The sequence below is a fragment of the Triturus cristatus genome, chromosome 3_1 (genome assembly GCF_964204655.1).
Source record: "Triturus cristatus chromosome 3_1, aTriCri1.1, whole genome shotgun sequence".
Classification (NCBI taxonomy): Eukaryota; Metazoa; Chordata; class Amphibia; order Caudata; family Salamandridae; genus Triturus; species Triturus cristatus.
Genome location: NC_140583.1, coordinates 64,763,921 through 64,836,009, shown reverse-complemented (window position 1 = coordinate 64,836,009; position 72,089 = coordinate 64,763,921). Strand labels below are relative to the sequence as shown.

At 48.7% G+C, this 72,089-nt stretch overlaps 1 long non-coding RNA gene across 1 annotated transcript; it reads right to left on the bottom strand.

Moving 5' to 3' along the window:
- Positions 1-44,416: 44,416 nt before the first annotated feature.
- On the bottom strand, positions 44,417-59,735 carry LOC146859712 (uncharacterized). The gene is made up of 3 exons (XR_014979046.1): positions 59,556-59,735; positions 49,162-49,430; positions 44,417-44,602 (listed from the first exon to the last, which is right to left on the bottom strand). It is a non-coding gene; the product is annotated as an uncharacterized LOC146859712 (long non-coding RNA).
- Between the last annotated feature and the right edge of the window lie 12,354 nt (positions 59,736-72,089).

Below are 72,089 nucleotides of genomic sequence, written 5' to 3'. Positions count from 1 at the left end.
GCCCATCGCTTGTTTTCTCTTTCTCTCTCTCTCTCATGTTCCAATTTCGCTAGCTCCCACTTTAATTGCCTCTCTTCCCTTCTGTCCTCGTACTCCTCTGCAGACGCGCTCCTCCTAGACCCTGCCCTACTACTGGCCCCAGAACGTCTCCCTGGGGGCACATTTTCAGACATATCCACATTAAGTATGTCTAGTACTTCCTGGGCGCTCTCCTCCTGAGGTGCATCCGGCGCCTCCTGTCCCTCATCCTCTCTCCCTTCTGGGTGGGCCTCTACCCATGCCCTTATGGCGGTACGGAGTTCCGGTCCTTTTGCCCTCCGCACCCCAGGCACACCCATCCCCTGCCCGAACTCTCTCAGTTGCTTCACCGAGTACCCCTCGAGGTCAGCTAACCAGAATTCCATCTTGACAGGTGGGGACCTAGATACTAAGGAAAAATTCCTAAGATATGGGTGACAGTTACCAGCTAACAAGGATTCTTTTACACTCTCAGCCTGGACAGTGGAATCAATAAATACAGCAAATAATAGTTGCAGAGCTTTGAAACAACAGGCGTTTAATTGTGGCGCTCTCCGCTTCACGGAAGGGTGCTGTATGGTCACAGGTCATAATATCCCACCGCTCGCCAACAATGTAAGAGCTGGGGTCTCCAGGCCCTAAGGGGGTAACGTGACACGAGCGGCTGGGCACCCAAAGGCTTGTGTGTAAAGCGACCATACAACACGCACATCCACTGAAGCCAGGAACGCACACAATAAGGGACGCCACACTGTAGAGATTTATGCAAATAACTCAAGTTTATCCAAGCAGTTCAAGATAAATGCAGTTCATGGGATAACTAGGCAATTCATAAGATATAAATGCACTTCATGAGATATAAATGCAGTTAATGAGATGACAATGGCAATTCACTTATGTCAGTGTTTGATCCGCCAGCCCCATATTCACCAGTATGATATTCACCCGTAGGTTATTCACCAGTATGTTTCTGCAGGCTCTAGGCCACCCCTGTATATCTTACTCCCCGTGGTAGGGTTTGGGGGATTGTAGCGCCACTCCTGGGGGCGTGCAGGGACCCAGGGCAGACCTCGCGGGCCTACCGCTACCTTGGTTACCTGTAGCGCCTCAGTGGCGATCACCGCGCTCTACGCGCTAAGCGGGCCTCGTACACCTCGGGACAAATCTGAGAAACACCTTCAGAGCAGAGCTTTAGAACATAGCGCCACTCGTAACCAGCACGCAGTGCATACTTCAGAGCAGAGCATTAGACTATGGCGCCACTCGTAACCAGTAAGCCGTGAATACTTCAGCACTGAGCATTAGAACATAACGCTACTCGTAATCAGTAAGCAGTGAATACTTCAGCACTGAGCATTAGAACATAACGCTACTCGTAATCAGTAAGCAGTAAATACTTCAGCACTAAGCCTTAGAACATAACGCTACTCGTAATCAGTAAGCAGTGAATACTTCAGCACTGAGCATTAGAACATAACGCTACTCGTAATCAGTAGCAAATAGTACTTCAGAACGGAGCAGTTCACGGAGCACAACGATTTTTACGGAGCGCGCCTCTCGCACTCCGGTGCAGTTCGTGGGGCACAGCGCCCCTTGACAGTCTTGCAGAAAAGGGGGCAATCCCTCGGAGGGGTTACAGTTCTGGGTTAACGGGGGACTCCCACAGAGGGGGAACCAGGGTCTCAGGGTGCGGTGCTGCTCCCAGTCGCTAGGGGGCGCACCGGGGTCCTTCCCAAGCCTCCCGGCTTACCTTGATCACGACGTCTTGAGGCGTCCAACCCAGCTCCGGCCTCCGCAGTTGATCCTTCCCCGACGGGGGCAGGCCACGGCCTCACGCACTTCTCGCAGCAGCTGCGACGGCAGCGACGGGGCCCCGGGCTTCTCCGCGGGCCTCGCCTCGATGAGGGGCACTCGTCTGGTCTCGCAACATTGTTGTGGGGTTCCAGCCAGCTCCTGGCAGCTAGGGTGCTACTAATAAAGACCACTCTGCAGTAGCAGGGGTCTGTGGCAGCCATCTTGGGAGAAATAAAAAACGAAAAAATTCAGGGAAAAGGGCCAAGTCCAACAGTGTCCCTGTGCAGAGTCCAGTTCAAACCGGTTGCAGGGGCTACCTGCCCCTGCTCTGGTGCGAATCTAAGCAAAGGAAATGGGTGTAACCACCCCTCTTTCCAAACCCTCCCATAGCTGGGTCCCTAGAGTTTGTCCAACCCCCAAACTTAGTATAAGTATGGGAACCCAGTCCTTGTGACTTTAGATTACCCTGGACGAAACTCTGCAACATATATCCTGGACCTTCGACGTTCTATCCTGACTAGAAGATGGAAGAAATCTCCCTTGAAGTCAAGGAGTGACTCCCCTGCTTGGCAGGCACCAAAGAAGCAACTGTCCAGTCTGCAATTGCAAAGCTCCCGTTGGACACCGAAGTCTCTGCATCACCAGAGGTGGATTTCCTGACTTCTCCGAGGCTACCCTGAGTCCACAGCAAAGCTGAGGCCCGTGGCTATCGTGGGTGACGAGGAACCGTGACCTGTGGGCACCGCGTACTATTGCTGGTACATCAACTTCCTGTCTATCCTTGAAGTTCTGCTTTGGGCTCCGAGTAGCCCCAGCCTTAAGCATAGAGTGCACCGAAGATATCTGGCCTCCACTCCACGAGTGACCCGTGGGCTGGGTTCCAGTGCGACCGCTTGAGGCTCCTTTGCGATCGCTAGCCCGTTGTCTAGTGGGTCCCCATGAAGGCAACTTCTTTTCTACTTGGGCTTCCCTGGTTGCTCCAGATGTGCCTTGACTTACCCTTGCTGGGTGAGTCCCTCAGACCTTGCTGGTCTGCACCGACGTCCTTCTTCTCTTTCCACAAGACTTGCCGTTGCCAAGGCTTGTTTGGTCCAATCTGGTCACCAACACAGCAGCACTCGACAGGCTTCATGGGAGAGCTCGAATCCGGCTCGTGGACTTCATCGACGCCTCCTGGACCTTGTGGCTGAAGAGTCAAGACACCTGTCAATTCACCTGAAGCACCCGACATCTGTGGGCATTGGTCCATCCTACCCTAGTTCACTGGCAAGTGACCCAGACTCTGTCCCCTCTGCTTTCAAGTTCCTTACATCCTAGATCCAGGCTTGGATCTCTCCGGACACTTCTCCTCTTCACGGCAGCAGCAGTTCTTCGTCAGCTTCTATTGTAATCGATGAAGCAACCCGACACCAAAAGACAACTATGCACCCGGCTTCCCTGGATGAGGTAACTCGAGTACTCCCGTGCTCTCATGGGTGCTAGCCCTAGAACTTCTTAATTCTCAAAGGGTTTGGTCCTGACTCGATTCTAAGTGTCCCTAATCTTTAAATTTCCAACCGCGACATTGCCCATTGAAGCTAACGGGAACCCGCAGTTGTGTTTACACAGTGCACACGGCCCCCGTGGGTCCCCTGTGTCACTACCTTGGGTGGTTCATTGGGGTCCCATCGATTCTACAGGCTCTAGGCCTTGTGTCTAGTTCAGTCATGGTTCTTATACCACTTTATTGGTATATGGTTTGGTACGCCTCTAGGGCCCAAACGTGTATTTGTGCTATTACTGTTGATTGCTAACTTGTAAATTAAGTACTTTGAACTCCAGTCTCATAAAGAGACTAGAGGGGTGTGTTTTAACCTAAATACATATATTTTGAATATATACCTGGTGTGGTTGTCCTTTCATTTGATCATTCAAGAGATTATAGACTGGTAAAACAAGCTGCTTCAAGACTTAGCCTGAAGGCTGCTCTCCATAGCTACCACTAGGATAGCTTTCAATAAAGGTCATCTTTAACCTATCACCATAAGGGGTTGTTTGGACTGATACAAGGTGCCCACTAGAACTAGTGGACAGCATATCTCAGGCCACGTTCTCACACCCACCATATTAATTCCTATAGCTTTGAGGAAAGTTTGTGAAACAAAATGTGATTTAATTCCAGCAGAATGTTTTCAAAAAAGTAAATGATCGTGGGCAGTAGAGCCATTTTGGCAAGTTCCACACGCCCATTACTGACAAAACACCTTTCTGATTATTTTAGAAAAGGGCAGTGCTTGTACTGAATGATATGAAATGCAAAAATTAGCGTGTTAATCCTGTTGCACCTTCACTAAATAGTAACACCCATTATAAATCATATTAATGCACATCTATGCACTAAAAGCTACACCAAAATGAGCATTACACGTTTTACATATGGAATCAATACTAAATGCAGCAAGTGTATAAATAAAAAGTGTACACTCGGATACATGAATATGCGAATGTATGATGAAGAGATTTCAAGACCTGGCCTTTGTGCTGGCAAAAAGGGAAATTACACAACGACCTGGAATCGAAAACATTTACTAATAGTGTGGAAACAATTCATGATGGACGGGTGGGGGGGGGGAAGGAGGGAGTTTGATGTTCAGTTGCATTGGTTCTGTTATTGAAGATGCAAGCCATGAGATGAGGGCCTCATGTACCTGACTTCACACAAAATGTGTATTGTACTGATGATAAAACCTTTAATAAAATCTGTTTTTTTTTTTAACTGAGCGAAAAACCTAGAGTCTTGTATATCTGTGGTGAACGGGGAGGTGAGAGAAGTGCTTACCTTCAAAGAATGCACCACGGAGGAACTGATTTAAGTTGGGCACAAAGGGTGCTGGGAGTTCCACCTGAGATCATTCTGGACTTACACCTTAACTGGATGGACATGGTACTCCATGACCTGCTGGACCTGCTATCCCTAGTGGTCAGGTGATGAAGTGGTAGTGAGAATTCACTAATTGCCTATGTTGTGTAAACTGAGTCTCTGGCTCAGTTCTACAAGGGTTGTGTTCCCACCCACGGTTGACACAAGCAAACTTAGTCCAATGCACCAGCTCTGAATGTGAAAGACAGGTTATTTTAGCCCCGCAGAACCCCATCTAGTACATAAATGAGGTGGTGTCAGTGCTTTGGGGTCTTTAACAGGGAGCAGTGGTAATCCAAATGATTGTTCAGTAATGATTTACACCAATAGTTCATAAACTGTGGTCCGAGGACCACTGGGGGTCCAAGAGGCCAAAATTAGGGGCTCCGCTACTGTTTTACAAAATTAAATAATATTAAAATAATAAATTTAAATTAATAAAGCATATACAAATAAAGAAACAAAATTTAAAATTTGAAAACATTTTCTATGATTGATTGCGAGTTAAATGAAATATTTCAATATTTCAATATTTATATGGTATGTACTTTGTTTTTGTGCATAGTTTTGAGGTTCAAATCATAAAAATTGCTGAGGTCAGGGGTGCCCAGCTTCAAATAATGACTCAATGGGGGTTCCCAGACTCCAGTAATAATTCAGTGCGAAGTCAAAAGGTTAAGAACCACCGATTTACACGCTCAAGAGCATTAAAAACTGAATATTTATTTCAACATATTTGTTTTAAAATAGTTACTTTAAAATGCCGGGATCTAGGGTACATCATATTGGTAACATCACAAAATATAATAACAAGCAGCTTTGTCTTCAATAACTGTGAAAACAGGGAAACATCGTAACATCACAATTTATAGCCCTTCCATCCTCGCTGTGATATCTCTAGGCACTATGCTAGTTCTAGCAGATGAATAAATAATAAGTCTAGTTTTGGAATTTGAGCGTATACCTGCACAGCATGGTTGTTGTCTGTTTGGAAAAGCTTCTCAGCTATTTTGAGCTCAAGGCCAAGAGATTGGAGATTGTGTCTAAGCGAGAGCACAATCCTGGCGCCAGTTCGTGAACGCACAATGGAATGATCGCAGAACCTTGGAGAGTTTTACTGGAGGCTCGTTCGTTCAAGATGGAATCAAGTGTTGTGCTCATCTGCATCTGCGTCTGTGACCTGGGTGAAGTTTCTCTCCTAACTAAGTGGTCAAGTGGTAATCCTTATATATTGTATCTTATCTAAGATGGAATTTACAATGTCACTTGTGGAATGTTTTGACATAATCATATACATCAGTGGATGTACTAATAAGGTAAAAATATGTCAATATAGACTACATTATTTGGGCTATGGTTGTTATATGGCCCAGATTGATGTTGCACTGGGGGTTTTGTTGATGTCTATAACTGAATAACTTGACCCTTTCACAGTTCTTGGGGAGATAGGCACAGACGAAGTCAGACATGTTGATGATTCTGCATAATTTGAGGAAAATGGAAGCCTCCATGGTCTAAGATGGTGACCTCGATTACGTAGGATGGATTCGGGGCATAAGGTAAACAAGCTAAAATGCAACCTGTCCTGTATGTGCTTAGGTTATTGGGCAGTAAAGTGTGTGACTTCATAGGATTGTACAATCTGATAATGAGGGTGAAGATTCTTCATAACTGTCAAAATCAGCTGTTGCACCAGTACCTGTTAGACTCTGATCTGACCTCTCCCCAAGAATTGGGAAAGAAGGCAGACAAATGGGTCAGAACCAGGGTGAGGCAGAAGGTACAGAACCAAGGTGGTGACCCAGAGAGGCAGGATTCGAAGAACTCTGACAAGGGTGGGGACAAGAGTAAAGACCAGAATTCTTCTCAAGGGCCCCAAAAATCTTCTTCTAATGGGGAGTCACAGTCAAGTAAGGGTAAAGGCCAAAAGAAACCTTGGTGCAAAATCTGTAAGCAGAACACTCATTGGACCAGTGACTGCACCAAGGCCAAGGAATCTACTCCAGCCACCATTGCCCCTAAGGCAACTGTTCCCCCTAGTACAGCTATAATAGGTGGTGGCAATGTTCAGAATAAGGGTGTAGTATGGTTGACCCTGGGTTCTGAGATGGACTCTGGCCTAGTCAGAGTTCCAACTCAGGCTGTGCTTGTCTGTGATGGGGACATGGATATGTCCCCCTGTGTGAGTCCCAGTAATCTGGGCAAATACAGACAACAGCCTTTGATAAATGGAGTAGAGGCTTGGGCATTCAGGGACACAGGAGCAAGTGTCACAATGGTGACAAAAGATCTTGTGCATCCTGGGCAGATTATACTTGGTGAAATGTACCAAGTGACCAATGCTAGCAATGTCAGAACAGACCATTTTCTGGCAGTTGTTAACTTCTCCTGGGGGGGTAACTGGCCTTAAGAAGGTTGTGGTAAGTGCAGACCTATCAGTACAGTGCTTGCTTGGCAATGACCTAGAGACTTCAGCTTGGGCTGAAGTGGAGCTCAGGACACATGCAGAAATGTTAGGGATCCCTGCTCATGTCTTTGCTGTGACTAGGTCACAGGCCAAAATGTCTAAAGCTGGACAGGCCCTGGGTTCTGGAATAATGGACCAGGTGCCTCAAAAGAGGAGGAGCAGTAGGGTTAATGCAGAGCCTTCCCACCTGCTGATCAGTCTCCTCAGGGAGATGATCTTGAGCGTGAAGAAGGAACTGTCCCACAGGAGCTTGAACCTGACCAGGTTGAGTTCTTGGCGACAGGGGGCCCTTCCAGGTCTGATCTGAGCCAGGAGCAGAAACCCTGCCCCTCTCTTGAACCCCTCAGAAAGCAAGCTGCTGATGAGACTGCTGGGAATGCTAGTAGCACCCATAATGTTTATTGGGATGATGGACTCCTTTACTCAGAGAGTAGAGACCCCAAGCCTGGTGCATCCAGGTGGTTGGTTATACCGCTGAAGTTTAGGGGTATCCTATTGACACTAGCCCATGATATTCCCCTAGCAGGACACCTAGGCCAGAACAAGACTTGGGACAGAATTGTCCCTCACTATCACTGGCCCAACATGTCTGAGGACACAAAGGAGTTTTGTCGCTCCTGTGTAACCTGCCAAGCCAGTGGCAAAGCAGGTGGCACTACAAAGGCCCCACTGATACCACTACCTGTGGTGGGAGTGCCCTTTGAAAGGGTAGGGATTGACATTGTTGGTCCCATGGATCCCCAAACAGCATCTGGGCACAGATTTATACTGGTGGTAGTGGATCATGCCATCAGGTACCCAGAGGCAATTCCCCTAAGGGCCACTACAGCACCTGTAGTGGCAAGAGCTCTCTTGAGTGTGTTCTCAAGAGTAGGCTTTCCTAAGGAGGTAGTATCTGACAGGGATACAAACTTCATGTCTAGTTACTTGACTGCTATGTGGAAGGAGTGTGGAGTGAACTACAAGTTCACCACACCCTATCACCCACAATGCAATGGTTTAGTTTAGAGATTTAACAAAACCTTAACGGGCATGATTAAAGGACTCCCAGAGAAGCTTAGGCGAAAAGGGGACCTGCTCTTGCCCTGCCTTTTATTTGCATACAGGGAGGTGCCTCAAAAGGGGGTTGGTTATAGCCCATTTGAACTTTTGTTTGGACACCCTGTCAGGGGTCCATTGTGTTTGGTGAAGGAAGGATGGGAGTTACCTCTCAAGTCCCCAAAGCAAGACATAGTGGACTATGTACTTGGTCTCCGCTCCAGGATGGCTGACTACACGAAAAAGGCAAACAAAAACCTTGAGGCTAGCCAGGAACTGCAAAAAGCCTGGCATGACCAAAAGGCTGTACTGACTGTTTAGAAGCCAGGACAGAAAGTGTGGGTGTTGGAGCCTGTGGCCCCAGCAGCCCATCAGGACAAATGGAGTAGCCCCCATACAATTGTTGAACAAAAAGGGGAGGTTACCTACTTGGTAGACCTTGGAACCCCTAGGAATCCCCATAGGGTACTTCATGTCAACCGACTTAAACCATATGTTGACAGGGCAGACATGGGCTTGCTCATGGCTACTGATGAAGGACAGGAGGAAGAGAGTGACCCACTCCCTGACCTGCTTTCTCAGAACCCTGATGATGGGTCAGTTGATGGTGCAGCTTGACAGGCAGCCTCACTGCCCAGCAGCAAACTGACTGCAGAAACCTTCTCAGCCAGTTTAGACATGTTTTCACTGACTCCAAGTCAGAACACCTGGTGCACTCATGAAGTGGACACTGGGGACATTCTACCTGTGAAGAATAAGATCTACAGGCAACCTGACCATGTCAGGGACTGTATAAGGACAGAAGTCCAAAAGATGTTGGATTTGGGTGTGATTGAACCCTCTGTTGGCCCTTGGGCTAGTCCAGTAGTCCTGGTACCTAAACCTCACACCAGTGGTGAGAAAAGAGAGATGAGGTTTTGTGTAGACTACAGGGGTCTCAATGCAGTCACTAGGACTGATGCCCATCCCATCCCCAGGGCAGATGAGCTAATAGATACTTTGGCCTCAGCCAAGTTTCTAAGCACATTTGACCTGACATTTGGCTACTGGCAGATCAGACTAGTTGATGATGCAACGCCAAAGACAGCATTTTCAACCCCTAGTTGGCACTATCAATTCGTGGTAATGCCCTTTGGTTTGAAGAATGCACCGGCCACTTTCCAAAGTTTGGTGAATCAAGTCCTTACAGGCCTGGCAGACTTTAGTGCAGCATATCCAGATGATATTGCTGTCTTTAGCTCCACCTGGGAGGATCACCTGGTCCACCTGAGGAATGTTTTGGAGGCCCTGCAAAAAGCAGGCCTAACTATCAAGGCTACTAAGTGCCAGATAGGGCACAGTCAGGTTGTGTACCTAGGCCACCTTGTAGGTGGAGGCCAGGTTTAACCATTGCAGAGCAAAATCCGGACCATAATGGAATGGATTGCTCCAACTACCCAGACTCAGGTGAGAGCCTTCTTAGGCCTGACTGGGTACTATAGGAGATTTGTCAAGGGGTATGGATCAATAGTGACACCCCTGAATGACTTAACTTCTAAAAAGATGCCCAAAAAGGTTCAATGGACAGCTAGCTGTTAAAAGGCATTTGATGACCTGAAGCAGGTCATATGCACTGCTTCCATTCCGCAGAGTCCTGACTACTCCAAGAAGTTAATTGTCCAAACAGATGCATCTGAATTGGGGGTAGGGGCTGTACTGTCACAATTGAATGATGGTCAGGATCAGCCAGTAGCTTTCATAAGCAGAAGGCTGACCCCTAGAGAGAAACATTGATCAGCCGTTGAGAGGGAGCCCTTTGCTGTGGTTTGGGTTCTGAAGAAGTTGAGGCCATACTTGTTTGGTGCTCACTTCCTTGTTCAGACAGATCATAAGCCCCTCTTATGGCTAAAACAAATGAAGGGTGAAAGCCCCAAGCTGCTTAGATGGTCCATTTCCCTACAGGGGATGGACTTTACAGTGGAACATAGACCTGGGAGTAACCTTGCCAATGCAGATGGACTCTCTAGGTATTTCCACTTAGAACATGAAGACTCAACTGGTCAAGGTTAGTTTAATGTCCTTGCGTTTGGTGGGGGGGGGGGGTTGTGTAGGAGAGCAGGATCTGCTTCACATGGGTACCCCCACCTTTTGCTGGTGTTTCACTGTTTTTCGACCTTAGTCTGGCTGTGGCCCTGCTAATCAGGACCACAGCCTAGCTGCTTCCTCTCTAAAATGGTTTCCATGTACATTAGGTACATCTCTAATTGGATTCTGAAGTGCCTTATAAGCCCCTAGTATATGGTATCCTATGTACCTAGGGCATAGGTACCTCAGAGGCCTACCAGGGGCTGAAGCATGTATTATGCCACCCCTGGGAAGCACTCCAAAATGGCACCACAGGTCTGCTGCTGTAGCCAGGGTAAGGGTGTGCTTGCACCCCTTACTGTGGTACTGTGGTATAGGCTACCTATATCACTACCATTGCACACACATATAAAACCTATAAGTCACTCCTATGGCAGGCCTTAACAATCCTGAAGGCAGAGTGCTTGGTTTTTAAGTGAGAGGGCGCCCCTGCATGAGCAGAGCCCCTCTGCAGTGTTCAGAGTACCTCCTCTGATGCTGTTTGTGGTGCAGCTGACCATATACACTTAAGTGCATTATAACCTTGCGGTAAATGCTGACTTTGGGATGGCTTCACGGAAACATGTCGCGTTTGGTGTCAAACGCTTTGGAATACTACCCCCCCCACCAGTTCTGGCGGCGGGGGTAGCATTCCACCCTTCTAGAGGGAGAGACATGTTCACACTGGTCCAACCCGGTAGGACTTTCTTGAGCCCTGGCATCACAAAATGGATGCCTCTGCCACAGACACGGGTCTGGCCTCCTCCTGCTGACTGAAACTCCGGCAGGTTTCCTGTCGAAGGGAGGTGTAACCACCTCCCCAGACAGGCAGATGTGTATTGGGGCTGGGCAGGAGCACTCTCTGGTGCTTTGAAGTCCTGCACTGGGGGCACATTTAGTGTCCCTGTGCATAGTCCAGTTCCATCTGGTTGCAGGGGCTACCTGCCTCTGCTCTGGCACGAAACTGGACAAAGGAAATGGGTGTAACCACCCCTCTTTCCAAACCCTCCCTAGGTGGGTCCCTAGAGTATGTCCAACCCCCAAACTTAGTATAAGTATGGGAACCCAGTACTCGTGAGTTTAGATTACCCTGGACGAAACTCTGCAATATATATCCTGGACCTTCGACGTTCTATCCTGACTAGAAGACTGAAGAAATCTCCCTTGGAGTCGAGGAGTGACTCCAGGGCCAGACTGGGAACCAAAACCGGCCCTGGCAAAGTGCTCGGCCGCCCCCCCTCCCCCCTCGGGGGGGGGGTTGGGGGTGGTGCCAAGCTCTTTGCCATTGCCGGTTTTCGGCTAATTTTGTTACAGGGATGATTTTGCAGCTATATTGCAAAAACAGCCCTGTAACAAAATCGGCCCCCAGGGGCCCAAAACCGGCCCCCACCCGTGCGGCGCACCGGGGGATTGCCCGGTGCCCGCTACGGCCAGTCCGGCCCTGAGTGACTCCCCTGCTTGTCAGGCACCAAAGAAGCAACTGTCTGGTCTGCAATTCCAAATCTCCCTTTGGACGCCGAAGTCTCTGCATTACCAGAGGTGGATTTCCTGACTTCCCCGAGGCTACCCTGAGTCCACAGCAAAGCTGAGGCCCGTGGCTATCGTGGGTAACGAGGAACCGTGACCCTTGGGCACCGCGTACTATTGCTGGTACATCAACTTCCTGTTTATCCTTGAAGTTCTGCTTTGGGCTCCACGTAGCCCCAACCTTGAGCACACACTGCACCGAAGATCTCCGGCCTCTACTCCCCGAGTGACCCATAGGCCGGGTTCCAGTACGACCGCTCGATTCTCCTCTGCGATCGCTAGCCCGTTGACTAGTGGGTCCCCAAGAAGGCAACTCTTCTTCTACTTGGACTTCCCTGGTTGCTCCAGACGAGCCGTGACTTACCTTTGCTGGGTGAGTCCCTCAGACCTTGCAGGTCTGTACCGATGTCCTTCTTCTCTTTCCACAAGACTTGCAGTTGCCAAGGCTTGTTGGGTCCAATCTGGTCGCTCACACCGCAGCACTCGACAGACTTTGTGGGACAGCTCGAATCCAGATCGTGGACTTCGTCGACGCCTCCTGGACCTCGTGGCTGAAGAGTCAAGACACCTGTCAACTCACCTGAAGAATCCGACATCTGTGGGCATTGGTCCGTCCTGCCCTAGGTTACTGGCAAGTGACCCAGACTCTGTCCCCTCTGCTTTCAGGTTCCTTACATCCTAGATCCAGGCTTGGATGTCTCCGGACACTTCTCCTCTTCACGGCAGCAGCAGTTCTTCGCCAGCTTCCATTGTAGTCGACGACGCGACCCAACGCCAAAAACACCTATGCACCTGGCTTCCCTGGGTGAGGTAACTCGAGTACTCCGGTGCTGCCGTGGGTGCTAGCCCTAGAACTTCTTAAGTCCCAAAGGGTTTGGTCCTGACTCGATTCTAAGTGTCCCTAATCTTTAAATTTCCAACTGCGACATTGCCCATAGAAACTAACGGGAACCCGCGGTTGTGTTTACACACTGCACACGGCCCCCGTGGGTCCCCTGTGTCACTACCTTGGGTAATTCCTTGGGTTCCCAGCGATTCTACAGGCTCTAGGCCTTGTGTCTAGTTCAGTCGTGGTTCTTATACCACTTTATTGGTATATGGTTTGGTACGCCCCTAGGGCCCAAATGTGTATTTGTGCTATTACTGTTGATTGCTAACTTGTAAATTAAGTACTACGAACTCCAGCCTCATAAAGAGACTAGAGTGGTGTGCTTTATCTTAAATACATATATTTTGAATATATACCTGCTGTGGTTGTCCTTTCATTTGATCATTCAAGAGATTATAGACTGATAAAACAAGCTGCTTTACATTCCTTCAAGACTTAGCCTGTAGGCTGCTCTCCATAGCTACCACTAGGACAGCTTTCAATAAAGTTTGTCTTTAACCTATCACCATAAGGGGTTGTTTGGACTGATACAAGGTGCCCACTATAACTAGTGGACAGCATATATCAGGCCACCTTCTCACACCCACCATCTTAATTCCTATAGCTTTGGGGAAAGTTTGTGAAACAAAATGTGATTTAATTCCAGGAGAACGATTGCAAAAAATTGAATGAGCCTGGGCAGTAGAGCCATTTTGGCAAGTGCCACACGCCCATGACTGACAAAACACCTTTCTGATTATTTTAGAAAAGGGCAGTGCTTGTAGTGAATGATGTGAAATGCAAAAATTAGCGTGTTAATCCTGTTGCTCCTTCACTAAATTGTAACACCCATCATAAATCATATTAATGCACATCAATGCACTAAAAGCTACACCAAAACGAGCATTATATGTTGTACATATGGAATCAATACTAAAGGCAGCAAGTTTATACATAAAAAGTGTACACTCGGATACATAAATATTTGAATGTATAAAATGCAATGGAGATACATAGGCAGAAAAGTAAAAGATTTGCCATTAAGGCTCCCTAATCACCTGCTTGTAATGCTGGTACATGTTCACAGTGTGTCTACATGTTACATACATGGCCTTAGCAAACATTCAGATATTTCAGTTCAGCTACAGCTGTTGCTTTGGCTCCTGTTAAGAGCCATTGCTGGTTTAAAGCATTGGTCTCTGTCACAAAACCATCCACCGTCTGCATCCCACCCCCTCTACTAACAAGGCCTTAACAAGCCTTACGCTCTTACAAGATCTTTAAAACCCCAATCTACTTATGTGTTACCCCCCAGGTTTTCTAAACTGAGCCACGGGGGGCGGCATGGAACGTCCCGCTAGCTGACCTCAGAGCCATCCCTCGTTTGCTCTTAGGAAACATCTGAGAACTCACCTATTTACATGCAGTTAATTCCTTACATTGGTGGATAATTCCATTATTTTCTCTTGGATATGAATGTCTGGAAATTGTTCTTCTAAGGCAACGATGACCTCTGGGTACCTGTTCAGGGTTTATACATGACATAAAACCTGTTTTCCTGCCCTGCTAGCTATTTCTACCCCTTCAGTACCAGTTCTTTTCAAACAGATGATTCTCAACAACACCATTCCACTCTCTTCCTGCAGCACAGGGCTGTCAGCAGTACCCCAGGGGGCAACCCAGAGACGCAGAAGACCCCAGGAAGTCTTTCAGTCTTTTACACTCGGAAGTAGTAGAAGAGTAGTATCTCACGTGTGCATTGGCAAGAAGTGGCTTCAGATCCATGTTCAACACTTTCATTTAGAAGTTTTCACCCAAGAACTCTTTCCACAATCCCTTCTCTTCTCCAATCAAGGCACATTGTTGTGCCCCATTTCGGTGCCATGCTCTAACCGGTGAACAACCTTTACAACGCAACTATTACAACGCACTACACTTACAACGAAATTTTTACAACGCAACATCCACTACAACGCATTCCATTACATAGCATGACACTACAACGCATGTTTAAAAACTACCTTTACAACGCATTCCATTACATCGCATACTACCTTTACAACGCATACCATTACAACGCAATCCAACACTTACCCTACTGTTGCACCCCCTGGAGTTAGAATAGTAATTTTTACCCCTATACTATCCAATACTTACCTTAAATGCAATTTAATATTATGCGTTGTAATGGTATGCGTTGTAAAGGTAGTATGCGATGTAATGGTATGCGTTGTAAAGGTAGTTTTTAAACATGCGCTGTAGTGTCATGCTATGTAATGGAATGCGTTGTAGTGGATGTTGCGTTGTAAAAAATGCGTTGTAAGTGCATGCGTTGTAAAAGTGTACGTTGTAACGACATACATCCGCTCTGACCTGGTAGAGAAGACAGACTGCATTGAGGCTGCAGTGAAAAGACCGAAGCTCCCTATAGGGCTGTAGATGGCCAGTAACAGGAAGTGGAACAAACTGTGGATACCACCATGAACAGGGTGAAGGCCCTAGAGTAGTAGGGGGACCTGGAGATCCCCATACGTGAAAGGGACTGGGAAAATATTCTATAAAGGACCCTGAAAGTCTCCAGGAACGCCAGATTTAAATTGATAAATTACTATATAGGGCAGACCTTACCCTAAGACATATGAACAGGAATTTCCACGCACTGGATGCAATTTGCCCATGATTTGGTACTGTACCCAATTAGTGGCTTACTGGGATGTGGTCACGTGGTGGCAGCAGATGCTACAGCCAAAGATGTTCCATGCTCACTGGGCCACTGTATACTAGATTGGTTCCCGCACACCTCTAAAACGAAGGTCACTGGCAGATTTCAAGACCTGGCCTTTGTGCTGGCAAAAAGGGAAATTACACAGCGACCTGGAATTGAAAACATTTACTAATAGTGTGGAAACAATTCATGATGGACCGGTGGGGGGAGGGGAAAGGAGGGAGTTTGATGGTCAGTTGCATTGGTTCTGTTATTGAAGATGCAAGCCATGGGTTGAGGGCCTCATGTACCTGACTTCACACAAAATGTTTATTGTACTGATGATAAAACCTTTAATAAAATCAGTTTTTTTTTTAACTGAGCGAAAAACCCAGAGTCTTGTATATCTGTGGTGAACGGGGAGGTGGGAGAAGTGCCTACCTTCAAAGAATGCACCACAGAGGAACTGATTTAAGTTGGGCACAAAGGGTGCTGGGAGTTCCACCTGAGATCATTCTGGACTTACACCTTAACTGGATGGACATGGTACTCCATGACCTGCTGGACCTGCTAACCCTAGTGGTCAGGTGATGAAGTGGTAGTGAGAATTCACTAATTGCCTATGTTGTGTAAACTGAGTCTCTGGCTCAGCTCTACAAGGGTTGTGTTCCCACCCACGGTTGAATGCACCAGCTCTGAATGTGAAAGACAGGTTATTTTAGCCCCACAGAACCCCATCTAGTACATAAATGAGGTGGTGTCAGTGCTTTGGGGTCTCTAACAGGGAGCAGTGGTAATCCAAATGATTGTTCAGTAATGATTTACAACAATAGTTCAGAAAACTGTGTTCCGAGGACCACTGGGGGTCCAAGAGGCCAAAATTAGGGGCTCCGCTACTGTTTTACAAAATTAAATAATATTAAAATAATAATTTTAAATGAATAAAGCATATACAAATCAAGAAACAAAATGTAAAATTTGAAAACATTTTCTATGATTGATTGCCAGCTAAATAAAATATTTCAATATTTCAATATTTATATGGTATGTACTTGTTTTTGTGCATAGTTTTGAGGTTTAAATATTAAAAATTGCTGAGGTCAGGGGTGCCCAGCTTCAAATAATGACTCAATGGGGGTCCCCAGACTCCAGTAATAATTCAGTGCAAAGTCAAAAGGTTAAGAACCACCAATTTACACGCTCAGGAGCACTAAAAACTGAATATTTATTTCAAGATATTTGTTTTAAAATAGTTACTTTAAAATGCCGGGATCTAGGGTACATCATATTGGTAACATCACAAAATATAATAACAAGCAGCTTTGTCTTCAATAACTGTGAAAACAGGCAAACATCACAATTTATAGCCCTTCCATCCTCGCTGTGATATCTCTAGGCACTATGCTAGTTCTAGCAGATGAATAAATAATAAGTCTAGTTTTGGAATTTGAGCGTATACCTGCACAGCATGGTTGTTGTCTGTTTGGAAAACCTTCTCAGCTATTTTGAGCTCAAGGCCCAGAGATTGGAGATTGTGTCTAAGCGAGAGCACAATCCTGGCGCCAGTTCGTGAAGGCACCATGGAATGATCGCAGAACCTTGGAGAGTTTTACTGGAGGCTCGTTAGTTCAAGATGGAATCAAGTGATGTGCTCATCTGCATCTGCGTCTGTGACCTGGGTGAAGTTTCTCTCCTAACTAAGTGGTCAAGTGGTAATCCTTATATATTGTATCTTATCTAAGATGGAATTTACAATGTCACTTGTGGAATGTTTTGACATAATCATATACATCAGTGGATGTACTAATAAGGTAAAAATATGTCAATATAGACTACATTATTTGGGCTATGGTTGTTATCTGGCCCAGATTGATGTTGCACTGGGGGTTTTGTTGATGTCTATAACTGAATAACTTGACCCTTTCACAGTTCTTGGGGAGATAGGCACAGACGAAGTCAGACATGTTGATGATTCTGCATAATTTGAGGAAAATGGAAGCCTCCATGGTCTAAGATGGTGACCTCGATTACCTAGGATGGATTCGGGGCATAAGGTAAACAAGCTAAAATGCAACCTGTCCTGTATGTGTTTAAGAACTTAAAACTAAAAGTAAGCAACCGAAAAGCAAGTGATCAAAATAGATAAAATAGCATTATGGAGGGAAACGATCATAGGATTTATGACACTCCTGGAATAATTTCTAAGCTAAACAGTCACTAAATTATTGCTGAATGTGTTTTTGAGTGATCTTGCTTATCTGACCTATTCATTATACATTTGCAGAATAAAAGCACATCCCGGAAACGTGCATCTGATGAGAAAGCAAGTCATCACTTGTTACATGTTCAATAACACGTCCTCAAACTGAAAAGAAAAGGGGCTCTCTGGTGGAAGACATGATCCTTACAACACCTGCTAGTCACAGATGGGGCATGAATGCAGGACCATGCATGGTAACAGCGATGGTAAGGTCTTCTGATTGGATCCCGAAGGCAGCCTTCAGGAAGAGGGTGGTCATGGCTGGAGAGAACAAATTGTTGCTTTTTCTGGACCTCGGTGCTTTCTCCCTGGCAGAAAAGAAAGAGACAAGGAACATCAATTAGTCCAAGGTGACCAGGGGTATCACTGCCTCTGTGGGCTTTCTGGAGAAGCTTAGAGCAGAACTCTAGGGACTGATTCTGTAGGGGCTTTTTTGGACGGGTCTCATTCGGATACAGGCTAACCTTTCAAATATAGGGGCCCTGATAAGCCCCTAGTGACCTTGGAGGTTGGGGGAACGCTGGCGGGATCTAGGGTTAGGTGTGTCCTTATCTTGGCTGGAGGGGGTGGAAGCAAGGCTGGGAGTTTGTCAAGTCAGCCTAATTGCTGTTGAGTTCATTGCCTACGGTTGGCCCGCTGCTTCCCTTTTCCTACCTGTAGGAGAGTAGGGTCTGCTATCCTATGGTCACCCCAAATTTTTGCTTTTTGCTTCACTGGTTTTTGACATATTGAGGCTGTGGGCCTGCCAATCAGACCCCCAGCCTGCTGTTCTCTCTACTAAAATTACACTATGCACCCTAGGTGCATAACCAATTGGAAGTGGATCACCCTGTCAGCCCCTGTACCAGTGTACACTAGGTACCCAGGGCATTGGTGTACCCAAGGCCTGCCAGGGGCTGAAGCATGTATTATGCCACCCCAGGCTTGGCCTAACAAATTTGACACAACTGGCTGATCACTCAGCTGGGGTAAGTTGGTGTAACCACCTCTTACTTAGGTGTAGTATACCTATACCTAACCTTAAATGGGACACATGTTAACCTATAAGTCACTCCTATGGCAGGCCTTAACAATCCTGAAGGCAGAGTGCTTGGTTCCATGTAAGATGGTGCTCTGGCATGAGCTGAGCCTGTCTGCAGTGGTCGAAACAACTTCCTTCTACTGTTTCCAGATATCGTCATACCATATACTCTTAAGTGCATTATGAACCTCGCGGTTAAATGCTATCTTTGGTTTGGCTTTATCAAAACATGTCGAGTAAGGTGTCATACGAATTGGAATACTAACCCCTCGCCAATTCTGGCGACGGGGTTAGCATTCCACCCTTCTAGAGGGACACGACATGTACAGTACCTGAAACCCGGGTAAAATCAGACATAGCCTCAGCTCCACAAAATGGATGCTGCCACCACAGACACAAGTCTGCCCTCCTGCTGCTGGGAGTCCTTCCAGCTTGGGAGGTGTGGACAAAGGGTTTCCTGCCAGGGGAGGTGCGTGCACCACCCCAGACAGGATTTTGTGTATTGGTCAGGTAGGGCTTGAAAGAAACCAGACATGCCTGTGGCTCACAAGGAGCCTCGGTGCATATGCCAGTTCAATCTGGTCCTGGGGCACACCGGTCCCGGGCCTGGGGCGAGATGGACAAAGGATTGGGGGTGTAACCACCCCCCTTCCTGGTCCCACCCTTAGGGAGGGACCTAGCAGGTAGTCCGGCCCCTAGAATCCGCTTAAAGGTAGGAGCCGTGTCCTAAGACTTCAGACATCCTGGAATCAACTTGAAACTAAGAAGAAGACGGGAACTTCGACATTCTGCTGCACAGAAGACTGAAGGAAATCTCCCCTGTGGTCAGGGAGTGACCACCTTGCTAACGCAAGCACCATCCAGCGAATCAACGTCTGCTTTGCCGCCGCCTCCCGCCGGAGCCCGAGCCCAGAGACTGACAAGACCTGGACCTCCAGACCTCTCACCGCCCGATCCACAGTCCCTGAAAAGAGGAGACCCGTGGAGGCAACGAGACACATGGAACCAGCCATCTTGAAACGACCACGACAAGCTGCAAGTGCAACAACCAAGGCTCCCTCCAAGTTGTGCTTTGGGATCTGAGAAGCCCAACATCCGAGCAGCATCTGCACCAAAGGTGAGCCCTCCAGCATCTCCACGATCTGCGTGGGGCCCTTCTGCATTTTGCCACTCGACGCGCCTAACCGGTTGCTGGCCCGCTGGCTAGTGGCCATCTTGGCAACGAACTTCAAGAAATACACCGCTGGTCTGGTTGCGCCAGACTGGCCCTTGCTCCCCTGCAAAGGAGCAGTCCCTCTGACCTTGCTGGTCAGAACCATCATCTTATCTTGTTCTCCACAACAATTGCTTTTGCCAAGGCTTGTTTGCTTTAATCAAGTCGCCGACAGCGAGAGCCTGCGTGGGACAGCTCGTGAACCGACTCCTGGACGTCGTCGACCTCCAGGGACCACGTGGCTCCAGAGACAATCTACACCTTTCTTCCTGTTTGCACCCGACATTGCCTGGTACCCACCTGGTGCCACGCTGGTCACTGGCTAGTGACTGTGAACACTGTCCCCTCTGCTTACAGGTCTTCTACAACACCGATCCACTCTTGGATCCACCGCATCTCTCCCGGACCGACCGCCTGCAGCATCTTTGTCTTCAGGCTCCACGGAACAGATAGAAGAAACCCGACGCACTTCGACACCTATGCACCCGCTTCCTGTGGGTGAGGTAAAGTTGGCACTCCGGTGCCCAAGTGTAGAGTATCATCTCTAGTGTCTGTGTTTCCAATCTTGAGTTCCTAGTCCATCCGGAAGATCCTTTTTGCAGTAACTTTGTACTTTTTACGCACCCATTGAAACCTATGGGAGCACGCGTGTGACTATTTGCTCTGCACACGCCACCCGTGGACCTCCTGGTCACTAACTGAAGTTAGCTCCTTGTAGGCCCAGCGATTCTAGAGGCCCTAGGCCTTTTCCCTTTTCTGTTCGTGGTACTTATACCACTATTTTAGTATATGGTTTGAGCGGCCACCAGGGCCTATCCATATAAAGTGCAACTTCTGTGTATTCTACTGTAATCTTGTTTGACGATTTGTGCTCCTGTGCTCATAAAGAGACTAGGGGTTACTTTGAGAAATAAATACACATATATTTTGAATATATATCTGTGTGGTGTCCTTTCATTGGTATAAAAGGGGGTTGCATTTGGTAAAACAGCTGGCTTAACACGCTTCACGAGTTTAGCCTCAAAGACTGCTTAGCCTACGCTACCACTAGGGCAGCTAGTCCGAAAAGGTTGACTTACAACCACACCATAAGGGTTGCTTGGCATGGTACAAGGTGATCACTTTAATTAGTGAGCATCATATACCAGGCCAACTTCTCACATTGGTGAGCAGCGGTTGGATTTGAGCTTGCTGTGTTTTACCATTGTAATCTCTTGGTTACCAATTGAAAGATCACATAGGTACCTGTAGGTACATATAAAACAAGATTAGATATACTTAAGTTCTACTGAACTTAGTTGTTGTAGAGCAAAGGGAGTAGCACACCCTGACTACAACTACTAGATAGGTTTAGTAGGTAAACCCAAGTGTAGGTAGATTGCAACACATCCACCCACACTTAAGAGCAATGGCTGGGGCAGAGGGGTCCACTGTACCCATCTCTGTTGAGAGTGACCCCCAGAGGGCACCATCCATCTTTGCTACCCTTAATCAAAATGAGCTCAGGCAGTTGGCAAATATCAGGGGCCTTAAACAGCCCAAGAATCCTACTTCTGCTGAACTCAGGGAGCTTTTACAGGCTGATGAAGATCAGAAAGCTCTCAGGAAAGCCTCCCAGTTAGGCCCCTTAGGGACAGGAACAGGAGGCCCCCCTTCTGAAGATGCTACTGAAGTACCCCTTTCCAATAGCCATCCCTTAGATGAGAATCATACTACAGAGGAGGAAAGTGGTGAGGATACAGAAAGTAGTGAGGATGAAGGGAGAACTAGCCCAGTGCCAAGTGTTATACTTGGCCCAGCTAAACTAAGGCTATTGGGGACTGACAATGGGATCATCCCATTGGATCTCCCCAGTGGACTTAACCAGGGGCTTGGGAGGCAAAGGAATCGCTCAGGTGACTCTAATGCTTCTCATACCTCTAGAGGCTCTCAAGGTCACTCCATGAGAGGGATGACCACCCCTCAGAGGAGGGAACATGAGGCCAGAATGCAGGAAGCCCAGCTGAGGATCAGGAAGCAGGAGCTAGAGGTAGCCCTGATGGAAGAGAAACTGAACAAGGCTAGGCAACCTAGAGAGAGTGGGTCTATACCCACTGGTGGCAGCATTGTCCCTAAGGACAAAGATAGGGTCTTTGATAATAGGAACCTGTCTAAGGTTGTGCCCCCCTACAAAAGTGGGGACGACATCCACAAATGGATGACTGCTCTTGAGAGAGCCTGCAAAGTGCAGCAGGTTCCTGAAGACCAGTGGGCAGCAATCCTCTGGCTCTCCTTTGAAGGAAGAGGCAGAGACAGACTCCTCACTGTTAGGGAGGAGGATGTCAGAAATTACAGAGCCCTGAAGAGTGTCCTAGTTGATGGGTTAGGCTTAACCACTGAACAGTACAGGTTAATGTTCAGAGACACCCAGAAGACACAGACTCAGGACTGGTCTGAATACATTGAATGTGCCACTAAGGCTTTGGAGGGTTGGGTGCTGGGAAGTAAGGTATCTGATTATACAGGATTGTACAATTTGATGATGAGAGAACAGATTTTAAATAACTGTCAAACCCAGCAACTGCATCAACACTTGGTTGACTCTGATCTGACCTCTCCCCAAGAATTGGGAAAGAAGGCAGACAAATGGGTCAGAACCAGGGTTAAGCAAAAGAACCAGAACCAGGGCCAAGGGGGTGATCAGAAGAAAACAGACCAAAAGGGTGGAGATCAGAAATCTAAAGACCAGAAGTCTTCAACAGGGCCCCAAACTACAGCTAAGGAGGGTGGGTCCCAACAACAAACTAAGGGAAAGAAGATCAAAAGAAACCCTGGTGCAATCATTGCAAGAATACAACTCACTGGACTAGTGATTGTAAGAAGGGTGGAGCCCCCAACACTGTTGCCCCTAAGGCACCTGCTCCCAGTACTACTGTTAGCAGTGTTGGTCCCCAGACAAAGGGTGTAGTGGGAATCACGATGGGAACTGAAGGAGATTCTGACTTAGACAGAACCCTGACACAGGCAGTCTTGATCTGTGATGGGGACATTGACTTGTCCCTGACTGTGAGCCCCAGTAACCTGGGCAAGTACAGACAGACTCCTTTAATTAATGAAAAAGTGGCTCAAGCCTACAGGGACACATGTGCCAGTGTCACTATGGTGACACCAGGCTTTGTGGACCCGGGACAGTACATACCAGGTGAGAATTACCTGGTGACCAATGCCAGCAATGCCACTACTTCACATAGCGTGGCAGTTGTTAACTTCTCATGGGGAGGGGTAACTGGCCTCAAAAGGGTTGTGGTTAGTGCAGACCTCCCAGTAGAATGTTTGTTGGGCAATGACCTAGAGAGTTCTCTATGGTCAGAAGTGGAGTACAGGACTCATGCAGAGATGTTAGGTATATCATCACATGTCCTTGCTGTGACCAGGTCACAGGCCAAAAAGTGCCTCACTGAACATCAGGTCTTGGATCCTGGAACAATGGACCAAGCACCTACCAAGAAGAAGAACAGGAGGGTCAAGGCTGTGCCTTCCCCCCTGCCTCAGAGTGATGATCAGCCTTCCCAGGAAGCTGATCTAGAGGACCCTGAAGGAACTGTCCCTGAAGAGCTTGAACCTGATCAGGTTGAGTTTCTGGGGACAGGGGGACCTTCAAGGGCTGACTTGAGGCAGGCTCAGTTATCCTGTCCCTCTCTTGAACCCCTCAGACAGCTGGCTGCTGGGAATGCTCAAGGTACCCATAAAGTGTATTGGGATGAAGGGCTCCTTTATTCAGAGGCTAGAGACCCCAAGCCTGGTGCTACCAGGAGGTTGGTTATACCTCTGCAATTTAGGGGCTTCCTTCTTACCTTGGCCCATGATATTCCTTTAGCAGGACACTTAGGCCAGAACAAGACTTGGGACAGGCTTGTCCCTCACTTTCACTGGCCTCACATGAATGAAGATACAAAGGAGTTTTGTCGCTCCTGTGTGACCTGCCAAGCCAGTGGCAAATCAGGTGGCACAACAAAGGCCCCCCTAATACCACTACCTGTGGTGGGGGTCCCCTTTGAAAGAGTGGGAATAGATATAGTGGGTCCCATGGATCCTCCCACTGCATCTGGGCACAGATTTCTACTGGTGGTAGTGGATCATGCCACCAGGTATCCAGAGGCAATTCCCCTTAGGACCACTACAGCACCTGTTGTGGCCAGGGCCCTGCTGGGAGTATTCTCCAGAGTAGGGTTTCCTAAGGAGGTAGTTTCTGACAGAGGTACCAACTTCATGTCAGGATACTTGACAGCTATGTGGAAGGAATGTGGTGTCAACTACAAGTTCACCACTCCTTATCACCCACAATGCAATGGGCTTGTTGAGAGATTCAACAAGACCCTAAAGGGTATGATCAAAGGATTACCTGAAAAGCTTAGGCGAAGATGGGACATCCTTCTACCCTGCCTTCTGTTTGCTTACAGAGAGGTCCCACAAAAGGGGGTTGGCTACAGCCCCTTTGAATTGTTGTTTGGGCACCCTGTAAGAGGCCCACTGTGTTTGGTGAAGGAAGGATGGGAGTTACCTCTCAAAAAGCCTAAGCAAGACATAGTGGACTATGTACTTGGTCTCCGCTCCAGGATGGCTGAGTATATGGAGAAGGCATCCAAAAACCTTGAGGCAAGCCAGGCCTTACAGAAAGCTTGGCATGACCAAAAGGCTGTCTTGGTTGAGTTTCAGCTAGGACAGAAGGTATGATTGTTGGAGCCAGTGGCCCCAGCAGCACTCCAAGACAAATGGTCTGGACCCCATACACTCCTGGAAAAGAAGGGAGAGGTTACCTACTTGGTGGACCTAGGAACTCCCAGGAGTCCCCACAGGGTACTCCATGTTAACAGGTTAAAAGCATATGTTGACAGGGCAGACATGGGCTTGCTCATGGCTACAGATGAGGGACAGGAGGAAGAGAGTGACCCTCTCCCAGACCTGTTGTCTCAGAACCCTGAAGATGGCTCAGTTGAAGGAGTGACCCTTGGAGGCAACCTCACTGCCCATCAGCAGACTGAATGTAGACAAGTTCTACAATCATTTCAACATCTGTTTTCCCTAATACCTAGCCAAACTGACTGGTGTACCCATGTGGTGGACACTGGTGACAGTCTGGCTGTAAAGAACAAGCTTTACAGACAACCTGACCACGTCAGGGACTGTATAAAGGCTGAGGTACATAAAATGCTGGAATTAGGTGTCATTGAACCCTCAGAGAGCCCCTGGGCTAGCCCAGTGGTTCTGGTCCCCAAACCTCACACCAAAGATGGCAAGAGAGAGATGAGGTTCTGTGTGGACTACAGGGGTCTCAATGCTGTCACCAGGACAGATGCACACCCTATTCCAAGGGCAGATGAGCTCATAGACAAACTAGCTTCTGCAAAGGTTTTGAGCACATTTGACTTGACAGCTGGCTATTGGCAAATCAGATTAGCTGAGGAGTCTAAGGCCAAAACAGCATTCTCAACCCCAGGTGGGCACTACCAGTTTGTGGTGATGCCCTTTGGTCTGAAGAATGCACCTGCCACCTTCCAAAGGTTCGTGAATCAAGTCCTTACTGGGTTGGATGACTTTTGCGCAGCATATCTTGATGACATTGCTGTCTTTAGCTCCACCTGGGAGGATCACCTGATCCACCTGAAGAAGGATCTTGAGGCTCTGCAAAGGGCAGGCCTCACTATCAAGGCTACTAAGTGCCAGATAGGGCAGAGTAAGGTTGTGTATTTGGGCCACCTTGTAGGTGGAGGCCAAGTTCAACCACTGGAGAGTAAGATACAATCCATCAAGGACTGGTCCCCTCCAACCACCCAGACTCAAGTTCGAGCTTTCTTGGGCTTGACTGGGTACTACAGGAAGTTTGTTAAGAACTATGGGTCCATTGTGACTCCTCTTAATGATCTGACATCCAAGAAGATGCCCAAAAAGGTTCAGTGGACAGTAAGCTGTCAAAAGGCATTTGATGACCTGAAGGAGGCCATGTGCTCTGCACCTATCCTGAAAAGTCCTGACAACTCCAAAGAGTTTATTGTCCAAACAGATGCTTCTGAGTTGGGTGTGGGAGCTGTGCTGTCACAACTTAATGTAGATGGTCAAGACCAACCCATTGCTTTTATTAGCAGAAGGTTGACCCCCAGAGAGAAGAATTGGTCAGCTATTGAGAGGGAGGCCTTTGCTGTGGTGTGGGCCCTGAAGAAGCTGAGGCCATACTTGTTTGGCACTCACTTCAAGATTCAGACCGACCATAAGCCCCTCTTGTGGCTAAATCAGATGAAGGGTGAAAACCCCAAACTGCTTAGGTGGTTCATTTCCCTACAGGGGATGGACTTTACAGTGGAGCACCGGCCAGGTACTGACCATGGGAATGCAGATGGTCTCTCCAGGTACTTCCACTTAGGACATGAAGACGAGACTGGTCAAGGCTAGTTTAATGTCCCTGCGTTTGGGGGGGGGGTTGTGTAGGAGAGTAGGGTCTGCTATCCTATGGTCACCCCAAATTTTTGCTTTTTGCTTCACTGGTTTTTGACATATTGAGGCTGTGGGCCTGCCAATCAGACCCCCAGCCTGCTGTTCTCTCTACTAAAATTACACTATGCACCCTAGGTGCATAACCAATTGGAAGTGGATCACCCTGTCAGCCCCTGTACCAGTGTACACTAGGTACCCAGGGCATTGGTGTACCCCAGGCCTGCCAGGGGCTGAAGCATGTATTATGCCACCCCAGGCTTGGCCTAACAAATTTGACACAACTGGCTGATCACTCAGCTGGGGTAAGTTGGTGTAACCACCTCTTACTTAGGTGTAGTATACCTATACCTAACCTTAAATGGGACACATGTTAACCTATAAGTCACTCCTATGGCAGGCCTTAACAATCCTGAAGGCAGAGTGCTTGGTTCCATGTAAGATGGTGCTCTGGCATGAGCTGAGCCTGTCTGCAGTGGTCGGAACAACTTCCTTCTACTGTTTCCAGATATCGTCATACCATATACTCTTAAGTGCATTATGAACCTCGCGGTTAAATGCTATCTTTGATTTGGCTTTATCAAAACATGTCGAGTAAGGTGTCATACGAATTGGAATACTAACCCCTCGCCAATTCTGGCGACGGGGTTAGCATTCCACCCTTCTAGAGGGACACGACATGTACAGTACCTGAAACCCGGGTAAAATCAGACATAGCCTCAGCTCCACAAAATGGATGCTGCCACCACAGACACAAGTCTGCCATCCTGCTGCTGGGAGTCCTTCCAGCTTGGGAGGTGTGGACAAAGGGTTTCCTGCCAGGGGAGGTGCGTGCACCACCCCAGACAGGATTTTGTGTATTGGTCAGGTAGGGCTTGAAAGAAACCAGACATGCCTGTGGCTCACAAGGAGCCTCGGTGCATATGCCAGTTCAATCCGGTCCTGGGGCACACCAGTCCCGGGCCTGGGGCGAGCTGGACAAAGGATTGGGGGTGTAACCACCCCCCTTCCTGGTCCCACCCTTAGGGAGGGACCTAGCAGGTAGTCCGGCCCCTAGAATCCGCTTAAAGGTAGGAGCCGTGTCCTAAGACTTCAGACATCCTGGAATCAACTTGAAACTAAGAAGAAGACGGGAACTTCGACATTCTGCTGCACAGAAGACTGAAGGAAATCTCCCCTGTGGTCAGGGAGTGACCACCTTGCTAACGCAAGCACCATCCAGCGAATCAACGTCTGCTTTGCCGCCGCCTCCCGCCGGAGCCCGAGCCCAGAGACTGACAAGACCTGGACCTCCAGACCTCTCACCGCACGATCCACAGTCCCTGAAAAGAGGAGACCCGTGGAGGCAACGAGACACGTGGAGCCAGCCATCTTGAAACGACCACGACAAGCTGCAAGTGCAACAACCGAGGCTCCCTCCAAGTTGTGCTTTGGGATCTGAGAAGCCCAACATCCGAGCAGCATCTGCACCAAAGGTGAGCCCTCCAGCATCTCCACGATCTGCGTGGGGCCCTTCTGCATTTTGCCACTCGACGCGCCTAACCAGTTGCTGGCCCGCTGGCTAGTGGCCATCTTGGCGACGAACTTCAAGAACTACACCACTGGTCTGGTTGCTCCAGACTGGCCCTTGCTCCCCTCCAAAGGAGCAGTCCCTCTGACCTTGCTGGTCAGAACCATCAGCTTATCTTGTTCTCCACAACAATTGCTTTTGCCAAGGCTTGTTTGCTTCGATCAAGTCGCCGATACCGCCGACAGCGAGAGCCTGCGTGGGACAGCTCGTGAACCGACTCCTGGACGTCGTCAACCTCCAGGGACCACGTGGCTGCAGAGACAAGCTACACCTTTCTTCCTGTTTGCACCCGACATTGCCTGGTACCCACCTGGTGCCACGCTGGTCACTGGCTAGTGACTGTGAACACTGTCCCTTCTGCTTACAGGTCTTCTACAACACCGATCCACTCTTGGATCCACCGCATCTCTCCCGGACCGACCGCCTGCAGCATCGTTGTCTTCAGGCTCCACGGAACAGATAGAAGAAACCCGACGCACTTCGACACCTATGCACCCGCTTCCTGTGGGTGAGGTAAAGTTGGCACTCCGGTGCCCAAGTGTAGAGTATCATCTCTAGTGTCTGTGTTTCCAATCTTAAGTTCCTAGTCCATCCGGAAGATCCTTTTTGCAGTAACTTTGTACTTTTTACGCACCCATTGAAACCTATGGGAGCACGCGTGTGACTATTTGCTCTGCACACGCCACCCGTGGACCTCCTGGTCACTAACTGAAGTTAGCTCCTTGTAGGCCCAGCGATTCTAGAGGCCCTAGGCCTTTTCCCTTTTCTGTTCGTGGTACTTATACCACTATTTTAGTATATGGTTTGAGCGGCCACCAGGGCCTATCCATATAAAGTGCAACTTCTGTGTATTTTACTGTAATCTTGTTTGACGATTTGTGCTCCTGTGCTCATAAAGAGACTAGGGGTTACTTTGAGAAATAAATACACATATATTTTGAATATATATCTGTGTGGTGTCCTTTCATTGGTATAAAAGGGGGTTGCATTTGGTAAAACAGCTGGCTTAACACGCTTCACGAGTTTAGCCTCAAAGACTGCTTAGCCTACGCTACCACTAGGGCAGCTGGTCCGAAAAGGTTGACTTACAACCACACCATAAGGGTTGCTTGGCATGGTACAAGGTGATCACTTTAACTAGTGAACATCATATACCAGGCCAACTTCTCACACTACCCCTAAAGACCCACTGGAGCTCAGAGTTCTTGAGTTGGTGTTTTTTTGCGGAAGCAGGGACTGGTTTACATAAGTTCTAAAAAGATTAGTTGACCATCTTGAACATAAAGTAAATATTGTACTGTACGATGATCATTTTGGCTGTACCAGCCAATCAGATTGATGTAAACCTAAAACTTTGGCATGAAGTGCTGTATAGAACAAGCTAGTGTATACCGGGAGTATAACAGCGCCGCGCACTCGCGCTACATCAAGGATTAGGGTCTGGAGGCTCCTTTACGGGAAGGAAGGGGCTGCCTGCGGACCAGGGCAATGGTATTGTTTCCTCACATGGGCATGGTTGGTCGGTCTCTTTCAGGGTTTTTTTGTTCATGGTAACACATTTCTTTGGTATTAAGATTTTCATGATTCCATCTCCTTTCTGGCTAACTTGTATCCCACAGCAGGGAGGAGGCGGCACTTTTTACCTGAGGGTGTAGTATTTCCTGACCTGAGCACTCACTGTGCATAGGAACAGCTCGTAAATGTACCCAACATGTATCACTGCGCATCACACCAGAGGCATCTGGGCCGCTGCAGCGTCACACATACCAAAGGCCCCGAGGTCATTTAGAGGTCACGGCTGAGCAGATCATGGCTGGCGAGGTCTGAGGAATGAAGAGGCGCCGTCGAGCTGCTGGGAGTCCAGCAGTTATAGAGTAACTCAAGCCTGTGTGCATGAGGGTTAGGGGAGGTGTTAGGTCGTTAATGGACTGTTTGACTACATTCAAGTGCTTCCTGCTCTGGTGAGGCGCTTGGTCAGTCTGTGCTCTGAGGTGAAACCTTCTACGACTTCCTGTCACCACCTCCAGTGTTAGCTTCATTTTAGGGCCCAGAGAGCAGGAACTGGTATATCTCCCTTCTGGTACATCTGGTACTGGTACATCTCCCTTCTGATACTTCTGGTATCACTCCCTTCTGGTACTTCTGGTACATCTCCCTTCTAGTACATCTCCCTTCTGGTACTTCCGGTACAACTCCCGTCTGGTACTTATCGTACATCTCCCTTTCAGTACATCTGGTACTGTTACATCTCCCTTCTGGTACATCTAGTACATCTCCCTTCTGGTACGTCTGGTACTGGTACATTTCTCTGCTGGTACTTGTGGTACATCTCCCTTCTGGTACTTGTGGTACCACTCCCTTCTGGTACATCTCCCTTCGAGTACATCTCCCTTCTGGTACTTCCGGTACCACTTCCTTCTGGTACTTATGGTACATCTCCCTTCTGGTACATCTGGTACATCTCCCTTCTGGTACATCTGGTACTGTTATATTTCCCTTCTGGTACTTCTGGTACATCTCCCTTCTGGTACTTGTGGTACATCTCCCTTCTAGTACTTGTAGTACCACTCCCTTCTGGTACTTCTGGTACATCTCCCTTCTAGTACATCTCCCTTTTGGTACATCCGGTACATCTCCCTTCTGGTACTTGTGGTACATCTCCCTTCTGGTACTTGTGTACATCTCCATTCTGGTACATCTCCCATCTGGTCCATCTGGTACTGGTACATCTCCCTTCTGGTACTTGTGGTACATCTCCCTTCTGGTACTTCTGTTACATCGGACTTCTGGTACTTCCGGTACATCTCCTTCACGGTACATTTGGTATTGGTACATCTCCTTCTGGTACATCTGGCACTTCTCCCTTCTGGTACATCTGGTACATCTCCCTTCTGGTACACCTGGTACTGGTATCTCCCTTCTGGTACGTCTGGTACATCTCCCTTCTGGTACTTGCAGTACATCTCTGTTCTGGTACTTCTGGTACATCTCCCTTCTGGTACGTCTGGTACTGGTACATCTCCCTTCTGGTACTTGTGGTACATTTCCCTTCTGGTACTTCCAGTGCATCTCCCTTCTGGTACTTGCGGTACATCTCCCTTCTGGTACTTGCGGTACATCTCCCTTCTGGTACTTCCGGTACATCTCCCTTCTGGTACTTCCGGTACATCTCCCTTCTGGTACTTTCGGTACATCTCTGTTCTGGTACTTGCGGTACATCTCCCTTCTGGTACTTCTGTTACATCTCACTTCTGGTACTTGCGGTACATCTCCCTTCTGGTACTTCTGGTACATCTCCCTTCTGGTACTTCCGGTACATCTCCGTTCTGGTACGTCTGGTACTGGTAGTTCTCCCTTCTTAGTCCTCCCTCTAATGCACTAAACAGTGCACGGTGAGAACCAGGTTCATAGATGATCCCCCTCTTTGTGGGTCGCCCCTAGCAGACAGTGCAACTTTCCGGCTGCAAAAGACTTACTGCGGGCTTACCAGGAACAGAGAGAGGCCTGCAGCCCGCCCACTGCTTACTATTGGCTGGATTTATTGTCATTTCATTTGCATGCTTCTTATTCGCCGTACACCACTCCCAGACCTGCAGGCGCTTGGTTTACACTGCATTCTGGGGACCTCTCCCTGGTCAGTGCCCCGCACCAGATGTTCAGGTCTTACTTCTTTTTTAGGACTAAAGTGATCCGGATTTTCCTATACCTTTTAACTACGAAACTTACATCTCAAGTAGTTATTGGCAACGACCTGCCTCACGTGCTGAACCACCTGATTAAATCATATTTACCTCTTGCTCCTCCCATACAGCTGCCAGGTTTCCCGGTTTATGGATCACAAACACTTTGCATTCTGGGACTTGTAGTTTTGCTTTTGGATGTGGAGGCATGGGTATATAGTTGAACGCATGCAGGGTGATACTAAAGTTCCCTATTCTGCCTTTTATGACCGCTTGGGGTTTGGGAATGTTACCACCCTTCCCATCTTACCACCCATACCCATGCTCCGCCTGGAAAGACAACCACTTTCCCAACCTTCACATGTAAGCACTTAGGAGATATTTGCTGTCTTTGTTCTAGCATTTCTAGCCAAATAAATCTTTCTGCGCCAGAGGAGCTTGCGATGTGGTGACAATAGGGCACACATCCTGAAAAAAGGCAGACTAACCAAGTTAGGCAGTAGGCAAGTGACATTATGGTGTGTGACATTACAGTGTGTGACATCAAGGTGCGTTACAGGGCAGGTGCAGGATGTGACATCACAGGAAGTGACATCACAACTCATGCCCTAACAGGAACTGACTTCACAAAAAGAGACATCATATCCTTTGGCCTCACTCACATGTTTAGCAGGTCTATCATGAGTACATTTGAGCACATTGCAAGATTTAACAAATGAGATTTTCCGTCAGGATTGTGCCATAAAAGTAACGCAACTCCAACGCAAAATCTGAATCTCAACTTATATATATATATTTTTAAAACTCTGCCACAAAGAAATTGTCATAAAATGTATTCTGCTCAATTGTTTGCAAAGCCTGCATTTTAAAATATCTTTTGGGGTTAGGGCTCCTGCTGCAGAGATCTCTGTGTGCTCAGAAAATCTCAGGGAATAATAATAATGGAAAGATAACTCCTGCTGTTGACGCATTTGCTGGAAAGATCTGTGTTTGGTCAAGTCCCACGTCATGTGAAATGCAGATGACAGATTTGTATTTTATGTAGCTAGGTAAGTGGGTTACTGCTTTTAACGCCAAGATCCTTTTGTTACTTGCAGCTCATAAATTGTAATCCTTCTAATAACAGTGAATAATGAAGGACGTGACTACACCTTATAACCCTCACAGTGTTATGTAACACATTGGGGGATATTCTCAAGAACGTGTGATAATGACCGCAAAATTAGTTTTTTACGCAACTTTGCACATTGCAGTCTATCGCAGGAAAATTACGCCGTGTTAACGTTGTATTCTCAACACGGCGGTACCATGCGATAGTCTCACGCTAACGCGTCAAATGACGCAATAAAATTACCGTAATGCCAAAAAAAGTCGAAACGCGAAAGCGAAAAAGTTGCGATGGGGCCACCCGCGATAAAAAAATCAGCGATAACCAGCGACAGGCCTGAAATTCCCACGTGTCATGTGGAAAAATGCCCTATAAAAGCAACAAACAAATATACAAAAAAACAAAATAAACTGCGTAGCACCATGGATGCATCCGGACCGAGTGCAGAGGACAACTCGAACCCCACTAGCCCCACGGAGGACCAGCCAGGAACTCCGTGGTCGGGGAAGGGTAAGGAGAAGAGGAAGAGGAAGACAGGGTTAAGTCCGCAGGAAAACCGGATCATCGTCACGGAGGTGGTAGAACACTACCAACAACTGTTCATCACCTCCACTGTGTCATTGGCAACACAAACGGAAATATGGCAGTCTATCATAAACAACATGATTGCAGTCGGAGTGTTGAGGAGGTCAATGGAGGAGGTCAAGAGGTGCTGGCATGACGTGAAAAGCCATACCAAGCAGAAACACGCTGCCAACCGGAAGGCAGAAACGGCAACTGGAGGTGGGAGTCCTGTGCCACAGGAGGAGCTGGATGAGCTGGAGGAAATGGTGGCCACAGTCATCAGTGTGGAGACGGTGCAAGGAGTTGGAGGTCCGGACACAGCTCGATATGACCTGACCCAACAGCAACAGGGTGAGTAACGACCAGAGACTGGGGGGACGGGGTAGATGGCCACAATGGTACACATGCACAATTATGTGTAGCACACTGCACACCCACAATGATTGTGGAACATGTCCCTGATACCCTTGGCACACTGCATCACACATAGAGACACCAAATAGGCCCCCGTCCACTATGTGCACAAAGGGGCCTCCCTCCCTATCACCAATCTCACAACCTACCCATGCACATGTGCACAATCCAGCAAAGCAGCGGCTCTGTGAGCCACACTAACAAGCAAGTGACACTGCATGACCGATAGCATGGCTGCAGTCAAAATACATGACATGGTGCACGACACGACAATGAGATGGCCCAGTGTGGATCACATCCGCAACAGAGCAGGTCACACTCTGACACATCCACGTGCACATACAACCCCTGACGTCAACAACACATCTGCAGACAAACAATGCACAAGAGTATAAAAACCGTCCAAGAGCACAAATGACCCAAGTCGCCAACATCTCAGCACCGTAAAAGCACACAAGTCAAAGGCACACCGCCTCAAAGGGATAAGGGGCCGCCAAATCAGAGCTGCAGGGGCGACTCTCCCACAATGCGGCAAACACACATAGCAATCACAGCACATCAACATTGACGACAATGTGGTACAAAGTGCAACACTTTCACTACAGAACAGAGGGCCCAACTGGTGCCGCCTGTGTGTAGAAACTGGCCAATCACATCTGGCATTGCAGGAAACAGTGAGATGATAATGTAGGAGTACAGCCTCACATCCGTCATGTAGTCGAAATGTCCAATGTCTCCCATCAAATAGCCATCTCCTCCAAAACAGTCACAATGTACATTGTCATGCAGTCTGTATGTAAACATGTACAATGCGTCTACATACATGGAACACACTGTTAACCTGCATCTCCCGTTTACATTGCAGAGGGACAATCAACACCTCCTGCCGAGCAGACCAGACATCTCTTCAGTGACGATAACGAGGGCCCCCTGGCCATCTGCTCCGACACCCTCCAATGGGTCTTGGACAGCCTCCACACCCCACCTCCAGGACCAGGGCAGCCCAGTTGCATCGAGGTGACCCCCCCCTGCACAGACCACACAGCAGGAAGCACCCACCACCACGGCTGGCTCCCAGCACCTCATGGAAAAACACATGGCCTTCCAACGCCATGTGTTAGACTGCCAGAGGAGGCTGGCTGAACAGGTGCGGGTGGGTTTCGACCTCATGGCAGCCAAACTTGATGCCATATGTGGGTGTCTAAGTCCCATCAGGGACCACTTACAGTCCATAACGGACACCCACAGCCCATTCCATGCTCTACAACAATCCTTGGCTGACCTCGTTGGAGCCATTACTCGGATACAAGAACTGTCTAGTCAGACAGGCTCCAGTGATGACAGCATAGAGTTGGCACAGATGCGGAGGACCATGGAGACCATGGAGCGGATGCAGGCTGGAAGGATGGCTGCCACGGCTGAACACCAGCGATATGTAGCTGGGATCTTCCATGTCCTGCAGATCCTCATCTTGCCATTGCTGCCACAGAGCCTGTCCCAGATGACTGCAGCAGGAACTTCAACACACACATCTCCGCCCCCTGATGTGTCAGTGGCACACAGTGACCACACACACCTGACACACCTGACACAGAAGACATATCAGAGGACTAAGATGTGGATGGTAATGACTCTGTGTGCGAAAGGAGGTTGTAGCATTTATCCCCGCCATATGGCCTGTTCTTGCTTGGTTCAGCCCTCTGCATCATGCCCTAGAACAACACCTTCCCCTGTCCCCCGAAACACTCTGCGACATTCACCTGGACCCCGACATGGACTGCCATATGTGTTTTGTTATGTTATGTTAGGAGTGCTTGTATAGCGCATGGCTGCCCCAACAATGGGGCGTCCCAGTGCTCGCGGACGCGTGGCCAGGGAAGTGATGCTAGACAGATGGAAAAGCAGCCAGGTGTGGTCTATTTCTAGAAGCCTGGGGAACAAGAGCCCAGCATACACACACCTCGTGAGCTATATGGATGAGAACAGCCAGGTTTTGATCTGTTTTCTAAATACCCAGTGATCTTGTGTGCTGCGTGCCGTGAGATGGATGGAGTCCCATAGGGCTGGGGCCAGGGACCTAAACGAGTGCCCCCCCGCTCTGCTCCTGCGCACCCTGTGAGTGCAGGCCAAATGCAGGTCTGCAGAGCACAGTGCTCGCGTTGGGACATGTAATGAACAGAGCCCCTGCAGTATCTGGGGGCCCTGGCCGTGTAAGATCTTATGGGTGGTGCAGATCAATCAATCAATCATTGGCATTTATAAAGCGCGCTACTCACCCGTAAGGGTCTCAAGGCGCTGGGGGGGAGGGGGTTATTGCTCGTACAGCCAGGTCTTGAGCTGCCTTCTGAAGGAGAGGTGGTCCTGTGTTAAGCGGAGATGGCTGGGGAGAGAGTTCCAGGTCTTCGCTGCGAGGTAGGAAAAAGATTTGCCTCCGGCGGTGGCTTTGCGGATGCGGGGGACGGCTGCCAGGGCTTGTCCGGTCGATCGCAGGGTGCGGGTGGGTATGTAGAAGGAGACGCGGTGGTTGATGAGTTTGGGTCCTTGGTTGGGAAGGGCTTTGTGTGCGTGGGTGAGGAGTCTGAACGTCATCCTCTTGCTGACTGGGAGCCAGTGAAGCTTTTCCAGGTGTCCGGAGATGTGGTGGTGGCTCGGGACGTCCAGGATGAGGCGTGCGGCGGCGTTCTGGATTCGTTGGAGTTTCTTCTGTAGTTTGATCGTGGTGCCGGCGTAGAGGGTGTTGCCGTAGTCCAGGCGGCTGGTGACGAGGGTGTGGGTGACGGTCTTCCTTGTGTCGGTGGGGATCCAGTGGAAGATCTTGCGGAGCATGCGAAGGGTGTTGAAGCATGCCGATGTGACTGCGTTGACTTGTCTGGTCATGGAGAGGGAGGAGTCCAGGATGAAGCCCAGGTTGCGGGCGTGGTCGGTGGGTTGGGGAGTGCTGCCTAGGGCGGGGGGCCACCAGGAGTCGTCCCATGCGGTGGGAGTAGGGCCTAGGATGAGGACTTCCGTCTTGTCGGTGTTGAGTTTAAGCCGGCTGTCCGTCATCCAGTCCGCTACTTCCTTCATTCCTTCGTGTAGTCTGGTTCTAGCAGAGGAAGGGTCGTTGGTGAGGGAGAGGATGAGTTGAGTGTCGTCTGCGTAGGAGATGAGGTTGAGTCCGTGTTTGCGTGCGATGTTTGCCAGGGGTGTCATGTAGATGTTGAAGACGGTAGGGCTGAGGGAGGATCCTTGTGGGACGCCGCAGATGACCTTGGTCGCTGTTGATCTGAAGGGGGGAGGCGGACTCTCTGAGTTCTTCCGGCGAGGAACAAGATGATCCAGTCCAAGGCCTTGCCTCGGATGCCGGCGTTGTTGAGGCGCTGTATCAGGGTGCGGTGGCATACCGTGTTGAAGGCTGCGGAGAGGTCAAGGAGTATGAGGGCCACGGTCTCTCCCTTGTGGGTCAGGGATCTGATGTCGTCCGTGGCTGCGATGAGGGCGGTCTCGGTGCGGTGGTTGGCCCTGAAACCGAACTGCGAGGGGTCGAGTGATTCGTTGGCTTTGAGGAAGGTAGTCAGTTGAGTGTTGACGGTTTTCTCAATAACCTTTGCTGGGAACGGGAGGAGAGAGATGGGTCGGAAGTTCTTGAGGTCTGTGGGGTCTGCTGTCGGCTTCTTGAGGAGGGTGTTGAGTTTGGCGTGTTTCCAGCTCTCGGGGAAGGTGGCGGTGGTGAAGGATGTGTTGATGACGTCTCGGAGATGGGGGGCGATGATGTTGTCGGCTTTGTTGAAGATGTGGTGGGGGCATGGGTCGGCGGGTGATCCTGAGTGGATGGAGTTCATCGTGCGGGTGGTTTCCTCGGTGATGATCGGGTTCCAGGCGTGGATGGTGGTGCTGTGGGGGGTGGGTTCTGGTGGTGGGTTCGCGTTTGTTGTGGTGAAGCTGTTGTAGATGTCGGTGATTTTGTGGTGGAAGAAGGCTGCGAGGGAGTCGCAGAGGTCTTGTGAGGGGATGATGGCATTGTTTTCGGCATCGGGGTTGGAGAGTTCTCTGATGATGCCGAAAAGTTCTTTGCTGTTGTGGGAGTTGTTGTCAAGTCTGTCTTTGAAGGAAGATTTTCTTGCGGCGCGGAGGAGTTGGTGGTGTTTCCGGGTGGCGTTTTTGAGGGCTGACATGTTCTTGTCGGTCTGGTCGAGGCGCCAGGTTTTCTCGAAGGTGCGGCATCGTTTTTTGGAGTCCTTGAGGGTGGAGTTAAACCAGGAGCTTCTTTTGTGGTTGGCTCCGTTCGCTCGGGTCTTCAGGGGAGCCAGGATGTTAGCGCAGTCGGAGATCCAGCTCGTGAGGTTGTTGGCTGCTTCGTTGGGGTCTGAGGTGCTGGTGGGTGGGTTCTGGGAGAGAGCTGATGTGAGTTGGTCGGCGGTGATTCGGTTCCATTGTCTTCTCGGTGGTTGTTGAGCGTGGTGGTGGGTTGTGGTTTTCCTGTAGCTGAAGTGGACGCAGCTGTGGTCCGTCCAGGAGAGTTTGGTGGTGTGGTTGAAGGAGATGTGTTTGCTGGAGGAGAAGATGGGGTCGAGCGTGTGTCCGGCGTGGTGGGTGGGGGTGTTGACCAGTTGCTTGAGTCCGAGGTTGGAGAGGTTGTCCAGTAGGGTGGTGGTGTTGTTGTCATTGTAGTTCTCCAGGTGGAAGTTGAGGTCTCCCAGGAGGATGTAGTCGGCGGAGGGGAGGGCGTGTGGGCTGACGAAGTCTGCGATGTCTTCGCTGAAATTGGTGCGTGGTCCGGGGGTCTGTAGATGAGGGTTCCTCTGAGGGTGGTTTTGTGGTCGCTGTGGATTTGGAAGTGGAGGTGTTCAGCGTCGGAGAGTGTGTGGTCGGTGTTGGTTGTGATGCGGATGGAGCTCTTGTGGACGATGGCGATGCCGCCTCCGGTGCGGTTGGTGCGGTCTTTCCTGATGATTTTGTATCCGTCAGGGATGGCTATGGCGATGTCGGGTGCCGAGGAGGGGTTCATCCAGGTCTCAGTGAGGAAGGCGATGTCCGGGGCTGTTGAATCGATGAGGTTCGACAGTTCGATGGCGTGTCTGTGGACGGATCGCGTGTTGATCAGGATGCACTTGAGGTTGTGTCCGGGGGTGTTGTTCTTGTGGGGTGCGTTGGGGGTCCGTAGGCAAGTGAATCGGCAGTTGCGGCAGGTAAAAAGACCGTGGGTGCGTCTCGGGGTGGTGCGGCAGCAGCCGGCGCTCTGCCGGGGTTGAGTTTGGTCAGGGTGGCGGTGTCGTAGGTCAGGCGTGGGAGGTGTGGGTCGCGGGGGCCAGGGGTCATGGCGCTGGGCGCGGTCCAGGCGCGGACGGGCGCAGACGGGCCTGCCTTAGGCACGCCTTTGGCGCGCCCGCTGCGCACGTCCGCTGCGCGGTCTCGCAGCGGCCGCCAGATATGGGGTAGCCAGGGAGGAGGGGTCAGCTGGGAGGCGGGCGGCGGGAGGGTAGGTGGGGGAAAAAACAGCGGGAAAAGCGGCGAGGGCAAAAAAGCGAAAAAAGACGAGAAGCGAGAGAAACGAAGCAAAAGGGGAACCGGGCACTAAAAGGGGGGCACAACAACAACCGGGCACTCTGAGGGGCACATACTAGGGACACAAGGAAAAAAAGGGGGCAGCACTCACAACAACAGCCGGGCACGCACTCGGGGAACAAGGAAAAAAAGGGGGCAGCACTCACAACAGCCGGGCACGCACTCGGGGAACTAGAAAAAAAGGGAGCAGCAGTCAGAATCACACAGAATCGCACAAAAGGAGGCAGGCAAGCACTGGTGGCGCTGCGGGGGCAGGGGAGCGACCTACCCTAAGGTCAAGGGTCGCTACCTCTGTCTCGCAGCCGCCGCCATATATGGGGTCGCCGGGGAGGAGGGGTCAGCTGGGAGGCGGGCGGCGGGAGGGTAGGCGGGGGAAAAAACGGCGGGAAAAGCGGCTAGGGCAAAAAAGCGAAAAAAGACGAGAAGCGAGAGAAACGAAGCAAAAGGGGAACCAGGCACTAAAAGGGGGGCACAACAACAACCGGGCACTCTGGGGCACGCACTCGGGAAACAAGGAAAAAAAGGGGGCAGCACTCCCAACAACAGCCGGGCACGCACTCGGGGAACAGAGTTTTAAACTGAATTCTCTGTTCGATAGGCAGCCAGTGTAGACGTTACAGGAGATGGGAAGTATGACAGTGCTTAGGGTGGGCAAAAAGAATAAAGGCCGCCGCATTCTCTGCCCTTTGAAGTCTCTTCATGACAGTTTTATTTACGCCCAGTAGCAGTCCGTTACACCGATTGAATAATCACTTGTCGGGTGGAGACGTCAAAAAACCCCAGGATGGGTTTCAGACCGTGTAGGTGGCCAACGCATGTACCTGCCACTTTTTTGGCATGAAGCTCGAAAGAAAGGGAGTTGTCCATCAGGACCCCCAGATTCTTAACTGCACTTTTCAGTTGGGGAGGAATGCCCAGTGCAGCGGGCCATCACTGGTAGTCCTCTTTGTGGAAGTCCCGGCCTACCAGAAGCACCTCCGTTTTGAAGAGTTGAGTTGAAGATAGTTATCCGCCATCCAGTTTGAGCTGGCCAGGACATCTCCACTGAATTTCAGTTGGTCTTGGGCTGGGTTATTAGTGAAAGTGAATATCAATTGCGTGTCATCTGCGTATGATATATTAATCTTCCGGGCTTTGGCCAAGAGGGCTAGAGGGCAGACGTACACATTAAACAGCGTGGGGCTCAGAGCAGAACCTTGTGGGACACCACTGCTGAGGGGATAGGTACTGGACAGGTAGGGAGGGGCGTGGATCTGAAAGGAGCGATCGGATAGAAAAGACACAAACCAGGCCCAGGCCTTACTGCTGACCCCGATCTCCCAGAGTCGTTGGAGCAAAATCTCATGGGAGACCGTGTCGAAGGCCGCGCTTAGATCGAGTAAGATCAGTGCCAACCAGCTGCTCTGTGACTGCCAGCAGGGTGGATTCCATACTATGTTTAGGGCGGAACCCATTTTGTGACCTGTCCAGGATCTCGTTGGCTTCCAAATACTGGGTCAGGATGATATTATGATATTAACATGGGATTCCATAACCTTGACTAAGTAAGGGAGTAAAGAAATTGGCCGGAAATTCTCCGGCAAAGATGCATCCAGTGCTGTTTTTTTCAGTAAGGAAACAACTTTGGCATGTTTCCATCTGCTCAGGTTACCAATGACACAGCAATAAGGCTGCGGACTGAACTCTTCCTCTTCAGATTAACTTGTCATTCCCCAAAGGACTCTGGTTGGCCCTCCACTGGGCAACCATGTAATGTGGGGTTTGCATGGCTATGTACTGCTCCAGCTCCGACACTCTACAGAATGTGAATAAAACATTAAAAATCACACAGATGTGTCATGTCTATGTTCATTCAAGTATGAAAGTATGGATGAATGTAGGGACATTGATTGTACAAAAAGGTACACCTTGGGAAATGACATCAATGCACATGTTTGACCCTGACCCACATGGCCAATTAGATGACTGTGAAGGTGTGAACTAGCTGTGGCCTCATTGCTCATGAACAACAATGTCGCAACACCCCAACGTAGCCCCACGTCCATGTTTTAAATAGGGCTGTGTGTAAAAATGCCAAATTCGGTAGCAGGCCTAAAGTAGTGCCCCCATCACAAGTGACAACAGAACATCTCTTCGCATACCTTCTCACACTCAACTGTGTGGACACAGTCTGTTTTGATGGATCACATTGATCCACATGGCAAGAGGTTGGACACCATACTCACATTGCTGAAGACACGTAAGAGCACAGGTCTACTAGCAACTATCCCAAACACAATGTCTGGCTTACAGAGGTGGAGCTGCCAATAGGGACTCACCACCAATGTACATGCGGCAGTCCGTCCCTCCCTGTGTATGGACAATGCTCATTGAAGCACACGATGTGTCATTCTAATGAACACTCATCACAGTTGAACACTAGTGAAGTTGAGTAGACATTATTAGCATGTGCGTGTCAGTACAGGCAAGACAAGGGCCACAACTTGCAGACCAATGCTTCAGACACTAACAGGCAGCATAGGAACATGTAGAGGTGCAAGAAATGGGGAGGCAAAAATGAACACCAATCATTACGGATGGCAGCGGTCTCAGCCCACCTTGCCTTACTGGACGAGTCATGTGATGTTTGGTGTCTGCTCATTGCCCTGTGTCAGGGGACACGACTCACAGCCCATGGGACTCTTCTGACCTGTGGCAGTTATGTGGGTGATATGCCACAGCTCGGAGCAAGGAGTCATATGTGTGTGCAATATTTAGAGGTATGGGTTGTTGTGTACGTAAGTGTCAGGGGCATTCCATGCATGAGTACCATGAGTAAGGACTTCTGTATGTGGGGTGTGGATACGTTGGTCTTTCATTAGCGCTGTGCGTAGTGTGGGAGTCGTCATCATCTGCTATGGTATCTCTCTCAGGGGGTGCCTACCACATGCAAGACCAAGGTCGGAGGTGCAGACGTCCTTCCGCCTCATGTATTGAGACAAAGGAGCTTTCATCCCTAATGTTAGTCTGACTACTGCTTGCATTCTGGAAATGTGATGTGGCTTTTGCGCTGCAATTGAGGCTAGGCCTTAGGCTTATGGTGCACCAATAGCGATACACACACAACAGTTGGCATGTATGAGCCAAGAGCCCGAGCGGCCTTACGCTCCTTGTGCAATCTCTCTCTTTTTTTTTTTAACAGAGTTTTATATAGCGCGAACTTGACCCGAATCTGGTATCAGAGCGCTTTACATAGCACCAGTTGCATTACATGAGGACACATTCATTTTTTGATAGGCACATGGAGATTAAGTGATTTGCCCAGAGTCACAGGATGTTAAGCGTCATTGCCAAGACTCGAACCCAGTTCCCCAGATTCGAGGACGGACGCCATAGCTGTTAGGCCAACTCCTTTCTCTCTCTCTCTCTCGCTCTCTCTCTCTCTCTCTCTCTCTCTGTCTGTCTGTCTGTCTCTCTCTCTCTCTCTCTTTCTCTCTCTCCCTCTCTCTTTCTCTCTCTCTCTCTCTGTCCTTTGATGAGCGCATGACACACCTTCTTATCTTGAATTTTGTCTTGCAGGCTGTGACTTACAAATGGTCCAGAGAAGACCCGCCATGACTCTTCTAAATAGTTGTTTTGAGTTACATTTGAATGAAATATTTTGTTTGGAAAATATGGTGCAGGTTGTCGTCCGACTTAACACCAGGTAAGAGCAGGTGTTAAATCTCTGCTGCTAACGCGCCTTATCGCTTATTTTGGGATCTAATTCCCAATCTGGCTGGTCGTTGAGAATGTTGCGAAGTGGTGTTGTTGCGGCTTTTTGCACGGAAACGCCTACTCTGCATATCATTAGCGTTAGTTGCTGGTGTAATCTGTGGCGTTGTTTTTTGTGGCTGCTATCGCAGGTAAACTGGTGATATCGGCTGTTAGCACCAGCTTGTGAATAGGGCGATAGATTTATCACCACTCTGGCTGCGATAAAGTGCCGCTAACTCGGCGATGAGTCCTTGAGAATATGCCCCATCCTGTACAGATAGCTCTCAGCCAAGGTACTCCAACAAAAGGAGTCCTGAAGGCCCCTTAACTTTGACCTTTGTTATGGGCCCCGCCGGAATCTGGTAAGCCCCCTACCCGTCTGCACGTACAGGCACTGCTGAATGTGTGTCTCTGTGTCTGAAAATGACACCGAGACGAGTTCATCAACTTCTTGTCAGGGTAGACGGTGACCACCCTGTAAAAATAATGTGTAGGTGCTGCCTACCCTCGTGTACCTTCGATCCGTGCCCTGGGTGACAGAGCGTAGGATTGATAACACATCATCGACGTCATATGGGCAGTCATTTTACAAAATTTTAAAGAATAGAAACCACAGTCAAACGAGTCGAACTGAGCATCAACTTACTGAGCATTGTTTCCGCTTCAATTCAATTATTGATAACTTATTGTTTCAAAATCAGGCACTGTGGCTTCTGCTTTTCCAAACTCTAAATGAAGCTAGACTCCTACTCCTGGGTGCTCCCTCACAGATTGAAGACTGCTGTAAACAGAGAGTGGACACCCCACACACTGAACTCAGCTTGAATAATGGGTGTAATTATGAGAAACTCAATTCTCATTTTCATGACAGCCAGAGATCAGCAGGTTACCACACATACCTACTCATTTCAGCTCATTAGCAATTGTATATACACCATGTCTACCCTTTACAAGGCACACTACTGCATAAACATTGCTTCTGGGAGTGAATGTCATTGACCAGCATCATTTCCAAACTCTTAAGTTTTGTAGAAAAGAAATTAAACGAAGGGAATGAGTACAAAATGTTTCCTGTCAGTAGCCTTGGGGCTGTTGAAATGATCTGTAATACTTGCACTGTAATTGTACTTATATAGCGCTTACTCCCCCTGAAGAGGCGCTGAAGCCATTCAGCCCGCTGCTCCGGAACCCAAGGTTTGTGGCTTTTGACTATTGTTGGTTACTGGGGTTAGCGTTGTGCTCTCAAGGAACCCCTTACATGCACTCACTCCAGTTTCCTTCTGGTAGATTACATTATTAGGATGCAGGTGTGATCATTAGCTGGAGGGATGTGCGGTCATGCAGGTGGCCAGGGGAATGACGATTGTCCAATTATTATGCAGAGAGAATCTTGATTTCATTAAAGACATACGGAAGCTAACATTATGCAAATACTTTTATTTGCTGCTCAAACATGCAGCCCTTTAAAGAATGTAACTACATCACAATAAGTAGAACATTAGTAACATAACAAGTAGACTGCGCAGACTCCAATCTTCCTCGTGGGCTGCTATGACACAGGTGTACAACGTGACGTTCCCGAAAATCCAGTTAATCCTTAACATTGTTTTCTGAGAAAAAATCAAAGAACACTGTATAGTGAAAGGTATAGAGACAGATTAAAGCTGAAAAGATAAAAGCAATAATATACAATATCAGCAAATTAAACATAAACACTACCGAACCCAAACCTCTCGGGGAGAGGAGGGTGGGATAATGTTAGCCTCTGCGTGTCTTTAATGAAATCAAGATTCTCTCTGCATAATAAATGGAGAATCATCATTTCATTACAAGACCGGAGGCTACCATTATGCATGTTTAAAGCCATGTAGAGCTACACTGCTAACATGCTCTATTGGTCTCAAGTAAAACTTAGAGAAAGTACTTGCGTTAGATCAATCTGCCGCTTTAAATATTTCGGGCAGAGATCCTCCTGCCCAAAAAACTTTGCTACCATTGCACCCCTAGAAGAGTGATCTCCAAATCTAGAGAGATCCACTCCAGCCTCATGCATAATCAAACGGATCCATCTGGCTAAGGTCGCTGAGGAAACAGGCCTAAAGGGTCTAACATATGATAAGAGAAGCTGATTACAACCAACACGTCTAAATGTTGAAATCTTATTTTCATAACACTTCATACAATTCACAACACACAGTTTTTCACATTCATGGAAGAAAGGGTAGAAGATAGACTCTGACATTGTTTTAATTCTTTTCCAAATATCGAAGTGAACACCTGCAGAGGAATAAAATCTATTAGAAAGTTCTAGGGCTCTAATGTCGGAGACCCTTCTAAAGGAGATCAGACACAAAAGAGTCACCAGTTTCATGGAGATTCTTTTAAGGGAGAGTGAATCGTTGACAGACCAAGAAAGGAAGAGATTAAAAATAAGGTTAACATCCCAAAGTGATTCGTAGCGAGCCCTGGGAGGTCTCCTTAATCTAACACCCTTCATAACTCTTTTGATTAGGGGGTTGCTGCCAATAGCAAGGTTATTAATCAGAGCATGGCCCGAAGAAGTTGTTGATCTATAGCAATTGATGGTTCTAAAAGAAAGGCCTGATTCAAAGAGATGAGCAAGATAATTAGCTACATGTGGTAGAGGACACTGAACGGGATCCAAATCCCTTTCCAGGCACCAACAAGACCATTTTCTCCAAACACGCTTGTATCTTTTCCTGGTTCCTGGTGCCCATGAATCTTCCAATGGGCTCTTAGCTTCCCCTGAAAGGTCAGAATATCTGCCTGAATCCCTGATATCCAAACAAGAAGGTTCATCCTCCCTTCTATGACCAAATGGTGTTCTTCTCTATCCGGACCCTGGAGTAGGCCTAAGGATGATGGGATCAGCCGTGGAAAGTCCACTGCTAAATCCGTTACCCTGGGAAACCAAACCTGGGATTTCCAAATTGGAATTACCAGAATGATAGAGCAGGACTCGAGTTTCACCTTCCACAATAAGCTCTGAATCATTGAGAAGGGGGGAAAGGCGTAAGCCTTGATCCCTGCCCGAGACTGGAGAAAGGCATCTACTCCTGATGCATTTGGGTCTGGCCTCCAACTGAAGTATCTCTGGATTTGGTGAGTTAATCTGCTGTCAAACAGGTCTAATTGGATTGGGCCCCAAAGTTCTTGGATCAGAGAAAAAAACTCTGGATTTAATTTTTAGTCGCTGGAATCGTGGAGGAAACGTGAAGTACAGTCTGCCCTCACATTCTGTGTTCCCGGGATGAATTTTGCTCTGAGGGTGATCATTTGGTTCCAACAATATTCGCTTGGCAATATCTGAGAAATTTTTGGATCTCAAGCCCCAAAGGCGATTTATATAAGAGACAGCTGAGAAGTTGCCCAAAAGGATTAGGGTATTTGAGTTCTTTAAAAGGCCTTTGAAGCTCATAATCATATTCAAAGCTGCTAGCATCTCCAATGAATTTGTGTGAAGGGATTGTTCTTCTAAGGACCCCCTCCCCCTGATATCTAAATTGTTTAGGCGAGCACCCCAGCCGTGGTTGCTCGCATCTGATTCTAAAGTGAAATCTGGAACATTCCAGAAAATAGCTTTCCTGCTCCAGGCTTGGAGGTTTTTCAACCACCAATGAAGATCCTCTCGAGCGTCTTCCGAAAGAGGTAGAGAGTCTTCGTACCAGAGGCCTTTCCTCTAGCCCACTGCTTTTAATCTTTGCAGACCCCTGTAAAGAAGATGACCTGGTGAAATGGCCTGAATAGAGGAGGAGAGGAGACCTAAATCTCTGGCCAGATCTTTTAGACAAATAGATTCTTTGGAAAGGATAAGAGAAACATGTTTTTTTTATTTTGGTAACCTTCTTGTGGGGAAGGATTAGGTTGAACAGAATAGTGTTTACTTGGAAATCAAGGAACTCTAGTTCCTGTGATGGGGTCAAAATAGATTTTTCCATGTTTATGATGAAGCCCAAGTCTCGAAGGAGGTCCATGGTCATTTCTAAATGTTTCATAATTTCTAACTTGTCTTGAGACATGATGAGAATATCGTCTAGGTAAATTATTAGACGAATCCCTCTCTCTCTGAGATAGCTGACCACTAGCCACAGGACCTTGGTGAAGCACCAAGGGGCTGACAAAAGGCTGAAGGGAAGACACTGGAACTGGTAAAGAGTTTCTTTCCAAGTAAAACAAAGGTACTTGCGACACTCCTCGTCCATGGGTATGGTAAACTAGGCATCTTTCAGATCCAATTTTACCAGCCAATCCCTGGCTTGCAAGATGTCCCTCAAAAGATGGATACCTTCCATCTTGAAGTGTCTGTATGTTAGAAATGTGTTTAAATATCTCAGATTTATGACGGGTCGCCAACCCTTGTCCTTCTTTCTGACTAGAAAAATAGTACTTAGGAAACTCTTTGAGATTTCTGAAAGGGAAATTTTTATAATGGCTCCTTTGTGTAACATTTGGGAGATTTCCAGTTCTATTAGTTTTGAGTTCTCTTTGTCTAGAGAAATCTCGTTTGGGAATCTTTATTGGGACAGTTCCTCCCAAAAGTCTATCTTGAAGCCCGCTACAGTTTCTAAGACCCGCGGGTCTTGAGTGATTCATAACCAATTGTCTGCAAAATGCTTCAGTCTTCCTGCCACCTTGGAGGGAAAGGAGGGATTCAGACTTACCTTGGAAAGATTGGTTGGAGAACCTTGATCTGCCGCCACGGGCTCTTGAACCCCTTCCTCTCTGGGGGTAGAAGTTTGAGCGGGAGCCTCTATAAGGGCTTGTACCTCTTTTCTCTTGTGTATCGAATTGGGACCTGAAGTAACCACGGCTGACAGGTTGTCCCCTCCTGTCAGCCCTTCCAAAAAGTGATCGACCCCCAAAAACTCTTCGCATGTTAGATTGTGCCTTACTGAAGGCGTTGAAGATGGACATGTACTTTCCCAAGGATTTTACAAAGTTATAACCGAACAAAAGGCCTTTGGCGTCGCACATGTCCTCTTTGGCGGATAGGTCCGCGAGTTTGGGGTTCATTCTGAGGAGGACTGCCTTCCTCCGTTCGGTGATTAGGTTGGCGTTAGCATTCCCGATAAAACAGATTGCACGTTGGGACCAACCTCGTAAAAGTTCGGTATCAACCCGGGAATTGTTAGTTCTAGCCTCTTCGGTCATATTAAGTATTTTGGATAGCAGTCCCAGGACGTCAAGAAGCTTATCCTGACATTGCTTCAGGCATTTTTCAATTCCTTTTCTTGGGTCCCTCCCTGATTTTAAAAGGAAGGTGATCAATTTGGGGTCAAGGGTGGGGGTATTGCAGATCTTGTCCTCCGAAGAGGGGCGAGGGCACTCATTACGCAATAAGTTGCGTGTGTTTCTGTCCAGGGGGTTTCCTGACCCACTGGGATAAATATTTACCCACATGGCTCATAGGCCACCATTCGGTGCTGCGAGGGTGACGAAACGCAGTGGGGTTGAACATCTCCCCATCGAGCAGATCTTTAACTGTAAATGATGAGGCTGAAGGATGATCTAAGTCCTCGTCAAGATCCTCAGGGGTATCTTGGGGACCAAAGATGAACTCGCCCTCCTCATAGTCATAATTAAATTGTAAGGAATCATCACTTAAATCATTGTACCGTGTAGGATACCATCATCTCTAATGCCGCTATGGGCCTCTCTTCTCTGAATCCCAGGGAACTGGGATCTCTCTATTGTGCTGCTATTGAGCACCAACATCTCTTGTAGCGCGGGGGCTAACAATCTCTAATGCATGGGTGAATGCATCCTTCAGGTGTTTTCTTTTGTGGAGTACTTTACCCCCTTTTTTAGGCCCTGTGGTAGAGGGGGAATCCCCGTCCGAGAGGGAAAAGTAGATCTCCTCTGGAGTGGATAGCCTCTTCCTCTTAAGTAAAGCAGCATCAACTGCTTCCCTCACGGAAGATTTAAGGGGCATATTATCAAGACTAACCCGGGGCGTAGTACTCCACTTCGCCCACGGAGTGTATGTAGAGCTGCCTGCTTCGTAGTTTACGAAGTAGGCGTAGCAGGCAGCGCTACGCACACACCAGGGTGAAGCAGAGCTGCCTGCCGCCCGCCGTCCGCCTCCCACCCGCCCTCCTTTTAAAGTAAGGTAAACATTGATAAAAAAAGATAAGAAATAATGCCTTACCTGCAGCGTGGCATCCCGGGGCTCCCTCTTCCTCGTTGACAGGAACTTCTTTTCACAAATGCGCATGCGCGGACGCACCGTCACCGTTACACACTCGAATTGAGGTACCGTAACCATGGGGACCTGACGTGGAGCCGGAGAGAAGCAGTGCGACTTCCTGCTTGCATGAGGCTGAAACTGCACGTTCTTTCGTATCCTAGCATGTTGCTAGGATACACGAATTTGAAGGGACGCACGCTTCGGTTCCGTTTCTTTTCCTTAATTATTTTCTAAAATAAGCAATACGGTGATGAGCGTTACAGATAATTAAATGAATTAAGGATGAACCCGCAAGGCGGGTAATGGATAAACAATTAAGCGGTGATATGAACAAGTAAGTGTGCGCACAGTCGTGTTTAAATACTTACCTAGCTAGAATAAATGATCGTGGAGCGATCATGGAGCGAAAGAAAGCCATTCCCTGCCATAAATTGGACAGGGGAGGTGGCAAGCTAAAACTGTTAAAAGTTAGTAAAGTACATGTAAAGAATGCTATACAGTTCGCTAAGATATCAAAATATATAGAGAGTACTAGTCAATTTAGTATATATATATATTCCATTATACGAAATAGTTAAAAAATTACGGTAAATAGTGGAGTAATAAAAGGTGTACTTAGCTGTGTCAGAGCAGCGAACAAAAGAGGAAGATTGGAGTCTGCGCAGTCTACTTGTTACGTTACTAACGTTCTACTTCTTGTGATGTAGTTACATTCTTTAAAGGGCTGCATGTTTGGGCAGCAAATAAAAGTATTTGCATAATGGTCTTGTAATGAAATTCATAGATGAGTTAGATGGTGTTAGGTGTTAGTAGGGTGCAGTGGTATGACTCCCAAAGAAGGAAAGGCGCTGAGATAGGAGCAAGGAACGGGAATATACAGGGGGCTCTGAGACAGACCGCATTCTGAGGATGCAAAACTGGTAAGAAAGAAACTAGATTGTTTGCATGTGAGATGGTGCTGTATTTAGCTGCTTTGATTGGCAGTAGAAACAGACAGTCTGTCTCCTGCTTGGCCACCGCTACAGCATGGCCCAAAGTTTAGTTTGGAAACCTCTGACCGGCGCTATTGAATGTCGGATAACCCGATCACCCTTTAAGGTTCTTTTTATCCCTGCCTTCTTTGCCACAGTTCATCCCTCTTTCTCATCCTTTCTCTCCCTGCCTCTGGGTGATGGTCTGATGAAGGAATGTATGTGCCGATCCTCACAAATTAGTGGTGGCCCCACCTGCAACCACCGGCTCAAATTAAGCTTTGAGAAGACGGCCTGAAAACCGATGTGATTCCTCCAGCATCAAACCTGTGGGTCTCCTGCCCCATTTAAGCCTGATTAAGATAAACTTACACTTTTGTTTAATTTCACTTTTTTGGGTATTCACAAACTACGAGTTGATAGTAAGTTTACGACTGTGGAGACTCCATAGTCGGAGCGTAAAACTATCTTTTTATGTGCCGAGTTCTCTACAGTCGTACATTTACTATCAACATGCAGTTTGTGAAAATCAAAAAACAAAACGTACAATTACCCAGAAGTGCAAGTTTACCTCTGTGAATAAGGCCCTTAGAGTAGCTGTTAGGTTTCCCGGCAGCTCTGCCGGCAGACACCTGTGACCGTCCACCTGTTGGCCAAAGGGCTGCTGGTACCAATGTGTCTGGGAAAGAAGCGCCGTCAAAGACCCCCATGAGGCGGGCAGAAACTCCCTGCGCACCCGGCCCTTTTGGATCCATTCTGATTTCGCAGAAACAACACCTCCGAGGCCATGCAGTGATTTTTCACTGAAAGTGCACCTGTGTTGAGAGGTGCGTTTTAGATGAAAAGGATCTCCAGGACAGGGAGGTCTTTGAACCCACCAGGTGGCGTGACCCGGGGCAGCGGAGCTCAGGCCTTCCCCTAACCCGGCGGACTGACCAATGGGGTCTAAAGGACCCCAATAGTTTTCTGTTTTTTTTAAGAAACCCCACAGCGCTCTCACTTGAAATATTTGCTTTGCTTGTAATGTTTTACAGGATACATATCCACTGAGATTAATTAAAAAGAAACATTTGACTATTCGAATTTAAATCTCCGAATTAAATCATACTCAAAGCTCAATTCAATGTTGCAGCTTGCTGACAATATTTTATGCTTTAAAAGATAATTGTGAGAAAATATTATGAAATTATTATAGGGACGGTGGCTCGGCATGGAACAGTTCAAGGCCCCTGGTTTATGCAGAGAATATGTAGAGATTACTACACAGCAATGTCGTTAATATAGCGCCAAGAAGAGGATCTACAAGGCCCAGCAGAGGGTAGCTACAAACGTGCAAGTTGTCTTTTCAAATTCCTCGTCACTCTCTCAGTCCAACGTGGACTGGTCATTCCACAGAACTGAAAGAACAGTCCTTTGGCCTGGGCAAGTGGCCAGTCAACAGCAACTCGAGCCAAGAGCACACTCGGCAAACACATGACCAGGACCAGGGCTCCAGGGGCGGCCAGGACAGGATGCCACCAGGGGTGAGATTTAAGGGACTCGTAAAGGTGGTGGCTAACTATTTGTACAGCTTGCGCCACACGTGGACTGGATCTGCTGCGTACCACCCATTGTAGATGCTGAGGTGGCCATTTTGGAAGGGTGTGGCCAATAGATGCCACCTGGGCCTCCTTCTGCTCTGTCGCCCACACTGGACCTGAAAGTAGCATCTTGTAGACAAGAGGTGGTATCAGCCACTAGTGTTTTTCAAGATGGTTTCTGAATAAAAATATATATTTTTAAGTATGGCGCCAATTCTGATGTTTTGTCTGTAAATGTGTGTAGATTAAACTACTGATTTAAATTACACAGATTTAGAAAAAATATGACCGTACACAAAGTTTGGAGTTTAGTGACAGCTGTGTTTTTTTTGATGAACTAGAAAAAATGTAAAGGTACTAGCGGATATATAACACCAATTTATTCTGAATAGTAATTATTTTATTTTTACAGGGAGGAATGAGACTCTATAAAAGACATCAGACTGGATTCATTACAACAAAGAGGGCTTAGCAGTGACCCTTTTCTGCCCTGAGAAAGGGTATTTGGCACCATTGCTGAAACGCATCAACTACAATTCATGAGTGTTAACACTTTCTAGAGAGCAGATATATGAATTAAAGAAGCTGCACTTTACCGTCATATATATGGACTATATTTAATAGAGAGAGAACAATACCACGTGGGGTGACACAACAAGAGTTTACCCTCCATCTTTACACTATGTAGGATTTACATGCAAATCGGATAAGTGCGTTGGCCATTGTTTGTTACTCTCCGTCACAAATATAAGGAACTTTACTGTAAATCACTGAATGATCAATTTATGGTGAGTCAGCAATTTACATTATTTACTCACTAAATGTTGGTGGCTTCTGAATATGATGAAACGTTATTTTGTCTAGAACTATTGACCCCTTTTGTTATTAAAAAAAAAGCAAAGTTTTGTGTAATTGAAGGACAATTATAAACAGACTTTGTTATTGAAAAGTGTGTGTGTGTCTGAAGATGGTTGAAGCCCCCTTTTTAAGGATACATGAGTGGTATATCCATTATTTAAATATTTACTTAATCAAGGAGGGGGGGGGGGGTTGCGTTCTCTTTCTCAAACATTCCTCCAAGAGCTTCCATTGCTGGAACCCTCCTCTTTTCCCAAATGTGCCCTGTATCCAAGGAGTTACAGGGACTTCGCCCCGGTTCCCATATACTGGTTACACATTGTGGCAGAGTGGGAACCGAACTCCTCCATGGAGGAGGATGGAGTAACTGTGCAGAGGCTATCAGTCCTCTGTCTCTGACCCTGAGGTCTACGAGGGGTAGTCAGTGTGGAGCCCCTTAAATGTGCACATTTTATGGAATCTAATTTTACCAACCTATGGTCGCACACCTTTGTGAAGCAGCAGCTCTCATTGAAGAAAGGTTGAGGGCCAGGGACACATTACTGGCTGAATCTTGGTGAGATGTGTTCCAAACTCCGCATCTCTCCATGACCATGTACTGTAACCGTGGAAAAAATAACTTTGGGCCTGATTTAGATCTCGGCGGAAGGGTTACTCTGTCACGACGGTGATGGGTATCCTGTCCGCTGTAATATAAAACTCAGTATATCCTATGGGATTTATATTTCGGCGGACGGGATATCCATCACCGTTGTGACAGAGTAACCCGTCCACCGAGATCTAACTCAGGCCCTTTATCTCTCCAAGCCTTGGGTCTATGGTCAAAACACAGAAGCAGTCAGGATTGGGGTCACCACTTCCTGGATGGTCCTCGTGTGTACGTTGGTTGGCCACTATTGTTCTTCATGTTGTTGCAGGCACTGTTGTTGGGATCCAGGTGGCTGTAGTGAGGTAGGTGTGAGGCGGCTAAATTAGCGGCCATGCCCCTTACCCCTATTGTCATCTTTCCCTTCTTGTTTTAAGACTGTGGTGTGTTGGCTCTGTGTTGACCATCGTCACTGTCGACTTACCGATCTAGCAATGGGCTATCTGTGCCATTCCAGAGAAGATCTTCCAGCTGTTGCCCCACTCCCTGGCCTGGGTGATCTGTGAGGATTTTTTATTTGCTGCCCACACTGACTGTCAAGTTTAAAAACTTTGCCTTACTGATGGGGCTTTGTTCTTTGGTCTCGAGCTGCTTGGCTTGGTTGACTGAATTGCATATGGCTGGGTCCAAACTGGAATGGCATGGTGAGCAAAAAAACGATGGATTTAGGTCCAGATCTCTGTACTGGGGTGAATGTGTGACATTGTTCTGCCTTTTGTTCAGCAATTGTTCTTTTTGTATTTGTCACCTAGAGTGGGTCGGGTATGCCCAGCTGTAGGTCCCATGCCTTCCATGCCACTGGAGTCAGGCTATCCTGGCTGATGAGGGATGATAGCCCAAAACCGGTCCTAGGATGCTTGTTTCCAGTTCAGGGAGGACCTGGCCTTGCAGTTCGGGCTGGACTGTTGCCATTGGGCGCAGGGTCAAGACTGATTTGCATATGACTGGGTCCAAACTGCAATGTCATGGTGAGCAAAAAAACGATGGATTTAGGCCCAGATCTCTGTAGTCGGGTGAATGTGTGACATTTTTCTGCATTCTTTCCATCAATTGTTCTTTTTGCATTCAGAGATAAATTTAGTAAGTGGATTGATAAATCTGGAGTAATACATTATTTTGTGTGGCGGAGGCGTTACATGGGTGGAGTGTGGGTGTCCCTCTGCATCCACCCATGTATTCTGAAGCATTCCCAGGCTTACCAACTCTTGTGGAACTGGGAATGCATCAAAATGCTACGCCTTCCCAGAGGCGGCGCAGCAACGAGAAACATCTTCATTTCTCCTCGTTGCTTCCTCTTTCTAAGTGTGCAGCATCTGCAGATCACTTATAAAACGGGAAATGCCTCTGCCGATTGTTTTTGTTCAGGCAGGTGTTCCTTCCTGCCCAAAAATAATCCTGCCTACACGACAGCCACCCCTGCACCACAGCGCTAGTGTGCCTCCATTGACGCAAGGCAGCACATCGTCCGCTAGCGCAAGGAGAGGACAGGAATGCGCCATATAATGCAAAATATGCGCATTACTGCCCTCTCCCTTTCACGCAGCGCAGCAATGAGTCTGGGTGCGTTGCGTGAAACCTAGCTAAATCAGCCCCTCGTTTTTGAACTTTTATAATGTTATGCATTTTTCGAATGCTTACAACTATTTCATGTTACTCTACATGTTATTTATTTATTTATTTTCATTGTTCTCCTAGATTATCTGCAAGTGGCTTTTTATTTATTTTGTTCTTCCCCTTCGCATTGTTTCTTGCATTGTTCATTATATTACAGTACTGTGTGATGTAAATGTTTTTAAGCACTTTTACGAAAGCACTATCACAATTCCATGAATAAATGAAGTGACATAAGCATACGTGAATATTACATGCATGTTTGTTTCTCCTTCTATGCAGTACCTGGCAGGGCCTACATCTGGTCGAGGGGCAGTCCAGTTGAACCTCGCCCCCCTGTGCTGCTTCCAGCAACGCCTATGGTTTACACAGAGCACCTACACTTTATCCAGCCTGACTGCTGGTCTTTCTGCTAGTTTGAGCTGCTGCTTGTCTGGGCCTGTTCTCAAGCACTGTTTATTAACACTGTGCATCCTGGTGCTTTCAAACAAGACTGCTACAAAACACAGTACAAGAGTTCACCAGGGATAAAGTCACGGGTATTACTTCCTGTCATGGAGGGAGGATCACAGGAAGTGTGTTGTCACTTCCGTTCCTCTTATCATTTTGTTGAAATCAAACAAGTTACAAGTCTACAGACCAACTAGATGTGGTTCAGATATCACCAGAACCCTATTGCATGTTTACCTAACAGAGTTTATTGTTAAAGGTACAGCATTAACAGTACGGGGCTCAGGGTTGAGAGTAGAAGGTTGGTTGATGGCCCATGGTTAAGGGAGCAGGGCGGAGTGTACAGGGTTGTGTGTACCTGGCGCAGGGTACAGGATGAAGGGATGAGGTTTAAGGGTTTAGGTTACAATATTTATGGTACAACAGTAAAACAAACTGGATAAAATGACCAGGGTTAAAGGTACCGAAGTTAAGAATACAGGGGCAAATTTACAAGAAAGTGACGAATCTGTACAGATGTGCCAATTTCCCTGCTCCACCCTGAGAAACCCTTGCGCCACCATAGATGCGCCGTATTTACAATACGGCGAACTATGGCGCAAGGATTGACAGATGCGTCAGAAATTCTGACGCATATGTTGGCGGAAAAGTCACGCATTGCTGGAGTTGTGTCGCAAGCACAACGCAACTCCAGCAATGCGTGTTGAGGCCTGTTCCCATTACACTGCGTCACTACTTACGCCTGCTTGAAGCAGGCGTAAGGTTTTGACACAGTGGCGTCCTAAAAGTGGCGCAGTGAAATCTTGTAGATTTCACTGAGTCACTTTTACGCGACCTTCCTGCGTGGGAACTCCCACCCTGCATACATTATACCTGACGCAGGTATAATGTGACACAGGGCTTTACAACATGACGCATCTCCCTAGATGCGTCACGTTGTAGATAGGTCGCATTGTTTGCGCCGCTGTTGCGTCTAAAAAGTGATGCAACTGCAGAGCAAAAGTCACGCAAGGGGCTTGTAAATCTGCCCCACAGGATTTATCATATATGGTTTAGAATACAGGGTTTAGGGCACAGGGCTCGTGGTACACGGTAAAGGTACAGGATTTAGGGTACAAAAACAGTGCAGATGAAGGATACAGATATAGATAGATATAGACGTACCTGAGAGGCGATGACTCATCATTTCATATAATGGCACTACCGAGGTAGTGTCTCCAGATGTAAAGCCAGATGTACGACCAGCATATTTGCGCCTCGCAAATTGCGACTCATTTGCGAGTCGCAATTTGCGAGGTGCAATTTGCCATGTACAACAGTGTGTTTAACACTGTTTGCGATTCCCAATGGGGTCACAAATTGCGAAACTCATTAATATTAATGAGCCTCTCGCAATTTGAGAGCCCATTGGGAATGGCTCGCCCTCCCAGGGATGGTGGCCAGCTGGGCTCAGCAGACCACCATGTCTGGGACTGCTTTTAAATAAAGCACTTTTATGTTTTTTTGATGCAGCCCGTTTTCCTTAAAGGAAAACAGGATGCATTTAAATGAAAAAAAATAATAAACGTTTCTGTTTCATTTTTAAGGGCAGGCAGTGGTCCCGGGGACGACTGCCTGCCCTTAAAAAATATTTTTAGAGACAGTCACAAAGTGGAAGGAAATTGCGACTGCATTACCACCCTCTTGAAGAGGGTGGCAATTTGCGAGTGTTTTGCGACGCAATTGTGGTCATAAAACATTCGTACATTGATTTGCGGACCCAATTAGGAAGGGACCACCCCTTCCTAATTGCAACTCGCAATTCTTAAATAGGGCGTCGCAAATAAAGTGTGACTCGCTATTTAGGAATTGTAAATGGCCCTGGGCCATTTTGCATGCGCAAACGGGTCGCAATCCCGTTTGCGCATGCAATTTAGGGTCGTACATCTGGCCCGTAGTATCTTCAGTTGCCACCGATGCGTCCCTCCTCTCGCGCAGCTGCGACCTCTGAACTGTGATGTCACAGGTCCTCTGCGATAACTTCTTACAGTCGGGCATCTCTATCATTCTCCTATTACGTTTGAGTAGTGACGTCACAAATAATCTGTAAAAAAAACGATTAGAGACCGTTTTGATACAGTTATTTCTGGTCTCCTCGTGCTAGCCATGCAGGGTCAAAACAGAAAGTATCCGAAACACGGAACCAGACTATTTCTTACACAGTCCTGAAAGGCTGAAACTCTGGAACCATCTACGAAGGGGTTAAAGAGAGAACTTCAACTTGTTATCTTATCTTCCTTGAAAGACTTATGCTTGTGTTCAGAATCTACTTAAATTTAAAATTCCTTTTCTCCTTTCATTGCTTTCTCCTCATGAAACTCATTTTTTACCTGCATTTCTCCCGTTATTTTTCTGTAAAGTAATCTGTTTTTCCTGTAAATACCATACACATATCTTAATAAAACAAATATTTCTTATAGAACCATACCAAGTTACTAAAAAAGTATTTCCCTAATGAAGATTTTCTTCTGATTGTCAATGCTATACAAATCTGTAACGCGTGTGAATGACATCATTCGTGTCTGTAATGCGTGGGAATGACATCATTCGTGTCTGTAATGCGTGTGAATGACATCATTCGTGTCAATTACACGTTTTGAAACACTGGTGAACGTTCAGTCCCATCAGACAGCATGTCATAGATACGTGCACCTGCTTCCCAGAAGACATGGCTCGCACTCTCTGGATTGAATCCAGACTAGGGATACCTCAGGGCTCCCTTCCTATTGGTCCATTCGTGCAATCCCTCCAGGGGATTAGATAACCGCACCATAATAGCCTTTCGCTGACCAGCGCGGTGTTTGCGAGTGGGTGGGGGCCATCTTCGCTGCCTCAACCCTGCCTTCTTTGCATGTTTGCTGATCGCGCCTCGTGCGGCTTCTTTCGCCACCTTGCAGCCGCCTACAGGGTCCCTGCCGCGGGACAGGTGCAAGCGCCCTTATGAGGGTTTCAGGGGAGGAGGGCAAACAGCCCCGTCTCGTCTCATTAGCACAGGCTTGGAAGGCAGTCAGGCAGCTGGGCAATCACATAAGACTTGTACACTTCAGAAGCAGATTGGCCGATAGGGAGGCTGGCAGATCAGCTAGTGTCTGCGGGGCTGGGGTAGAGTCATGCGTATGGCCTACACTGAGAAGGACAGATCTGCGAGTGCCTATCCGTGCCAGTCCTTGGAGCAAGAAATACACTCAGGGCCAAAACAACGAGCCACCCACCAACGCCAGCCCTCCTGCACGCCAGGATGCCCGCTCCAAAGAAATGGCTGGTACCCAATGACTTTGAGTTGATGCCAGTCTCTCGCCTCCATCGCCAGCTTCTGTGACTGCATCATGGTGTACATTGCCTGTACCACTGCAGGGATGACCCTTAAACCAGCAGGGTCATCACTAAAGAAGCTCTGATCGCCACCGGTCAATCTAGCAAAAGACAGATTGGGCTCAGGAAAGACAGCCTCAAAGTCCTTGACCATGTGCGCCAAAGATCGAACATACCATATCACGTGGCCGACGTGTCACGGTGAGAACATCGAGGGCAAGAATATCGTGGCGGTCAGTTTCTATGGGCAAGCAAGCGTTCAGTATGCTGGACTCCACATATATGTACCTTGATGAGATATATAGGTTCAACGTGCGTAGTAGACATGGAGTTAAGAAAGGCAAATCTATACTTACTAATTTACACTTCCCTTCTCGATATCCTTCTTCTCAATATCTTTGACACAATATTTTGTCCATACGATATTTCTGACCCCGACATCCTGTCAAACAATCCCATGGAAGGCAACTCATGGCCTTGGACGTTGCTCCGCATTTCAGCTGGTTTACATCCTGCCTCTCCAATAGACACTTAATGGTAAAAATCGGAGCTCGCATGACTACAACAAGAATGGTGTGTAGTGTGTCTCAATCCTAGCTCCTACATTATTCAATCGATCTGTTCTTGAAGGTCTTGGTTCGATTCTGAAATACTCTTGCGTCACTGTGTATCAACATCTCGAAGGCACCCAAATGTACCTAAAGATATCAACAATTGAAAACGCTGACAGCATATGGAACTCTCTCTAAACTGCACGCAGAGGATACAATCTTGTTCCCTACATCCGCAGACAACAGAATCGCCCCTACTATCAACCTCCACTAAGCGAACGCTCTACCCTTAAATACTGCCACCTTATCTCTCCCAACCACCTCAAAACAACTGTACCTGTGCCTGTCCTGTCCAGCCTGCATGGGGTGACCTCTTAGCAGGAGTGTCCCTTCTGGCCATAAAGCTACTCAGTGCTGGTCTCCATTTAGCGGCTCGGACACTGCCCTCCGCAAACAAATTCCATCCATCGCTCCCGCGCTCCGTGGCCTAGACTGCCTCCCGATCACCCCATGGTGTAATATGAAAGATGTTGTCTAACTCATATAGGTATCCGGGACACCTGCTCCGACCTATCAAACTCCTTCTCCCCCTCTGGCGGATTAAGAAGGCTGCTTTCATGAAACACCTCAGGGCCCATCTTTTCACACACTGCCTAAGCTAGCCAAGGACTAAGTGTCTTATCTATTTATGGACCCCCACTCTGCCCAGCTGACTTTTCATGCCTATCACTGTCAATGATCACCTCTTTACCTCCTTCACATGTTACCCTAGCTATGTTTGTCACTGTTTTGCTATAACACCTCCTAACACCCAATCGGCCATGGTGCTATAGAGCAGTTCAAATAAACAGAAAGAAAATCAAGCAACGCATTTCTAGCAACAAGTTTGGAGCAACCCACACAACCCCACACACATCACCAGCTCTTACCCCATAGGAGAAATCACTTCCATCCATGCATTATACCGACAAATCACACAACCAAACTGAGAGAGACCTTTGAGCCAACCAATGTGTGTCTACTATATGCGACTCACCTCGCCTTTCTGTAATATCGTGCTTAGAGCGACAAGTTCAGAACAATCATAACAGCCCCACAAAACCCACCAGCTCTAACCACATAGTAGATATCTATTGCATGGACAATACTTACTAAACACTCCAGCAAACTGAGAAAGCGCCCTCTAAACTAACCCAAGTCTTTTTACTACATACGCCCCACCATGCCGATCTGTAATAGCATGCTTGGATCAACAAGTACACACACCTCACCAATCTGACCCCATAAGGAGTCATTGCATCCATGCAGTGCAAGAACCGCTCATGAATACAGAGGCTGGGATCTCAGATCCAAGCAGCATCTATCCTTGCAGGGACAAGTTCAGAGGAACCCTTGGTCCCTCACATGCCGCACCAACTCTGACCACTCAGGAGGAACTGCATCAAAGCACTCTACCAACCACCCACGCAAACAGAGACAGGGATCTCAGATCCAAGCAGCATCTATCCTTGCAGGGACATGTTCAGAGGAACCCTTGGTCCCTCACATGCCTCACCAACTCTGACCACTCAGGAGGAACTGCATCTAAGCGCTCTACCAACCACCCACGCAAACAGAGACAGGGATCTCAGATCCAAGCAGCATCTATCCTTGCAGGGACAAGTTCAGAGGAACCCTTGGTCCCTCACATGCCTCACCAACTCTGACCACTCAGAAGGAACTGCATCTAAGCACTCTACCAACCACCCACGCAAACAGAGACAGGGATCTCAGATCCAAGCAGCATCTATCCTTGCAGGGAAACCCTTGGTCCCTCACATGCCTCACCAACTCTGACCACTCAGGAGGAACTGCATCTAAGCACTCTACCAACCACCCACGCAAACAGAGACAGGGATCTCAGATCCAAGCAGCATCTATCCTTGCAGGGACATGTTCAGAGGAACCCTTGGTCCCTCACATGCCTCACCAACTCTGACCACTCAGGAGGAACTGCATCTAAGCGCTCTACCAACCACCCACGCAAACAGAGACAGGGATCTCAGATCCAAGCAGCATCTATCCTTGCAGGGACAAGTTCAGAGGAACCCTTGGTCCCTCACATGCCTCACCAACTCTGACCACTCAGAAGGAACTGCATCTAAGCACTCTACCAACCACCCACGCAAACAGAGACAGGGATCTCAGATCCAAGCAGCATCTATCCTTGCAGGGAAACCCTTGGTCCCTCACATGCCTCACCAACTCTGACCACTCAGGAGGAACTGCATCTAAGCACTCTACCAACCACCCACGCAAACAGAGACAGGGATCTCAGATCCAAGCAGCATCTATCCTTGCAGGGACATGTTCAGAGGAACCCTTGGTCCCTCACATGCCTCACCAACTCTGACCACTCAGGAGGAACTGCATCTAAGCGCTCTACCAACCACCCACGCAAACAGAGACAGGGATTTCAGATCCAAGCAGCATCTATCCTTGCAGGGACAAGTTCAGAGGAACCCTTGGACCCTCACACTCCTCACCAACTCTGACCACTCAGGAGGAACTGCATCTAAGCACTCTACCAACCACCCACGCAAACAGAGACAGGGACATCAGATCCAAGCAGTATCTATCCTTGCAGGGACAAGTTCAGAGGAACCCTTGGTCCCTCACATGCCTCACCAACTCTGACCACTCAGGAGGAACTTCATCTAAGCACTCTACCAACTACCCACGCAAACAGAGAAAGGGATCTCAGATCCAAGCAGCATCTATCCTTGCAGGGACAAGTTCAGAGGAACCCTTGGTCCCTCACATGCCTCACCAACTCTGACCACTCAGGAGGAACTGCATCTAAGCACGCTACCAACCACCCACGCAAACAGAGACAGGCATCTCAGATCCAAGCAGCATCTATCCTTGCAGGGACAAGTTCAGAGGAACCCTTGGTCCCTCACATGCCTCACCAACTCTGACCACTCAGGAGGAACTGCATGTAAGCACTCTACCAACCACCCACGCAAACAAATTCAGGGATCTCTTAGCCAAGCACCGTCTATTCTTGCACTTGCCTACAAGAACACAGCAACCTTAGGAACATCACAAAATTCACCAAGTCTGACCACGTAGGAGGCACCAATAAAAGAAGAAGAATCCCTGGAAATAAATCTCATACATTTATCATTCTACAACCAATAACTCAGTCGGTTCTATGTAACCTCTAAAAAACTTTACACATTTAAAAAAAAATTTGGCACACAAATTAAACCCCAAACAGAAATGTAATGCTATCGTTATTTTATTAAAAACAGTTTTACTCTCTCCTTTGTCTGTATTAAAAAAAGACCGACAAAGTCCATGTATGGACACAAAAGCAACAGAAATAAAAGTTCACAATTCATACAGTACAATATCGTATGTCAACATACTAAATTATCAAAGAGCATTAAAAAGCATAGACCCAATAAACAACAGGAACAATCAGAAATATCTGTTTAAAAATGATCCAAAATATAATACACGGTATACGAAGGGTCTTTAGTGAGAAGATCTAATTCTTATCTAAAGTATTCCCTGTTTATTTGGATTCTTGGATGACACAGGCGTCGACACGTTTCGGTGGTATGTTTGACTTTATGAGCAGAAACCACCTTCTTCAGGACAGAAAACTGACAACGGGTCACTTTTCTCCACAGTTTAGGAGTTATTTTATCATAAAATATGTAGGGTCATGTATTTCAACCGGAGTTCTAATTGTCTTATCACAGATCCCCTTGATTACTGGATCTCCAAGCTTGTTATTAGTGTCATCAATCCTCCTTTATTTTATTCCATATGTTAGGCCATATAAGTTTCTTCTTTCTTTAACTTTATTTGACCGATTCCCCGGATCAATGGCATACTGCCAAACAAGGGAAGATCAGATACCGCAACGCCACCACGCTAAGATTGCTGAAACTTTGGATTGCCCAGATAAGACATATCAAAAGTCCACTGGGAGTTGGAAAAAGATGTGGGTAGAATAAGACTCCCACTATTCAACAAATAATTATCGCATTGAAGTTGTTATACGTGATTAAAAGTATGCCATTGATCCGGGGAATCGGTCAAATAAAGTTAAAGAAAGAAGAAACTTATATGGCCTAACATATGGAATAAAATAAAGGAGGATTGATGACACTAATAACAAGCTTGGCGATCCAGCAATCAAGGGGATCTGTGATAAGACAATTAGAACTCCGGTTGAAATACATGACCCTACATATTCTATGATAATATAACTCCTAAACTGTGGAGAAAAGTGACCCGTTATCAGTTTTCTGTCCTGACGAAGGTGGTTTCTGCTCATAAAGTCAAACATACCACCGAAACGCGTCGACGCCTGTGTCAACCAAGAATCCAAATAAACACGGAATACTTTAGATAAGAATTAGATCTTCTCACTAAAGAACCTTCGTATACCGTGTATTATATTTTGGATCATTTTTAAACAGATATTTCTGATTGTTCCTGTTGTTTCTTGGGTCTATGCTTTTTAATGCTTTTTAATAATTTAGTATGTTGACATACGATATTGTACTGTGTGAATTGTGAAATTTTATTTCTGTTGCTTTTGTGTCCATACATGGACTTTGTCGGTCTCTTTTTAATACAGACAAAGGAGAGAGTAAAACTCTTTTTAATAAAATAACGATAGCATTACATTTCTGTTTGGGGCTTAATTTGTGTGCCAAAATTTTAAAAAATGTTGTAAAGTTTTTTAGAGGTTACATAGAACCGACTGAGGGATTGGTTGTAGAGTGATAAACGTATGAGATTTATCTCCAGGGATTCTTCTTCTTTTAATGATTTAAAGTGCCCTGTTCACTGGAACCAGTTGGGCCATCTCTCTTTTTCTACCACGTAGGAGGCACCACATGAGTTCACTATACAAACCACCTCCGTAATCCGAGACTCCATCACATTTATCTGAAGCGTCACGCTCACAGCACAAGTGCGGAGTATTTCAGAGGTTAAAGATGGATTGATTCAGAATTATGTTGTGCATATAAAAACACCTGCCCCCTGCCCTGCAGGCACAACCCGCACCTGTGATCCCTGTATGACACCTGCCACTCTACATTCCATAATATTATGCAAGTTTTGTGCGCGCATGCACATGACATCACTAAGAGCCAATCAGACGGGAGTGAAAGTCTGCTCATCTTGGATGTCTCGGAGGACTACAGCACATGAAGTACAGATTCGTCCCTCAATATGTATTGCATTCCATATTTCGCTGTGGTCTATTCCGGGGGCTTCTCGTCCTCAGAGGAGGTCATGTCATAACTGCATCAGTGAACACCACAGCTGTACATTAAAAATAGACCAGCCGTGCATATGGGAGTGATGCAGGGAAACGTGGATGCGCTCATCGCCCATTCTTGATCATGACAGGTGCTCACTCTGTCCTCCTTCACCGAGGCACATCCCCTCTATGCTCTTGTCCACCAATACGTGAACCCGCTTGGCCTCTCTTTAATAAGATATGCACACTCTATCCTTCTCCACCAAGACGCATACCCACTCGATTCTTCTTCACCAAGACACATGCGCACTCTATCCTTCTTCACCAATGCACAAGCTCTATCCTTCTCTTCCAAGACACATGCCCGCTTCACTTTTCCTCACCAACACACATGTCCACTCTATTCTCCTCCACCAAGACGGATACCCACTCTATTCTTCTTCACCACGACGCATTCACACTCTATCCTTCCCACCAAGACACATGCCTATTCTATCCTTCTTCACCAACGTACATGTCCACTCTATCCTTCTCTGCCAAGATGCATGCCCACTTCACCATTCTTCACCAACACACTTGCCTACTCTATCCTTCTCCACCAAGACGGAAGCCTGCTTCACCCTTTTTCATGAAGACATGTGCCCACTATATCCTTTTCACCAAGATGTGTTCCACTCTATCCTTCCCACCAACACACATGCCCACTCTATCCTTCCCACCAGGACATGTGTCCACTCTATCCTTCCCTCCAAGACGTATGTCCACTCTATCCTTCCCAACACACATGCCTACACTATCCTTCCCACTAGGACGTGTGCCTACTCTATCCTTCCCACCAAGACATGTGTCCACTCTATCCTTCCCACCAAGACGTGTGTCCACTCTATCCTTCCCAAAACACATGCCCACACTATCCTTCCCACCAGGACGTGTGCCTACTCTATCCTTCCCACCAAGACGTGTGTCCACTGTATCCTTCCCATTCCCAACACATATGCCAACACTATCTTTCGCACCAAGGTGTGTGTCCACTCTATCCTACCCACCAAGACATGTCTCTACCATGCATAAGGATTCTGAGAACTGCCACAGGGCTAAGATGTTAGCCGACACGTGTTTCACTCCATGACCATGAGCTTTATCAAGTCTAGTCCCTTTTTTAGTTTAATATCAATTTACTTAGTTGCCCCAAAATCTCTTTCAGTATGTGTTTTTTCCAGTGCATTTGTCAGTGTTCGATCAGTTTGTCAGTGTTCAGGTCATGACCTTCATGGAGTGAGATTAACATATATACAGTACTGCTGATGGACACACTGCATATGCCAGGGTCACTGCCCGGTAGTGGCCTTCGTAGTGCGGGAGGCGTAGTCTTGAACCCCTCAATCCTGCTCATTATGGAGAGCAAGACCCAACGAGTGGCACAGTGGAGTCTTCGATTTCTGGATGTGAAGGTTCAGGGCAACGTATACTCCTGACGACCGAGGTTACGTGGAATGTGCGAGATTCAACAAAGACGAGGTCGCCTCAGATTTGTCCATCATATTATTGGCTCTCCCAAATAATGCAATCTGCGTTATTTCATTGAACCATTCAGCGTCCATTGGGAAGAGCGATATTGGCTACTGCTAGTGATGTGTACATCTATCTCCTCCAATAGGAGAAGGACTCAGGTATGTCAGTAGCATCGTGCAGTGTCACAAGACGAGCCGAGGGTCTGAGGGCAAGTTGGCAGTCACCAGTGATACCAGGACATGACCAACGAACGTACAACAGACTGCCATCCGCCTGCTCGCATCTCCAGCGTGTCGCTGAGCGACTAAGACCAGAGCCTGGAGGAGGTCGAATGCCACTTCTGGAGGAACTTGTGGTATCCACCTTTGAGTCTAGCCCCCCTGAGGCTTGCGTCATGATATTCCTTGAGGCTGCCCCATTCACCTTCTGAGTATTCATGGGATATAGTAGTTTCTCAGAGGTTTCTAAGGTCAAACATTACGGTGTCTGAGAATAGAGCTTTGACAGCAGCTTGATCTAAATCTGATACAACAGCCCCCAGCTTCTAATGCATGAAGCAATCAGTGATGCAGGAAAGGTCATAGGTGAGGGGTCGAGTGTACTCTGTGGGCAGTGCTCCACCTCACTAGTGCTGGTGGTCGATGAGGATTGCAGCTCCAGTGGTGAGATTGCAAAAGGGACAGAGCACCCATCTTCAGTGCCCATGGCATCCGGCAGAGAGGATGAACAATGGAGGTCGCAGGTCCGAGGATTACTACACATTGAGCTGTGTAATTCTAGCAATGGTTTCTGCAGGAGAGCGGAGCGGCAGTGAGGGGCGAGTTCTCACCCCGCAATGTGTGCCTCTAGTATTCATTCTAGCACTTCAATGATGGTGTACAGAGCACTGCGTGGGAGTCATTTACACTGTCAAATGCAACAGGAATAGCCCATGGCCGGCTTCCACTGAGGGAGCAAGGCCACATGTTCACTGCAGGGATGTCTCAATCACCCATGCTGGTACTGAGGGTTCGAATCTCAGGGTAGGTTCACCAGGTTTAAGATGGGTGGATGAGGCCACCTCTCTTCAAGTCCAGCCGGTACAGCTCATTCATCCAAGGGAGGCCAGACTTGTGGGCATATTAATGAGAGGCTTGCGTCACGTTTGCACCACGCAAAGTGGTACATGCGTGACGCAAGCCTCTAAGTCAGGTTTATGAAGCTATGCAAAGCCACTTGCGTGGCTTCGAATGGCTTCATAAATCTGGAGTGAGGAAAAGCAGCGCAAACCGCTGCGTTACCTTACTCTGCAAGGTGTTCCAAGGGCGTTGCGGTGGGTGTTCTCACACAACTGTCTTGGTTTTTGATACATTCCCAGATTTACCAAACCTGTAAACCTGGGAATGCGGCAAAAAGATACGCCTGCACCAGATGAGGCGTATCGAGGCAAAATATCTTTTTTTCTCCTCGTTGTTTCTTCGTTTGATGTGTGCTGCATTATGCATTCTGCAGGACACAGCGAAAGAGGAAAATGCCTCTCAGGATAGTTTTTGTCCAGGAAGGGGTCCCTTCCTGCACAAAAACGATCCTCCCTCCAGCACAGACACCCTAGCGTCATGGGGGAAAGGATAAGAATGCGCCATTTTACTTAAATACAGCGCATTCCTGCCCTTTCCCTCTGGCGCAGCATGGCACAGTAAGGTGACTCGCTGGGTAGCGCTGCGTAAGAATCTCGTAAATATGCCCCTTACTGTCGTGAGCAGTGACAGGGGCATGTATTGATAGTTGTACTTTCTTGCCACCATTCAAGTTTGCACTGGAGTTTAACTCCGTTGTTCCTGGGCGAATTGTTGTGGAGATGGTCTTCAATGGCGGGCGCATCCGCTGAGTGACCTCTGGCCTGGAAGTACTGTGCAGGTGGACCCTCGCTCCCCGCTTGAGAAGGGCCCTGTGGCTGTACAGGTGGACCATCGCTCTCCACATGCTAAGGGGCCAGGAGGCAGCGCAGGTGGACCCTTGCTCTCTGCTTGTGAAGGGGCCGGTGGCTGTGCCGGTGGACTCTCCATCTCTGCCTGTGAATGGGGCCAGTGGCTGTGCAAGTGGACCCTCGCTCTTCGCTTGCGAAGGGGCAGTGGCTGCGCTGGTGGACCCTTGCTCTTCGCTTGAGAAGGGCCCTGTGGCTGTGCAGGTGGACCCTCGCTCTCCGCTTGAGAAGGGTCCTGTGGCTGTGCAGGTGGACCCTCGCTCTCCGCTTGCGAAGGGGCCCAGGGACTGCACATATGGACACTCGAGCTCAGCTTGTGAAGGGGTCTGGTGGCTGATCAGGTGGACCCTTGCTCTCCACTTGCAAAGGGTCCCGGTGGCTGAGCAGGTGGACCCTCTCTCTCCACTTGCGAAGAGGCCAGGAGGCTACGCAGGTGGACCCTTGCTCTCTGCTTGTGAAGGGGCCGGTGGCTGTGCCGGTGGACTCTCAATCTCTGCCTGTGAAGTGGGCCAGTGGCTGTGCAAGTGGACTCTCCCTCTTTGCTTGCGAAGGGGTAGTGGCTGCACTGGTGTACAGTCGCTCTCCACTTGCAAAGGTGGCCCATAGCTGCGGTGGACCCTCGCTCTCCCCTTGAGAAGGACCCTATGGCTGTGCAGGTGGACCCTCGCTCTCTGCTTGAGAAGGGCCCTGTGGCTGTGCAGGTGGACCCTCGCTCTCTGCTTGTGAAGGGGCTGGTGGCTGTGCCGGTGGACCCTCGCTCTCCGCTTGAGAAGGGCCCTGTGGCTGTGCAGGTTGACCCTCGCTCTCCACTTGAGAAGGGCCCTGTGGCTGTGCAGGTGGACCCTCGCTCTCCACATGCTAAGGGGCCAGGAGGCAGCACAGGTGGACCCTTGCTTTCTGCTTGTGAAGGGGCTGGTGGCTGTGCCGGTGGACTCTCAATCTCTGCCTGTGAATGGGGCCAGTGGCTGTGCAAGTGGACCCTTGCTCTTCGCTTGCGAAGGGGCAGTGGCTGCGCTGGTGGATCCTCACTCTTCGCTTGAGAAGGGCCCTGTGGCTGTGCTGGTGGACCCTCGCTCTCCGCTTGAGAAGGGCCCTGTGGCTGTGCAGGTGGACCCTCGCTCTCCGCTTGAGAAGGGCCCTGTGGCTGTGCAGGTGGACCCTCGCTCTCCGCTTGAGAAGGGCCCTGTGGCTGTGCAGGTGGACCCTCACTCTCTGCTTGTGAAGGGGCTGGTGGCTGTGCCGGTGGACTCGCACTCTCTGCCTGTGAAGGGGGCCGGTGGCTGTGCAAGTGGACCCTCGCTCCCCGCTTGAGAAGGGCCCTTTGGCTGTGCAGGTGGACCCTCGCCCTCCACATGCTAAGGGGCCAGGAGGCAGGGCAGTGGACCCTTGCTCTCTGCTTGTGAAGGGGCTGGTGGCTGTGCCGGTGGACTCTCAATCTCTGCCTGTGAATGGGTCCAGTGGCTGTGCAAGTGGACCCTTGCTCTTCTCTTGTGAAGGGGCAGTGGCTGCGCTGGTGGACCCTCGCTCTTCGCTTGAGAAGGGCCCTGTGGCTGTGCAGGTGGACCATCGCTCTCCGCTTGAGAAGGGCCCTGTGGCTGTGCAGGTGGATCCTCGCTCTCCGCTTGCGAAGGGGCCCAGTGACTGCACATGTGGACACTCGAGCTCAGCTTGTGAAGGGGCCTGGTGGCTGATCAGGTGGACCCTTGCTCTCCACTTGCAAAGGGGCCCGGTGGCTGAGCAGGTGGACCCTCTCTCTCCACTTGCGAAGAGGCAAGGAGGCTACGCAGGTGGACCCTTGCTCTGTGCTTGTGAAGGGGCCAGTGGCTGTGCCGGTGGACTCTAAATCTCTGCCTGTGAAGTGGGCCAGTGGCTGTGCAAGTGGACTCTCGCTCTTCGCTTGCGAAGGGGTAGTGGCTGCGCTGGTGGACAGTCACTCTCCACTTGCAAAGGTGGCCCATAGCTGCGCTGGTGGACCCTCGCTCTCCGCTTGAGAAGGACCCTGTGGCTGTGCAGGTGGACCCTAGCTCTCCGCTTGAGAAGGCCCTGTGGCTGTGCAGGTGGACCCTCGCTCTCCGCTTGAGAAGGGCCCTGTGGTTGTGCAGGTGGACCCTCGCTCTCCGCTTGAGACGGGCCCTGTGGCTGTGCAGGTGGACCCTCGCTCTCCGCTTGCGAAGGGGACCAGTGACTGCACATGTGGACACTCGAGCTCAGCTTGATAAGGGCCCTGTGGCTGATCAGGTGGACAGTCGCTCTCCACTTGCGAAAGGGCCTGGTCGCTTGGCAGGTGGACCCTTGCTCTCCGCTTGTGAAGATGCCTGGTGGCTGATCAGGTGGACCCTTGCTCTCCACTTGCGAAGGGGCCTGGTGGCTGGGCAGGTGGACCCTTGCTCTCCACTTGCGAAGGGGCCTGGTGGCTGGGCAGGTGGACCCTTGCTCTCCACTTGCGAAAGGGCTTGGTGGCTGAGCAGGTGGACCCTTGCTCTCAGCTTGTGAAGATGCCTGGTGGCTGGGCAGGTGGACCCTCGTTCTCCACATGCTAAGGGGCCAGGAGGCAGCGCAGGTGGACCCTTGCTCTCTGCTTGTGAAGGGGCTGGTGGCTGTGCCGGTGGACTATCAATCCCTGCCTGTGAATGGGGCCAGTGGCTGCGCTGGTGGACCCTCGCTCTTCGCTTGAGAAGGGCCCTGTGGCTGTGCAGGTGGACCCTCGCTCTCCGCTTGAGAAGGGCCCTGTGGTTTTGCAGGTGAACCCTCGCTCTCTGCTTGCGAAGGGGCCCAGTGACTGCACATATGGACACTCGAGCTCAGCTTGTGAAGGGGCCTGGTGGCTGATCAGGTGGACCCTTGCTCTTCACTTGTGAAGGGGCCTGGTGGCTGTGCAGGTGGACCCCCGCTCTCCAAATGCGAAGGGGTCAGGAGGCAGCGCAGGTGGACCCTAGCTTTCTGCTTGTGAAGGGGCCGGTGGCTGTGCCGGTGGACTCTCAATCTCTGCCTGTGAAGGGGGCCAGTGGCTGTGCAGGTGGGCCCTTACTTTCCGCTAGTGAAGGGGCCCAGTGGCTGGACAGGTGGACCCTCGCTCTCCACTTGAGAAAGGGTCCGGTGGCTGTGCAAGTGGACCCTCGCCCTTCACTTGCAAAGGGCCATAGCTGCCCAGGTGGACCCTTGCTCTTCACTTGCGAAGGGGCCCAGTGGCTGCGACGGTGGACCCTTGCTCTCTGCTTGCAAGGGGGCCCAGTGACTGCACATGTGGACACTCGATCTCAGTTTGTGAAGGGGCCCTGTGGCTTTGCAGGTGGACTCTCACTCTCTGCCTGTGAAGGGGCCTGGTGGCTGGACAGGTGGACCCTCACTCTCCTCTTGCGATGGGGCCTGGTGGCTGGGCAGGTGGACCTTACTCTCTTGCGAAAGAGCCTGGTGGCTGGGCAGATGGACCCTCACACTCCTCTTGTGAAGGGGCCTGGTGTCTGGGTAGGTGGATCCTTTCTCTCCTCTTGCGAAGGGGTCGGGAGGCTGCGCATTTGGACCCTCACTCTCCACTTGCGAAAGGGTCCAGTGGCTGTGCAAGTGGACCCTCGCTCCCCGCTTAAGAAGGGCCCTGTGGCTGTGCAGGTGGACCCTCGCTCTCTCCGCTTGAGAAGGACCCTGTGGCTGTGCAGGTGGACCCTCGCCCTCCGCTTGCGAAGGGGCCCACTGACTGCACATGTGGACACTCAAGCTCAACTTGTGAAGGGGCCCGGTGGCTGTGCAGGTAGACCATGTCTCTCTGCTTTTAAAGGGGCCCGGTGGCTGTGCAAGTGGACTCTCACTCTCTACCTGTGAAGGGGGCCAGTGGCTGTGCAAGTAGGCCCTCACTCTCCGCTTGTGAAGGGGCCTGGTGACTGATCAGGTGGGCCCTCGCTCTCCGCTTGTGAAGGGGCCAGGAGGCTGCACAGGTGGACCCTCACTCTCTGCTTGTGAAGGGGCTGGTGGCTGTGCCGGTGGACTCTCACTCTCTGCCTGTGAAGGGAGCCGGTGGCTGTGCAAGTGGACCCTCGCTCTTCGCTTAAGAAGGGCCCTGTGGCTGTGCAGGTGGACCCTCGCTCTCCACTTGCGAATGGCCCAGGAGGCTGTGCAGGTAGACCCTCGCT